Genomic DNA, 70,780 nt, shown 5'->3' with positions numbered 1-70,780 from the left:
TACGAGTTTACCTAGGGTTATTTCTTGATTATAAAAGTAGTTACCAAACGTATCTTAACTATCGAGATGGTAAGAAAAAGTTGGTTATCATCACTTATTTGGTAATTATAACCTGTTTATTAATGGATAGATGAAATAATTATTGCATCGATGATCAGTTGCATAAACCACTTTCGAAGTTATTTCCTTGGCTAGAGTTTGCGTATTGTTGATTTAATTTTAATTCTCTTTTATTTGTCAGTTCTTCTTTAAGTAGTTTGTTTAGTTTAATTTCAATTTTTCAAAACCCTCTTTTAGTTCTCACTTGGAAAGAAACCAATTTTTTCCAATCCCTATGGAGACGATCCTACTCACCACTATATGCAAATTTTCATTTTTTTAGCAAGTTTTTATTATTGTATAGACCTAACACCTATCAATTTTTGGCGTCGTTCTCGGGGATTGGCGTTGATTAATTTGTTTCTTTTTGTGTTCATCTTATTTTTATTTTTATTTTTCTCATATCTATATATTTTACTAATTTATGGTTGCTAACATTCAGTATTTTGGTAATATACCAGATTTTATTTCTATGAGGGATAATGATGTTCGTGTTTTTTCTAATGATCAATATTTAGATACACTAACCTCTCTTATATAAAAATTGGATGTTGGACAGATGCAACAAGTTAGAACCTGTAGAATTGGTGATGACTTAGGTCATTCAACCGACATATGTCCCATACTTTAAGATGATTTGAATGTTCAAATTAATACTTTTGAAAATTTTTCACCCATGTCTCAAATGTGGTATGACCCTTATTCAAACGTATATAATTAAAGATGGTGGGATAACGCCAACTTTAATTATGTAACAAGGGCAACAGGTTTTCAACATCAATATCAACAGCAACAACTATCATCCGTGTCAGGTATGTCTCTTGAAAAAATGACGAAATTACTAACTACTAACATATCATTTTCAACAGAAAACACAAATGAGAATTAAAAGGATGGATGATCAAATGCGTCAATTGACATCCACAGTGAGCTAATTGATTTCTCCAATTTGTGAAAAATTGCTCTCATAGACCATTATCAATCTTGAGAAAAATGAGAGTGCAATTACTCTAACAAATGGCGAGAAATTGCAAGAGTCCTAAGAAGAAGGATCTAAAGGTACAGTTGAAAAGGAAGCCGAAAAGGAAGAAATGAAACCTCAACCTTAAATCGCTCAAGTGAACGAATCCAATGAAGAATTACCAAATATGGTGACACCTCCTCCATCCCCCAGTCGACATTCTCTTGACTCTTATTCTGTAATTTCTGTTAGTGAAATCAATTTTGTTATACCAGAAGTTTTTGAATTTTATGGCAAGAATAAGTTAGAAGTTGCGATGGCCAAATATCTTGAACCAAGTACTCATGATAGAGAAGTGAATGAAGAATTAAGGTCACTATTTAACTGTTTGGCAAGATCTACTAGTTAATGGAAGAAAGTAACTCGTGTGCTTGAGAATCACTCAATTTACGAGGGTTATCAGAATTGCATAGAGGATAAAACACTGAAACAAGTTACACGATTTTATGCTCCTTGAACAGACATGGCAATGTCTAACCAAAGACATTAAAGAAATAAGCTTATTGGGAAACAACCCAATTCACTTTTTAATTCATTTTTATTATTAGTTTCATTATGTTTATCTTAGATTTTTCATATTTGGTGTGTTTGATTTTCATTTTACTATTTTTGTGGTCAGAAGACTTCCTTCCGACAAGACATGCCCATGTCTTAAGAGCACGTTATAACGCGCAAATACCCAACTCCACCATCAGAAGAGTACCGCACAACAAGATGTGCCCATGCCTAACTGACTGGAAAGTTCATGTTTTGATTTCAGAAATTCTGACAGATGACTAAACAACAAGACGTGCCCACATCTTGAGGGCACGTTGTAATTCGAACTCGCCATCAGAAGATTTCAGACTAACAAGATGTGCCCACAACTTGTTCCAACAAGGGAGAAAAAAAAATGACAAAAAGATTTTTTTTTCTTTCTTTCCTTTTCTTCCCCGCGGATGGTCCGTCGCTGTGACTTTTTCTGCTGTCATCAACTCTACAACTTACAGCAATTCGTCGGCCAACATAGAGAACTACTAAACGAGGCATCTCACCTGTGTGGCCAAGTTCATTAAATGGATGGTCGGTTGGCCAACGTCAAGCTCTATGTGTTTTTTGCCCCTCATCCATAGCTGTCATGCCCCCCTTATTAATCAGGGAAGTTTCGTTATTCCCATTACTTTTCTTTTATTATTTATTTCTTACATTGGGGACAATGTAAGATTTAGGTGTAGGGGGTAGTATATTGATAAGTGCAATTGTAGACTTTTTTGTTCAATTTTATCCAATTATCGTCACTTTTTTTATATTTTTGTGGTTATTCCTGATCAACGATGGCTAAATTCTCAAATTTGACTATTACTAAGGTTTTATATGCTAATGGATCAAGTTTGACATGGTTAAATCTAATGGTGTCTCTCTCATAAACATTTGAGATTTTGTGACCTTGGCAATTTTTGGTTAATTTTTTTAGACATTGTAAATATTTGTCTAGCATTTTTTCATGTAAATTAGTTCAATTATTAATATTAGTTCCCCATGTTTGGAAGATGAAGCAGGTTTGTGTAATTTTTAATTTTTATTCTATTTTGTTGTTTATTTGTGAATAATATTGGTTATACTCCGTTAGTTATCGTTGCCAAATAATCAGGGGTCTTCACCAAAAGTATCGATTTTTGCTTCAAAACTTAGCGGTAGCTATGAGTATGTGGCCATATGGCGATGAGAGTTAAGTAACCGGGTTCTTTCATTTAATAGATGTCGGAGTTCACGTCAAAAGGTTTGAATGGCTAAGGACTAAATATTTTTTAAAAAAAAAAAGTGAAAAAAGAGCAAAAAAAAATTAGAAGAAAGAAAAAATTTGTACTAATAATGAAAATGATGAAAAAAAAATGTACAAGAATGTGAATGATTATGTTAGCCTAATCCATGGAATTTAATATCTATATTTTGATTAATAGTCGAACTATTTGCTGACAAATGCTAGTTGAATATTTTATATTTTTATATTAGTTGATCGGCAGTTGGAAGCATCTTTGGTTTTAAAAACTAATCGAAGAGATATTTCTTAAAAACTAACCACTAATACTTGACATGTATTTTAATTGTTCCTTGACAATAGATTATTTGAGTAATAGTCATTGTTTGAATTTGATTGTTTGATTTGTTGTTTCTCATACTTGAGGACAAGTATGGTCTAGGTATGGAGGGAATTGATAAGATACAAAGTTGCTATTCAATTCATGATTATTTTCCCCTTGATTTTAGCCAAATAATATATTAATTGCTGGATTCTACTTATATTTGGTATATGGTGCTAATTGTAGGAAATTAAGCAAAAAGTGATAAAATGGGTGATTTTCTAGTATATTAAGAATTAATTTAGTGGTGACATGGTCGGAACCTACTTTCAAGTCCAATAGACTCGAGAATTTTTTGCACGCGGGGATTTCCAAGTTCAAGTCGAATTCCAGACAGCTTTTGGTGGAGCATTTGAAAGGCTTTTATTATCTTTATTAGTTTTAGTATTAGATTAGGAAATATGAAATATTATCTTTTATATTATCTTTTTCTAATTAGGCTGCTTTTAGTATTAGTAGTAGATATCAAATAGGAAACTAAGGAAAAATGGGGAAGTCGGCTCTTTTTCCGTTTGATTGGTACTTGGGCAAGACATAAGGAATCGAGACTCTTTGGCCTTGAAGAACAGCAGCCGCTTGACTTTTCTCTTCGTCTTTTATTTTCTTTAGTTTTCGTTCTTTGTCAAAGGCTGATGCGTCTCTCTTCAATGGAATTGTCAGGGTTACTTTTGATGGAGAGTAACTAATTTCTTTTTTTTAGCCGAGCAATAGTCAAGAATTTGGTTCAACTACATCTATGAGATCTAATTATTTTTATTAATTTCTTTTATTCCTTAGTATTCATATGTTTTCTGATTTAATTTCTCATGATTGTTTTGTTGTTTGAATATTAAGGGATCTCGATATTGAAATCAATTTGACAAACTAATGCCAATTAGGACAGTTAAATCCATAATTATTTAATTGTCTTAAATTAATAGCAATTAGTGAGATTGGTTTCATATTAGGAAAACATATGATTTAGTTTAAATAAATCCCGGTACTGTGTTTATTAATTAGAACAGAACTTTTCTAGTTTCTAACGAAAAATAAGAAACTAAATTGTACAGGCTTACTTAGAGTTATTTCTTGGTTAAGAAAGTAATTAACAAACGTACCTTAACTATCAAGACGGTAGGAAAAAATTGATTGTCGTCGCTTATTTGACAACTATAACCTGTTTATTAACGGATAGATGAAATAATTATTGTATCGATGATCAGTTATATGAACCACTTTCGAAGTTATTTTCTTAGTTAGATCTTGCATATTGTTGATTTAATTTTAATTCTCTTTTATTTGTTAGTTCTTATTTAAGTAGTTTGTTTAGTTTAATTTCAATTTTCCAAAACCCCTTTTAGTTCTCACTTGGAAAGAAACGAATTTTTTCCAATCCCTGTGAAGACTAGGACCGTGCAAAATCGAAAAATTCCGATTTACAGACCGAATTCGAATTGAATTCGGAATTTTGAATTTGGTAATTCGTAATGAAAATCAGAATATCCGAATTTGAATTAGGCGAAATCAGGTCGAATTTGGTAATGAGATTTTTCAAATCGAAAATTTCAATTTCGAATTCACAATTCGAAATTGAAATCGAAATCGAAATTCGAAATTCCTATTTCGATTTCAAATCCATTTTTCATATATATATATATAATATAACATTTATATTACAATAATAATTTTTATATTCTTGAATTTTATGATTCGAAATTCCTATTTCGATTTCAAATTCGTTTTCATATATATATATAATATAACATTTATATAATAATAATAATTTTTATATTCATGAATTCCGTGAAATCGGAATTTACCGAATTCCGAATTGAATTCGGAGTTGATAAATTCAAAATCGAATTCGATCGGAAATTCTGATAAAAATTTTGATTTCAAAGTTTAAATTACTGAATTCGATTCCGATTCACACCCTTAGTGAAGACAACCCTACTCACCACAATACGTAAATTTTTATTTTTTTATATAGATTTTTATTATTACACTGACCCGACACCTGTCAATAGAGCATTAGCAAAATAGAGAGATAAAAAAGAGAAGTAAAAATGATAAGAAAAGGAAGAGAAGAGAGAGATGGAGTCTTTAGAAGAGAAAGAGACAAAAAGCATTAGCAAAAATTAGACAGAGAAAAAAGAGAAGGAAAGATGAGAAAAAAAGGAAAAGAAGACAGAGGCGGCGTCTTTTGAGTCTGACCTATGGTTAGACTTAGAAAAAGGCTCGCGCAACGCGCTAAAAAGATAAGAAAGAGCACGTGAGAACGACGAAAACATGTGCAAGACTACCAAACTCTTGGCTCTTTTAGGAAAATTTGCCAAATTGGTCCCTGACATTTTCACGAAAAACTTTTTTAGTCCCAACATTTAAAATTAGCCAGAATCATCCCTAACATATAAATAATGAACCATTTTGATTCTAAGGCTCCTATTTGTTCATTTCTCCGACTGAAAATAGTACGCCTCTCTGTTACATTGACATATTTTTAAGGACAAAATTGGAAGACACCAGTACCTTAAATCCCCACAAGAACACTGGCTCCACTCCTTCCTCTATTCCCAACACCACCTTAAATCGTTGTAGGACACCAGCAACCACCCTCCTCATCTGCAGGAAAGCCATCTCCTTTCCAAGACAAATCCTTAGGCCAGCCTGAAATATAAGGTAGGTGTACGAGTACTTACCTACAAAGTTCCACTTTCCGCTCAGTCCATCCCTCTCCAACCATCTCTTTGGCTTGAATTCCACCCAATCCAAACCCCACACCTCCTCTATCCTACCAATTGCATAGGGATGATAAGTCACCCTGGTGCCCTTCCTAACAACTATCCCATCGGGCAATACATCCTCCTCTGTTGCTTCTTTGGTATCTATAGGAACCGGTGGGTAGAATCTCATGGTTTTGCAAAGTGAAGCATGCGTGTAAACCATGTCCTTAACTTCATCATATACCGGAGATTCAGACTTTCTTTGATTTCTTCTATGATTTTCTTCTCAACATTTGGATTGCCAAAGACTAACCAGAAGAACCATGTTAATGCGACAAAGGTTGTGTCTCGGCCTGCCAAGATAAAGCTGAAAACAATGGGCCTGTTTGGAACCTGAGTTTTTTGGGAGTTTGTCTAAAACTTTATTGTAGTGCATTGTAGAAGTTTTTGAAAAAATTTTGTAGAAGTTTTTGTAGGGTGAAAATTTTTTTTTTCCTTTTCTTTTTTTTCTCTCTCTTTCTTTTTCTCTTTCTTTTTCTTTTTCTTTTTCTTTCCTTTTTTTTTTCTTTCCTCTCTTCTTCTTCTTCTTCTTATTCTTCCTTCCCCATCCCCTTTCCCCGTTACCTCCGCCACCCCCAGCAGCAACTCCACCAATGCCACCTCCCGCCACCCCTCTCCTCCCTTTCCCCTTCTCCTCCCCTCTGCCCCGCCACCCCCCTTTGCGCCTTCGCCCTCTGCCCCGCCACCCCCTCTGCCCCGTCACCCCCTCCCCCACCCCTGCAAAAGCTCCCCCGCCACCCCTCCCTCTCCCTCTCCCTCTCCCTCTCCGCCACCCTCTTTGCCCACCACCCTTGCAAAAGCTTCCCCGCCACCCCTCCCTCTCCCTTTCCCTCTGTCGCCACCTGAGTTTTGCACATGAGTTTTGCAGCAACAGAAATGATTTTTTTTCCAATGTTCCATCTCCCTCTCCTCTCCTTATCTTGCCGGCAGAATAAGCAGCAATAGCCGAGTGTAATTTTTTTTTTTTTTGCAATTTTCCTTCTCCCCAAGCTGCGGGAAGGGGAAGGTGGCGGGGAAAGGCAGAGGGAAAGAGGGAAGGGAAAGAGGGGAGGGGAGAGGGAGAAAGAAAGAAAAAAGAAAAAAGAGATTTTGGAAACCAACATATCGGTCAAAGGGGGAAGGGAGGGAGAGAAAAAAAAAAAAAAAAAGAGGAAGGCCGGCAAAAGTTGGCCGGAATAGTTATCGGCGCTGGAAGCGGTGGTAGAGGTAGTGCCGGTTGGGTGAGGGAGGCAAAAGAAGAAAAGTTGAAGGGAAAGTTTTTTGTGTATTATTTTGAAGTGTGTAAGTAAAAAACTTTGATAAGTTTTTTTGGGTTCCTGTAGCAAAAGTTGTTAAAAAACTAGTAACTCAAAAACTTGGCCAAAAACTTCACTTCCAAACAAGCTCAATGTTGGTGACGAAATCTTCATTGGAGTGGCCTAGGCTTAAGAATCGTGACAAGAGATCAAGTGAATCAATTGATGATTTTTCTTCCACTTCTGCCTTCTTTTCTTTGATTATCTGCTTAGCAAATTCCCGAACTTGATCAACAGCTTCCTTAACTTTCCTCTCTGATCCAACATTCAGAGCTCGTTTAACCTTCCAAATCAAGGGAACAGAGGAATTGAATCTTTTAGTACTGATTCGCATGGCATCTTCAAAAGCAACAGCAAATTCAGCCTTTGGCAGCTGAGTTTGCAGCTGAGTTTTGGATTTTCTGATTTGTCTTTTAGGGGGAAAATTAGGGTTTTTTGTTATTGTAATTTTAGGAGGAAAGTTGAAAAGAGGTACTTTTATTTTCAACCGGGAATGAAGTTTGTTTTTCGATTTTGCCCTTAAAAATATGCCCATGTGAGAGAGATGTGCTATTTTTAATCAGAGAAATGTGCAAATATGAACATTAGGATCAAAATGGATCATAATTTATATGTTAGGAACGATTCTGGTTGATTTTAAATATTGAGAACTAAAAAAGTTTTTTGGGAAAATGTTAGGGACCAAGTTGGCAAATTTCCCTCTGGAGAATTGAATTTGAGCCAAAGCTCGGATGGAAATCTCGTCAACTATAATCAAGCAAAACGAATCGCACATGTACACGTGTTCGCGCCTCTTTTCTTTTGCTTGCTACTCTAGCCCATCAAAGCTAAAAGTTATTATGCAGAATAAATAAGAATTAATTTTCATTATATTAATAGTGTACACACTATTACTATTAATTGTATGACAACTAATATTAACTAAAATTTAAGGTTTAAATTTATTGTTGGATATATGATAACTAATCTTAATTAAAATTTAAAATCTAAAAAGAATATTAATTAGAATTTAAAATCCAAATTCACTGTTAAATGTATGACAATTAATCTTAATTAGAATTTAAAATCTAAATTTTTATATGTATGTTATGCATCTAATCGTGATAATATATATATTAATAGTGTATATAAGATTAGCTCAATAAATAAATAAATAAATAGTCAACGTTGAAAGTCAAGCTGCCATAAAACTTGGAAGTCAAGTCTCCAGAAAGGTTGGGACAAAACTATTCCCACATTGTACATGGACAAACTCTCATTCTCGTTTTGTTTGGTTTGGCCTTTACCTCTTTAAAAGTCTCTGACCCCTAAATGCTGTTAAGTGGCCTAAAAAGGCATGGGAATAACCATAGAAGAAAACATTCATTTGGCAATATAATTACTTCTATAAGATATCTATTATGTCCCTCATTTTAAAATGTGTAAAATTTGTTAGTTTATGTTACTCAAATTTGATCAATCCCCACCTGAGCAAGCTTAAACATTGCCATGCTCGAGATTTTTTATTTTAGCTTGCTTGAGTTGATATCAAGCAAAGTTATCACCAACAAATACATCCCCAAGGGTTTGGGAAAATGATGAAAGGAAAGGGATAGAAAATTAGAGGTGGGGATAGGAAGCAAGAGGAAAGGGAAAGAAAATACTAAGAAGTTAGAGAATTGTGGGAAAAGATGAAAAATAAAGGTCAACTACAAGGATGGGCGGAGAAAAGAGGAAAAAAAAAAGGGAATTGTGAAAATATGACAGAAGTGACAAAGAATGACAGGAAGAATAGCACTTTAGTAAGAGATGTGAAGGTCATACGATGCAGCAGATGGCCAGCTGGCAAGTAAGAGAGGATGAAAAGAGTAATAAGTATTATTAATTTTGAAAATTTAAAAACCACAACTTACAAAGATTTTTTTAATCTATATTATAGTTTATGAAAAACATTATTTTATAAACACTCGATAATTTTAGGGGTACAAAATAGGAGAAATTTTTTTTCTAAAATCGAGGAAAATGAATTAGTTATAATTTATATTTTTTATACTATAAATATTGATACATGGGTATAAATTTTGATATATGGATTTTTTTTTTTTTTTTTGTAAGCGGGAGGACTCGAACCCGAGATCTCTTGCTTACACTCCCTCTCCCCGTACCACCCAACCCAACCTCTTGCTTGGATATAAATTGTAATCAATATTATAAATTTAATATAATTTTTTAACTTTTTTCATATACTTTATCCTGTACCACAATATATACTAGTATATATTATTATTTTGAATTGAAATATAAACCGTGCGGTCTGCATAGAATGTCCTTGGTAGGAATTGTAGCTGTGGTTTGTTGTTGTTGACTGACCACTCTGCTTGGACCAATGTTTTGAAAATTGGACCGGACCGGTCGGTTCGACCGGTTGAACCGTGAACCGGCCATGGCGCCGGTCTGGTTCAATGACATTGTTGACTTTGCTAGAAACCCGGTCAAAGACCGGTTGAACCGTGAATACCGCCGAACCGGATTGAACCGGCGGTTTTTCGGTTTTCAGCTTTCCCCTTTTTTTCTTTTAGTTTTGCAAAATGCAACAATCAATATTCGAACCCAAGACCTTTGTAATAAAAGACCAATGTATTAACCGTTGCACCATCACATCATATTAGTTTTTTTTGATAACTTATTTATATAAAGCAAATACTCATATTTCTTTTTTCCATTTTTCTTACAAAATCTAATCCCCTCATGGCTCTTTCTTTTTAATTTTCAACTCTCTCTCTCTCTCTCTCTATCCTCTTTTCTTTTGTCACTCCCTTTTTAATCAAACCTCTTTTTTTTTAATTTATTAATGTTTTCTTCCATCTTTTAATTTTGTTTTTGTCCATTAAATTGAAAAAAGTTAAAAAAGAATTTTTTTAACCCAAATTATTTAATGCCACAATCACTCACTTTTATCTTATTTTTTGTTTCTTATCAAGTTTACATTTCTATTTTCGATTTTCTTGATTTCCTTCGAACTCCAAATTTTCTTTTTTAAATTGCAATCTCTAAATCTCAAAACGTAAATTAAAATTTAAATTCATAATATCTAATTTCTCAGAGACATGAATTTTGTATAATTTCAAAATATTGTGATATTTTGGGGTTGGATTTAGATATAATTGAAATTGAGATTAAATTTATTTGTTTTAACTTATAATTTAAAAAATTTATTTTTAAAAATCCAAGTTATTAAAAAATAGTAAATTTTTCATCATATAAAATATTAAATTAGTCTATTACATGTCTTATTTTGTACATATATATTTATATAAATTATTTTTTAAAAAATTCATTGAACCGAGGTTGAACCGGTCCGACCGGTTGAACCTCGACCCTTTTACTTCACCGGTTCAATTAACGGTCCGATTTTTAAAACATTGCTCTGCTTCATCTGTGATGCCGACCGGATTCAACTCTGGACAGTCTACTGCGGTCTCTTTTTGCTGGTTCGTTCAAAGTTGTTAGCTCCACTCTCATAGCCCCTCACCTCACCGTTTCTGTCAAAAAGATGAAGCTATAGGCCCAAAACCTTAATTTAGCTGTTACCATCATATCTGCAAACGGGTACGTAGGCAGAAATAGTGGAGTTTGGTCGTCATGGTGTTGCATATGAGGTTGCCCAATTTGTTCATTTCTTCCACCGATGCAGCCCAAAGATTGAGTCTGTTGGCCAATTGTCTTCGTTTTTGAAAAACCAAACAGAAGGGGACAAACATTTATTACTCACTTTTTGTTTGAGAGACTGGCTGGAGCCCAAGATTTTTCGCCACAATCTGCAACGTTGGACTCTTGGATTTTGGGGCTGCTTCAAGTGTCTTATTGTATCCTCTTCTCCGGATTCTCAAACGCCAGTGGCCAATAAAAGAAAGAGGAGTTCATAATCTTGTCGTAAGCTTCGAATTAATTCAATGGCCTATGAAGTTTTTGTACCCTAACAACCCATGCATAAAGAATATCCATCTGTAATGGATATCAGAGGTATTATATATATATATATATATATATATATATATATATATATATATATATATATATTCTAGTTGAGATTCGCCGTGCTACGCACAACCAGTGCCCACCCGAAAGCATTTAATTACAATAATATATTTGGGAAAATACAATGAATTGTTTGTGACCTTTTATTTTTACATATAGCGTATAAATAGTTTTATAATTTTGGAGTTGATAAGGTAGTTAGTGTTTAAAAGTAAAAAGAACAATGTGTATATCTTTTCATAAATATTTTATTTTTTGTTAGTTTTTAGTAGTCAAAAGGAAAAATGTGCATGGTTGTTTAAAAAATATAACCATTTTATTAATTTTTGAAGAAGTACTTATTGATTGTTAAGCTAGGTATTTTTATAGTATAAAACTATTCAATTATACAATGAATTTTTTCTGTTAAGTTGGAATAGTATATACCTTTTTGTTGTATAAGGTTTTACTATTGGATTATATTGTGAAGAAACGAAATAATTAGAAGTTATATTTTGAATATATTTATGTAATTACATTAAGAAAAAATATAAAATCATCGAAATGATTGTTTATTATATTTTTTGTACTATATATAGATGGGTAGTTGCAGAATTATTAAATTGGTCGTAAAATACAAATTTGCTTTGTGCTAAAGTTTTATAAGCTAGTGAAGAAAAACTTTCCATTTCTTGCTAGTGTTTTTGCATATATATGATAGCAGTAAATAAATTATCTTTAATATAGGATCTTTTCTGTGATTATAAAGATATAATTTCCCAGTTTTTTTGGAATAATATCAAAAACCTCCTTAGGTTTCTCTTAATATCACCTATCACTTCTAAGGTTTTCAAAATATCACTTAGCTCCATTACTTTTGTTATTTGTATAACAAAATTTTCAAAAATCCTAAACTACTCTTTTGCTCATTTTACTAAATAAAAAAGCTCATAAACCAATTTGTTTATCCCAAGAAAAACCATCACCTAAAAAATTATCTCTAGTAGTATCACCACATCACAAAACTATGATCCATAAAAATATAAATCTAGAAAATAAAAAAGTATTTGTAAAGTACACTAGTAACAATTTAATTTTACATATTCAAAACTGATTTCTTGTCAAGTCTAAAGTGATTAGGCTTTGTGGATTTAGTATCGTCTTTAAGGCCCAAAGAGTGTTGTTGTTGTAATAGAGTCCATTGGATCATTAATTAAGTTTACAAATACTAATTCTCTATCATTAGATTATCTACCTTTAAAACAATGATTATGCTAACAATGATTTTAAAACATTCAAGAATCAACCTTTATTAGCTGATTCCTCTACCAATGTACATAGTTCATGTGTGCAACACTTGCACCTGCCATGGAGAAAAATGTGGTGAGTTCTCTCAAGACCACTCATTTGTTCTTTTTACTCCATCTAAGTTTGTCTTCTTCTCTACTATGTTGTCTGTTCTTCTCTACTCTATTGTCTTCTTCTCTACTCAATTGTCTATTCTATTTTCAGTTTTTTTTTTTTTTTGCAGTTCAGTTCATTATCTATTTTTTGGTCCCATTTTCGGTGTACCACCGATGAAGAAGAATTGGTCCTGCAGTAGTCTAAATTTTAATCGGTAAATCATTTCTCAATTCAATCTTTGACTCTTACCAGGTTCCAAATATGTGACCTAAGTCCTAAAAACATAACAAACATAAATTTTCAATTTGACGTAGTAATGTTGAGCTTATTAAAGGCATAAACACCTAATCCCTAACCCCAAACATCAGTAACTGAAGGCAATACTTCAAAAACCAATAGAATATCAGGGAAAAAAGAATACACAAAAAAATCTACAAGTCATAATAAAATTTAGGACCCATAAGTGATCAATTTTTCTTTCAAAAGCAAATATATCACTTGCTCATCTGATTTTTATAATCATAAGCAATAGCCTTAATGCTACATGCATAAAGTTCATACATGAAGAATAGACAGCAATAAGCATCTTTATTGCATGCAAATAAAAAAAAAACCATAAGTTAAGAAAATTTATTGGAATCAAAGGCAAAGTTAAGTTATATGTGATTAATTACAAAATTGCACACCAAAGAATCTTCAATCTTCAGGTTCATTATCATCACACTTACTTTTTATCAAGATATAAAAATAATTAAATCAAAATCAACTATAATCCAATTATGAAATGGCCAAAACTATTCCGATTTGTTAGAAATTAGAATAAAAATTTTACATTAACTTTTTGCATTCCTGATAGGTGCCATTTAACATTTGGAGATAGATATTCGTTAAAGATTCAACAATAAGTTATGGTTGTTCAGAGAAACTTAGAAAAATAAAGTAAAGTGCTTCTTCTAAAATATCTCCAAGAAAAAAATGTGAAAAAAGATTACAATCCATGTTAAGAAAAAAAAAAGAATATAATTCAGAAAAGTAGTCCTACCTTTGGTTGGCCTCATATATTCCTCACCTCAAAGGATCGAATACAGAAGCAAATCTTGTATCTATTTCAAATTGAAAATTTTGTATAATTATTAAAAATGAAAAATCAAATTTAAAAATATACTCAGTTGAATGTTCAACTCATGATGTTATGAAATAGAAAACAATCCAACTCTTTTCAAAAAACCTTGTCGATTATAACTTGCACAAAAACCTGCAATTAAGGGGGGATAAAAGATATCCAGTAAATTCATGGCCAAAATTTGTAGCACTCATAAGGAAAATACAAATACATATATCCACAATTTATTTAAAAAAAAAAGAAATTTGCATCAATTTCTATGATGGCTGAAGAAATTGCAAGCTAACCAGAGCTACTTTTTTTGTCCGTTAATAAGAACTACTCTTTTTTTTCCATTAAGAGCTAGACTTACCATTTGAAGACATTCTATTATGCCTAGAGCAAAATACATCCAAGCAAAGTAATTTCTAATTGGAAAAAAAATTATAGAAAGAATTTCACCAAAGAGATAGAGACTTATACCTGACAAAAATCGAGCAAAGAAGGTGAGTTGCAATGGTTGCAATTCTTGCACCGATCTATTTCTTACCTACATGCAAGTAGGTGGTTCAAATTGAAACAACAACTAATAACTGAAGAATTAAAAAAAATAGAGAGAGAAAGAAAACAGTAGGCATAGTCATCTCAAAAACAAAAAAACATCAACTCATCTACGAAAATAAATAAATAAAAGAATCAACTTATAGAGCAATTTGGTAGAAATCAAACATAAGAACGTAACAAAAGAAAACAATTTTGCTGATTTACATAAAAATCACAAAAAAGAAAAATCAAAAAAGGGAAAAATATCCCAGCAAATCTGATTCCTCAAGCATGCAAATAAAAGAGTTAAACCTAATATATATGTCAATTACTTCTTTAGCTTCAAAATAAGAAAAAGCAGGAAGACAGAGAGCTTATCGAAACAAAAGCACTAAGAAGAACCAAATGACCAGAAGGTTCAAATCATTGGGCATTCTCTCTTATATATAAGAAAATTTTGATTCAAAAAAGTAAACATCACACCATGATGAATTTTTGAAAAAAAGTTGGATGGCCCGAGACAATCGAGACACAAAGTCATCAATGACCATGACGATTAGGGCTAATTCCTCTGATTATTGTTCGGAAAAAAAAATCGCAACAATAACGTTCCGACAAAATTCTTGTAAAAAACTATGTTTGTCGCGCTGACGCAATCCGACAAGAAAGAGAATTTTTTTTTTAGATGTTTGACTGGAAAATCTGCAAAACACTATCGGGCTGAAGTTGCTGGGTTGATTTGGAAGATAGCCCGGCAGCTTTGCAGCTTTTTTTTTTTTTTTTTGTAAACTTTAAGGCTGCTGGCCTTAATAATCCCGACAGCCATGATAAATTTCCAAAAAGTTTGGTCGGATATAGCTTCTTTTTTTTTTTTAACTTCAAGTTAGCCCGATAGCCATTTTTTGAGTGGAATTTTCCTCATCAGTAGTAGTAGTAGCAGCAACTTTGAAATGGTAAAAAGGAAGAAAAAAAAGAGCGACAAGGGGAAAAGATAAGGGTGCTGACGGACATATGAGGAATAAGAGAAAATACACTACTACTGGTCTACTGCTATACCAATATACTCATTTCCCTTCTTTTGTTCAACATAATCTCCTTATATCCCTCTCTCCATTTTTGCCTTTACCGTTTTACCACCTCCGACCTCCTCTCGGTCCTCCTCCTCGTCTCCTCACTCTCACACTCACGCATGCACTCACCGTTCTCTCCACTTCTATCCTACTACATTTTCACCTGTCCGTACAACTTTTTCATTTAAAATTTTTTTAATATAAAAGTTAAAAAGGTTTTTAAATTTTTTTAAGAATCCATAAGTAGTATTAATAGGACAAGTATTGCCCAAAAAAAGAGAAAAAAAAAAGAAACTACTGACTGCCACAGCACTACTCTGTCCCACTACTTACATGTTACAACTTGTATCTGCATTTGCATTTGAGTTTCCCACAAAAAGAGATAACATTTGGATTCGGTTGTTTGCTATGCATTGGGCCATGTAGCCCTTTTTTTTTATAAGGAAATTTTATTAATCAAAGACTGAAAACATAGCCTAGGTTAAAGCAAAAGCCTTAACCCCTAAAAGAAAAACGGAAGTTACAAAAATTCTGCAGATCCAAAGCCAAAAGTCCCCTAGTACGAATCGGCAACTGTGAGCCCTTAGTGAAAATAATTCGAGTAATTGACATGGCCCCATATGCTGCTAGCGAATCCGCCACTGTATTCCCCTCCCGGTAGCAATGACAGAAGCGGTGAGAACTTGGCTCACACATCCGAATAGTACGAACAATAGGCTGAATTCCCGCGGGGACTCCCCATTCCCTCCTTAAACAATTAATCAGAACCAGACAGTCAGATTCAACGATTAACCGAGAGACCCCTACTTGGCGCCCCAATTGAAGCCCCAAGAGGAGAGCGCGAGCCTCCGCCTGCAAAGAGTCCACACCACCAAATGAATCCGCAAAAGCAACAATAAACCTCCCACACGAATCCCTAATCACCCCACCGTCCCGGCTACCACGCTCCGTGACACAACCATCAGTGTTTAACTTGAAGCAGCCCGTCGGAGGGAAAGCCCACCTGACCGCCGTTGCAGTTAAAGCCCTCCGAACCACAGACAGGGCCTCAAGAAGTTCATCCCATTGGTAAGGCACCATAATACCCGAAAAATGGGCTCTGACTAGCATTCTTACCTCATGTACGATAAGAGCCCGAACCTGCGAGCCGACAATCTTGCGACCCTCGAACCTGGACATATTCCTGGCCCGCCATAGAAACCATAATATCAGGATTGGGAGAATACACATTAACCAGCGTATAGTCTTACCTTTCACGGGGAGTAACCACCAAGTGGCGCACCGGGAACGAACCGTGGCAGCCGATGTTGATAGTCCAAGAGAATACTCAAAAAATGCCCATGTCGCAGAGGCTAACTTCCCAGTTTAGAAAACATGTTCCATCGTCTCTAACTGGCCAAGCACACAGCAGTGACATTTAGAAGGACCATGAATTTGAAACTTTTCGAGCACGTCATCCATCGGCAGCTGGCCATTCATTAAACGCCACATAAAGAAAGACAATTTACGCGGGATGAAGGAATGCCAAAAGAAAGAGAAAGCCCAGGAGCGAGCCCTAGCCGGGCGAACAAGTTGATATGCCGACCTAGTCGAGAAAACTCCCGAAGGATCTCGTAACCAAACTAGGGTATATGGATCCAACCCAAAACAGAAAAAGGATCCCTGGGCTGCGTCCCTAATCACTGCGGGCACCGATGCCAAAGCCGAATGATCCCATCTCCCTTCTCGTAAAAAAATCGAAACCTTCGCATCCGACGCCTCCTCAGGAAACCTCCACGCCAAAGGGCCTAGCCCACTCCAGTTATCCCACCAGAAAGCCACCTCCCCTCTCGAGGGATCCCACTGCAACCAATGCTTCATGGTTGTACGGGCGCTAAGCATACGTTTACACGTAGCAGACAATTGAACAGAAAGCGGACCTTGATTTGGATGCAGAGGCCCGAAGTATCTAGCCTCATGAACTGCGCCCAGAGAGATTGCCCATGTCTAAACATCCACCAAAGTTTACAGGAGAAAGCCTCCACAATCGCCTGAAGTGACCGAAAACCAACCCCTCTTTCCTCCACCGGAAAACATAAATTCTCCCACTTCAACCAGTGCCGCTTAGCTCCAAACTCCGACTCACCCCAAAAGAACCTCGCTAAAATCCGCTCCAGATCAGAAATCATCCCCTTTGGGGGCTCTATCACCGCAAGAATATGAATAGGCATGGACGACAATACATGCTTAATCAATAGAGCCCGAGCACTCATAGATAACCACCGACCATGCCAGGAGGCAATCCGTTGGGAAACTTTAGTCAGCAAGTCAGAAAATAAAGCTTTCACTCATCTCCCCCCAAACAACAAGCATCCCAAGTACGTGACCGGTAAAGATCTAGGACAGAAACCAGTGACGTGTGCAATTATCCTCCTGTGAGCTACCGAAGTCTTCTTGCCAACCAAAAAACAGCTCTTCGCCACGTTCACCAGCTGCCCTGACACCTCCTGATAACCCTGTAGCACCTCCCAGACACACCCCAAGGACCGCTTACCACCATTACAGAAAACGATTATGTCATTAGCATAGACCAGATGTGTCAGCGGCGGAGAGTTCCGCGACACCAAGAATGGGACAAACCTCGAGACTCGAGGTAGCTCATTCAAGCGCCTAGACAAAACCTCCGCTGCAATAATAAATAGAGCCGGGGATAAAGGGTCCCCTTGATGCAACCCACGAGAGGATTGGAAGAATCCGCAAGCTTCCCATTAACCAAAATCGAAAAATGACACGACGAGATCAGCCTCCAAACCATGTCAAGCCATTGCTCCCCAAATCCAAACCGTCTCATAACTTGGATTAGGAAATTTCAAGATACCCGATCATACGCCTTGGCCATATCCAATTTGAGTGCAACATTAGATCCCCGCACTTTCTTTCCTAAAGCCGAGCACATCTCTAAGGCCAGCAAAATATTATCCGAGATTTACCGACCCTTTACAAAGCCACTCTGTTGCGGCGAAATTATCTTTGGCAGCACCGCACGCAAACAGCTTGAAAATGATTTTATTGACAAAATTGCACAAGCTAATTGGGCGAAACTCTGAGAAAGAGGAAGCCCCGGGAACTTTGGGAATCAAAGCCAACTATGTAGACGTATAACCCCAGGGCAGCTCCGCTCCTGCAAAAAAATCACCAACCGCCCTGACAATATCCCCCTTCACTATCTCCCAACAAGTCGTGAAAAAAGTCCTCTTGAAGCCATCTGGACCCGAACTACTCTCACCATCCATCTGGAAAACGACTGACCTGATTTCCTCCTCTGTGGGGAACCCTTGAAGACTCACATTATCCTATTCCGTAATAATCGACGGGATCACACTTAGTAGAGAAGGGTCCACCTGCCCTCAAAGAAAGCAACCGCCAAATCCTCAATCCTGCCAGCCTCCTCCGTCCAAACCCCATCACCATCTTTCACCCAATGTATACACGAGCGAGCCCTCCGCTGTTTCACCTGTGCATGGAAAAATTTAGAATTAGCATCCCCCTCCCGAAGCCACCGCAGGCATGACTTTTGACGCCAAAAGGCCGCCTCCGTAAGCAACGATTGCTTGAGTTCATCCTGAGCCTGTACCAGCTGATATAGCCCTTCCTCCGATGGACCCTCCTCTAAAGAGCATTCCAAAGCCGAGACCTTAGCCTCATGCTCCCTCACACGATCAAATATATTCCTAAAAACCTCTTTATTCCATCTGCGCAATGCCTGTTTTACCGCTTTTAGCTTCCTGAGTAGGACTTTAATCGGCCGCCCCTCACCCTCCCCCTCCCATGCCTGCCTAACCACACTCTGGAACTCAGGATGCGATCTCCAAACATCAAGGAATCGAAAACTGGTAGGAACCCAACCCACCGCTATAGAGCAAGAGACTAACAAAGGAGAGTGATCTGAAGCAACCCTACTCAAATGGGCAACCGACGTGGTGACCGCTAGATTCAACCACTCCTGGTTAACGAAAACCCTATCTAAGCGCTTCCAAACCCTGGCTCTGCCCCAACAATTGTTACACCACGTAAACTGGGACCCAGTGAACCCTAAGTCTGTCAAATCAGCATCCTCAACAAAGCCTAGAAAGGAGTCCGACTCCCTCGCACAAAAAGGACGCCCCCCTTTCTTTTCATTGGCACCAGTAATAACATTGAAATCACCTAGAACTATCACTGGTCCCCCTATTGGGCACACCCCCACCAACTGATGCCAGAGCACCTCACACTCGTGGGCAACACAAGAGGCATGAACAAAAACCGCAACAAAGGAACTCCGAAAGGCGGAGTGAGTCACCCGCAATGCCAAAAACTGAGACGAGGCAGCCAACAAGTCGCAACTGAAGTCATGGTCAAACATCACCCACAACCTGCTCTCCTCATTAGAGACAGCCTGGGGGAAACCTAACTTTCGACGAATAATATCAAGACGCACGCGACCCACCTTTGGCTCGCACAAAGCTAACAAAAAGATCTTATACATCCGCTTCAACTTCCTCAACTGAGCTATGGTAAAGGCATTATCCACGCCCCTAACATTCCAGAAGAGGGCTTTAATCATGACCGCGGTCTTAGAAAATAAGGAGGGGGCGAACCACCCTTCTTCCTGTCACGACGACTCACTACCATATGCCAGTTTCCAGAATCCCTCAACCCCTGCTGCGAAACCCCCAAGACCGAACCCGTTTCCACACTCGCCTTACGAGGTGACAAGTTGAGATTCGTGACCATAGCACCCTGTTGATCCCCCACCTCCACCCAAACCTGGTCCACCAAAATTGAGGCTGCTAGACCCTCACTCTCATAGCCCAAAGCTGCCGTGTCCGCCTCCTCAAATACCTCCTCAGGCTCCTGAATCACTTGGTCTGCCAGCGTGTGAATGATAGAATCCGCAGCCGCCTCAATTGCCCCCTCCACCAGTGCCGCAACAGACAGACCATGCTGCTGAAGAAAAACATCACCATCCCGCACTTCCCCTGGTAGCGTCCCAACCTCAGCAGGCCGCGACGCATCCGCGCGCTCCACCTCCAGACATTCAGTAGCAGCACTCTGCAGCATCACAACATCCCCCACCTTATCATGGACAGCACCCTCCAGACCTTGCCCCCCAACCTCAGGCTGCACCGCATCTCCCTCTACCCCGACAACAGCCACACCAGGTTTCTCCGAACCTCGACTGTGCCCCTTTCGAGGAGATGACAGCAGACCCACCTTCCCTAACACCTCCGACACCCCAACAGTTTTTGGCTTAATCTGCACTTTAGAGGAACGCAACTCTAGATGCTTCACATGACACAGACCCTCTTCATGCCCTTGCCGATAGCAATGACCGCAATAGCTGGGCAGCTTCTCAGGGATGAGAGTCTGCCAGAAACTATCCCCATCCCCCATATCAACCCATACCCTTGACGGGAATGACTTCAACAAATCCACTTCAACACATACCCGCGCCACATTTGGGTGAGTAAAGGAGGAAGTAGCCACATCCACAAACAATGGAGTCCCCAAACAAGAATCAATATGAAAAAGACACGGTTTAGTAAACAAATGAATGGGCAGCTTGGATAATCGAAACCACACAGGAACTAAAGACGATTCTCTGTCCACATGGAACTTAGAACTCCACTTGAATACCCTCATTGGACAACCACACACATACCACAAATTCTTTGACCAGACGCGGAGGAAGTCTGCCTCCCCATTAAACTTCAACAGAACATGCCTGGCATCTAAGAGACCAACAGAGACGGAATCTTTTAAGTCAAGGGAAGAGAAGAACTTACGTACTTCGGGGAGCAAAGGTCGCCCTCTGAAAAATTTTCCAACAAGCACGAATCTGAAAGGCGAAACAATAGCTGCAATGTCTGCCACATTGAAAACCACCGCAGGCTCCCCGCGGTGCGTGGACACTGTCGCCTAGACATTCACCACTTCCGTCGGCAACTAGTTCGCAAACAAGACAGAGAAAGACTTCTTCCTGAATGTAGGGGATATTGAAAGTCCCTCACCCGTGGGTGGAGGGGCAGCAGCGGCTGCCATGCCCCAAAGACACGCAGAACCCTAAACTTCTAAAAAAGGAAACCTCGGTAGAGAGAAAAAAGGTCTAGAGCAAATTCCCTCCCTGCTTCTTCGACCGTCTTGTTTTCAACTCTTCTGCATGCAGCCCTTTTTTTTCACTTTTGATGGCCGCCGACAGCCTTGAAATTTTTTTTAAAAAAATAAAATAAAATTCTACATGCTGTCAGCCGACTGCTTTTTTGCAGATTTTCCTGCCCGACAGCCAAACATTTAAAAAAAAACTCTCTAGACATAATTTTGTACCAGAACTCTGTCAGAATGTCATTGTTACGATTTTTTTTTCGAACAATAGTCAGAGGAATTAGCTGCCAATTAAGTAGACACAGATGGGTTTAGGTAGAGAAAACACGTGGAAACAGTAAACTACACTATCCCAATCCCTACCTAAACTTGAATTGTGTCTCCCTTAGACAATAATTCAGGACATCTCCCACCCTTTAAGTTGTAGCCCACTTGCATTGTCCTCCATTCCCATCCATAATAAGGGAACAACATTCAAGGCAGCAAAATAAACGCAAGCTTCTCCTTCCAACCACATGGTAGCATGGGAAGCAACTACAGCAACAAGCAATCCGTTCTTATATTATAACTAGATATATATATATATATATCTTACATATATATATAAAGAACTAAGCTTTCTTCTCCCAGGTTGATCCACGTGGCGGTATCAGGGAGGGAGAATTTTTTTCTTCCGTTTATGTCTCAGAAACCGTGATTATTTCTCCAAATAGTATATCACTGTTGAGGTCAGTTTTGTCTTTTCACATAAAATTACTACCTTGCCCAGATAAAAATAACTAGCCCCAAAACAGTAACGAACTGTTGAGGACTATTTGTGACTTTTTGCGAATGGCCTTTTGCTTTATTTCTGTCTTTCCCGTCCCTCTTTTCCCTGACCAAAGAAAGCAGTCATTGGCATTAGTTCTACTTTGGTTCTCCTTTGTCTCTGTTGTGGAAGACAAGCCAAAAGGTCAAACAAAAAAATAGAAGTGCACCGATGTAGCAGGAAAGCAAAACACTTCCTTTCCACTTCATTTTACAACTTTAGCCCATCATTTTACAACATAGCTGTCTGAACCTCTCCTTGATGCAATCATGCCACAGATGATCCAAAAAAGACATGGCATTTGGCATCACTTGCTGGAGCAAAGGAAAGGCTTCACTTGTTCTCGGCAAACTTGTTAGATGAGGGATCCTTTGATGCAATAGTTGAGGGATGTGAAGGTGTTTTCCATACAGCATCTCCAATTCAACTTTCAGTTAGCAATCCAGAGGTGCATTTTCTTTACCAAACTGGAAATTTTTTATTGTCAATAAAACTTGCTTTCTATTCAACGGAATTTGAAATTCTTGACATGGTTTGTAGAATATCTAATTTTACTACTACTACTTTTTTTTTTACTATATTCTTCTATTGCCGGCCAATATTTCATTTCTACTTGCTTTTTTGGATGATATATATTCCTTTGGACTTTGATTTAGATGATGTTAAAGCATCAATACTGACTACAAATAGGGAGTTTCTTATTTCCAATTCTAGGGCTTTATGATGTGTTTCGATTTCTCTTTTATTATGAAAAATGGAAGAGAGTAATATAGTTTCCAGCGTACCATCACCTTCTTCCTCTGTACCATCACTTTCTGCTTCTTTTGACTTTTAGCCTACCATCTTTCCGCTTCATTCCTGTTTCTTTCTCGTCTATTTCTTTCTCCTTCCTCTGTACTAGCATGGACCTTGTGATCATTCCTGCTGGAGTTCCTAGGAAACCAGGAATGACTAGAGATGATCTTTTCAATATCAATCCTATAATTGTTAAGACTCTGTGTGAAGGAATTTCAAAGTGTTGTCCGAAAGCCATCGTCCACTTAATGGGTATCCCTGTTGCCATGGAAGCAATCATTCTACTGAAGGCCAGTTTTACATTTTCTTCTCTGTTGTACAAATGTTCCTTTTCTTTCATGTGAAAGAATAACATTCTAAGCAGAAGATGAATAAATGTAATCCCCAGAAACTGGTATCTTCATTGTAAAGGTGTATGAATTTTATACTTTTTAAATGGAAAGAATATATTATGTTATTTCATTTAAGAAGTAAGGTTCTACCTTTGCTTCTTTATTCTTACTCTTATTGATTAAACATTTACAAATGCAACATATTATAGGATCTTTTGAACATTTACAGATGCAACATAGACTACATAGTATAGAATATTTTGATTTTTGTTGGAGAGATGCTACTGCTAGAAAGCAATAATTTACGAACTTAATATTTTCCGCATCTTTCCAGTAAACGTATGAATAATCCCCAAGGCATGCTATGTTTACAACCTGATGACCAATGATGCAAACAATCCACAAAAGTTTTTCAATTATACCACAAAATCATTGAACTTAATAAAATTTTCTACGAGAATCTCTAATATCAGATTTCTTTTCCGCTAAAACTTTAATCCTCTAGCCTAAAAGTGCTGATTAAAAAATTTTTAAATTTCAAAAGAAAAAAAGAACAGCAAATAAGAATAGTATTTAGGTTGGTATTTCAATTAATAAAAAATAAAAAAAATGTTCATATCTAATATTGTTAGGACCAACATTTCTTCAATTTTAATAGGTGGGCATGAGCTGTGCTAAGCACCATATTACATTATATACATCTACATATGAACTGGCACTACTTACAATTTAGGTGCTCTGAATTATATTTTCTACACAATAGGTTGGGAATTAGTTGTGCTATTGGATTTAGATGAATGATTATTTAGTCTGATGAGAATTTTGAACCTTTTCAAATGGGTAATTTTTTTCTAATTTAGAATAAGGATTAGATACAATTGTGCCCAAGTTTAAAAATAAGAGTGGTAAGAAATTTTTCAGTATTTGTTACAACAGATTGGGCATTGGCACAGCCAGAACGATTCTAGTATATATATATATATATATATATATATATATATATATGAAGGGGTTTTTTTTTTGGTTGGATTTGGAATAAAAGGGTTGGTTAATCTTATCATTCATGAAACTTAAATTATGATTCTAGATAAAAACGAAGTACTACTAGCCTTTCTAGATGGAAAACTATAGAACATTTGACCCTAATTAAATTTTAATAATAGTGCAAAACCCAAATGCTAAGAATAGCCTTGGGCATTATTCATTACTTTATGTATTCCTTTTGTTTTCTTCATATCTAAACTAGAATTTTGCTCGGACATTAGCACAGTCTTTTTTTTTATTTATTATAAATTTATACAAATATTAATAATTTAAATATAAAAATTAATAACATTTCTACATGTTCATCCACATTAATTTTAAAAAATTAATGTATTTTAAATGTTCAATTGTTTATTAATTTTTAAAAAATTTTTATTTATATGAATTTATACAAATATCAATAATTTAAATATAAAAATTAACAATAGTTTTACATGTTCATTCATGTTAATTTTAAAAAATTAATGTATATTAAATGTTCAATTATTTACTAATTTTTAAAAAATTTGTTTACATATTTTTACTATAATATGATAATACAAATCAAATAATGTACCCCATATCAAAAATTTGGTAGATACTATTTTTTTTATAAATATTCTTTTAGATAATATAAACTTTTATAATGACCATAAACCTAGAATCATATATTCATATTTAATTAAGTAGAAAAAGATCTAGCGATCCATTTTTCTTCGTTAATAAATATTCAGTTTCCAATAATATTAATAAATCTATTAGTGTATTCTTTTTTTATGCTAAGTTAATTCAAAATTAAGAGAAAAGATGATAAACAATTTGAATACCAATAAATGATATGGTTGTGAAAATGAAGTAATTTGTGGAATATGTAAGATTTTAATAATTGTGATTTAAAAAAGTTTTACTATACTTCTACATAATAATTTGGTAGAATGTGTATATCATTAAGATAAGATTATGGTGGTGAAAGGAAGTAAATTATGGGAATGTAAGACTTTAACAATTGTAATTTAAAAAGATTTTACTATACTTGTATGTAATAAGTAGTAGAAAGCAGATATCATTAATATAAGATTAGTTATTTTTTTAAACTATTTTAAAATTAAAGATAATTTTTAAACATAGACTATAATCATTGTAATAATTTGATAAAAAGCAACTATGATGAATATAAGTTATTTTAAAATTAGAGATAATTTTTAAACATATAACATAGTCCAAATAGGATTAGTATGGATAAAATCCAAATGACCCGTAATCCATTAATTCTCTTCAACCAAGCATACCACGTAGGAGTGAGAACACTATAATTAAAATAGTTACTTTCATATATATATGTAACTACTATATACATGTATATATATGTTTGTGTGTGTAGTAGTTAGGAGTGCTATAATATATTGTCAGTTTTTTGTTTGCATTTTCTAATGCCAATACTTGCAACCATTGTGTTCAATTCTCATTTTATATGGTTTTCATATTATGGGAGGTAAAATTAAATATATTGTAAAAATGTTAAACCAAATTAAAGGTTGTGATTTTATTTTGCTTCAAATTTTATCTTTTCAATTTTATTTTGAAACTACAAATATAAGTACATTTTAAAAGTGTAAAACCAAAATACAAGTTATGAAAATTTTTTACTTCAAATGTTAACTCCTCAATTTGGATTTTTTTTTTTTTAGTGTGAGTAGGATGGCTCGTACCCGAGCCTCGGAAATTTCTCTCGTACACTTTCCCCCTCTAAACTACCCAACCCATTTCTCTTTCCTCATTTTGGAGGTTGAATATGGATTCAACGACGAAATTTCTACTTTGAAAATTTGGAATCGTTCAATTCAAATTTTCTCTCATGTGTGGTCAATTCAAAATTAATATAAAAAATAACTAAATTTGGTGCTTTTTATACTTTCATATTGAATTTTCAATATTATATTTTACTTGCAATATTTACTTTATAGTAGTGTAACATTGACTATATGTTAAGTTATTTTTTCAGTAAAAAATAGAGAAAATGGGAATCTCGAACCAATTGAGGTGGGAAACGCCAATCGTAATTACTACTATTTTAAAAAAAAAATCCCAACATAAACACACAATAGTATATACATATGTGTATATGTAATTCTTATAAGAGAAAACTATAGATTTCTGATAGTATAATATATTTCAAATGAACAACTCTAATATTACTTTATTCTGGTTTGGACGGGTAGAAGAAGAAGAGAGGAATATGGAAAAAGAAAATTGAGAAGATTGGCCTTGTGAGATAGAGGTTCAGAGGCTATCCAAGGGGTTTGGGAAAATGATGAAAAGAAAGGGATAAAAAATTAGAGGTGGGGATAGGAAGCTAGAGGAAAGGGAAAGAAAATACTAATGAATTAAAGAATAGTGGAAAAAGATGAAGAATAAAGGTGAACTACAATGTTGGGCGGAGAAAAGAATAAAAAAGAAGGGAATTGTGGGGATATGATAGGAGTGACAAAGAATGACAGGAAGAATAGCACATTAGTAAGAGATGTGAAGGTCACACGATGCAGCAAATAACCAGTTGGCAAGTAAGAGAGGATGAAAAGAGTAATAAATTTTAATGATTTAAAAAGTTTTAAAAACACAACTTACAAAGGTCTTTTTAACATATATTATAGTTTATGAAAAACACTATTTTATAAACACTTGACAATTTTAGGGGTACAAGATAGGAGAAAAAAATTTCTAAAATCGGGGAAAATGAATTAGTTATAATTTATAATTTTTATACGATAAATATTGATGCATGGGTATAAATTTTGATATATGGACATAAATTGTAATCAATATCATAAACTTAATATAATTTTTTTAACCTTTTTCATATACTTAATTCTGTATCACAAAATGTACTAATATATATTATTATTTTGAATTAAAATATAAACCCGTGCATTCTGCATAGAATGCGCTTGGTAGGAATTTGTAGAAGTGGTTTGTTGTTGTTGACTGACCATTCTTCTTCATCTGTGATGCCGACCGGATTCAACTCTGGACAGTCTACTGCGGTCTCTTTTTGCAGGTTCGTTCAAAGTTGTTGGCTCCACTCTCATAGCCCCTCACCTCACCGTTTCTGTCATAAAGATGAAGCCATAGGCCGAAAACTTTTTCAAGGTTTAGCCTTTCATAAAGGGATTTTCAAGGGTTGGTTAATCTGACAGTGGTGTAGCAGTTACTATTAAATTCACTTGAAATTGGTAGATCATTTGACATAAATTGAGTCGCATCAATGCTAAAAAAGTAATATGGCACTGTATGGGGCGGCTTCGGCTTTGGTGACTGAACAAAAATGACGAAAATTCCCCAATCGCACCATTCAAGGTTTTGCCTTTCATAAAGGGATTTTCTTAGCCACTGACGGAAGGATAAAAAGGGAGAATGCTTTGCTGGAATATTGGAATGGAAGAGACCAGAGAGAAAACAAGACTTTTAGCCTCATTTCACTGGGGCGCACACGGCTCCCATGACTGAAACAAAAATTAACGTTTTTCAAATTCTGGTCCAAACTTGTTTGGCGAGAGTGATTGAAATGCTTGAGGTAGGCATATATCCCTTTCCATATATATATATATATACACACACGCACACACATTACACACACACACTACTTTCTTGGTAGGGTAGGGGAAATCGTTAGTATGTATTCGGTCGGTGGCATGCCAATGAAGAGATTCGAGATGATTTCGATAAAATTTGTAAAACGACATTTCCTCGTCAAATGTTGGTTCTTTCATCAGCAGGATGGCGTCACCATTACGATGGCGCGATTTGGTGATAATGAACACCTATAGGCTAAAAAGCCGCTGTGGGAGAGAGACGGTCTGCCTTGGCATTGACTAAGAAATTTGTCTTCGGGGCAGGAAAAGACGGTGACGGATGGCAATTTGCATGATGACACGACTCACGAGGAGTCCTGAGATATTTTCAGTACTGCGATGTTTTACGAGTAATAATAATAAGGATCTTGGACGCAATTTTAACTCATTCAGACACTAACAAGATTGCAATCCCAAAAACCGAAAGTCATCGGGATGACATTATTGAATCCGATCCTCCCCAACTTGTTCTCTCTTTGCCCTCGTGAAAGACTGGATGGTCATTGATTGGTTGTGAATTATCCGGTCTTGAAATCGTGGGATTTGATGTATCCGACAAATAGATAACTTTGGTACAAATTACAGAATTCATAAAATAAATGTTTAAAAGTAAAATACCCGTAAAGAATCGGTACTTTAAATGAATAATGCGTGTTTGTCCATAAATTATACTCCTTAAAGTTTATTAATTGTTAATTAATTTATAATACTTTGTCATTCATTGGACATGTAGCACAAAGGACAAATCTGGTACAAAATTCTAATTTCACTCTCTAAAACAATATTTTAATCGTTTGGACTAAATTTGCAAAGGATTAGTAATCTCAGGGAGGTCAGTGTAATTTTTCAAACCACAGAGGAGGTCAGTGCAAATGTCAGAAACCTCAGGGGAGGTTTCTGCAATTATCCCTATAAATTACCAGGCCAATAAATTGCGATGACGGTGGACAAATGGCGACAGGGCATGGTGATCACTGTCTGCCGTGGCATTGACTAGGAAATTTGTCTTCAGGGAAGGAAAAGACGGTGACGGATGGCAATTTGCATGATGACACGACTCACGAGGAGTCCTGTCAGTATATTTTGAGATGTTTTATACAAGTAGTAATAATAAGGATCTTGGACGCAATTTCAACTCACTCAGACACTAACAAGATTGCAATCCCAAATACCGAAAATCATCGGATGACATTATTGAATCCGATCCTCCCCAACTTGTTCTCTCTTTGCCCTCGTGAAAGACTGGATGGTCATTGATTGGTTGTGAATTATCCCGTCTTGAAATCGTGGGATTTGATGTATCCGACAAATAGATAACCTTTCGTAGGTTGATATTTGATTGATAACAATAATAAGTGAGAAGCATGCCTGCTGTCAAAAGGGATGAGGTTGTTGTGAAACTAATACAAAAAACTCCCAAAAGTAGGGATTGGAATAGTAGAGTAAGAAAAAAGAAAGATAGAATTATTATATTTACTGATCAAAGTACTTCCAAGTCTCAAGGTTACCAAGGTTACAAATGAAGTAGGATACACCCCTATATATAGGTGATCCAATATCAAAGGTACATGAATCCTATTAAATACAAATACATGAATTAGTACATCAAATACATCCATAAATGAGTTCATCCAATGTACCAATGAATCTAGGGAGAATACATGTGACTATCATCTTGAGAATACAAACGAACATCTTCATCTTGTAATCCTTTTTGAGAATATCAACGGATATCCACATCTTATCATTATTTCATAACACTCCCCCTTGGATGTCCATGACACAAAGAATATGCCTCGTTAAAACCTTACTAGGGAAAAATCCTGTGGGACAAAAACCCTAGTGAAGGAAAAAGAGTACACTATTCTTGTGTAATAAATTCTCCCCCCGATACAAACATTATATGAGATCTTTAAGCCGATGCATACCAATATTCTTTACCAGTTTCCCAAACGTAGCAGTCGGCAAAGCCTTGGTAAACAAATTTGTCAAATTATTATCCGATCGGATTTGTAGCACATCAATCTCACCATTCTTCTGCAAATCATGAGTAAAGAAAAATTTCGGTGAAATGTGTTTCGTCCTATCTCCCTTAATATATCCTCCTTTTAATTGAGTTATACAAGCTGCATTATCTTCATATAAAATGGTTGGAGGAATTTTCTTCTCAGAGGATAACCCACAACTCTTCCGGATGTAATGGGTCATTGATCTTAGCCAAATGCATTCTCGACTGACTTCATGAATTGCTATTATTTCAGCATGATTTGATGAAGTGACAGTTAAGGATTGTTTTGTAGAACGCCAAGAAATGGCTGTTCCGCCACAAGTAAAGAGATAGCCAGTCTGAGATCGTGCTTTCTGTGGGTCAGACAAATACCCAGCATCAGCATATCCAAGCAACTAATGTTTAGATTTATTTGAATAAAACAAACCAAAATCAATTGTTCCTTGGAGATAACGAAAAATGTGTTTAATACCATTTCAATGTCGTTTTGTAGGCGAGGAACTAAATCTTGCTAATAAATTCACAGCAAATGATATATCTGACCTTGTACAATTAGCAAGATACATAAGCGCACCAATTACACTGAGATATGGTACTTCTGAACCAAATATCTCTTCATATTCCTCTGGTGGCCTAAAGGGATCCTTATAAGGATCCAATGATCTGACGATCATTGGGGTACTTAATGTATGTGCTTTATCCATACGGAACCATTTTAATACCTTCTGAGTATAAGCAGTTTGGTGAACAAAAATGCCACCTTCTAAATGCTCAATTTGTAAATCAAGACAGAATTTTGTCTTTCCAAAATCTTTGATCTCAAATTCTTTCTTCAAATATTCGACATCCTTTTGGATCTCTTCAGGAGTTCCAATCAAATTGAGATCATTAACATATATCGCAATAATCACAAAATTTGACCCATTTTTCTTGATAAAAACACATGGACATATTGGGTCATTGGTATAACCTTCTTTAGTTAAGCACTCATTGAGGCAGTTATACCACATACGTCCAAATTACTTGAGCCCATACAAAGACTTTTGTATTCTAATAGAATACACATATCTAGGATTTGATTTACATGCTTCAGGCATGTTGAATCCTTTAGGGATTCTCATGTAAATATTATTGTCAAGATTCCCATACAAATAAGTAGTGACAACGTCCATCAAACGTATATCAAGTTTTTCATGCACTGCAATATTCACAAGATATCTAAATATGATCGTATTCACTACAGGTGAATACATTTCATCATAATCAAATCCAGGCTTTTGTGAAAAATCTTGGGCTACAAGTCTTGCTTTATATCTCACTGTTTCATTCTTTTCATTCCTTTTTCTCACAAAAATCCATTTATATCCAACTGGTTTTACACTTTCAGGTGTTTGGACTACAGGTCCAAAAACATTCCTTTTAGCCAGTGAATTTAATTCAGATTGTATCGCATCTTTCCATTTTGGCCAATCATTTCTATGCCGACATTCATCAATCGATCTGGGCTCATGATCCTCGTCATCTATCATAATATCAAGTGCTACTTTATATGCAAAAGTACTATCAACAATTATTTCTCTTCGGTTCCAACTTTTTCTTGTAGTGACAAAGTTTATTGAATTTTCTATAATTTCATTCTCTTTAGGAGTTGGCTCTTTGAGAGCTGGATTTTCAGGAGCGACCTCTTCAGGAGGTTGAATTGTGTCACTAATTATTGATTCATTTGATCCTCTTTTCTTTCGAGAATTTTTATCTTTGGAACCAAGAAGTCTTCCACCCTTCAGGCGTGCTTTGGGTTCATTAGCACTTGTGATTTTTCCTTCAGGGACATTTAGTTTAATCGGAACATTTTCAGCAGGAATATGTGATTTGGTGACTCTTCTGGAGTCACTAAATGCATCCGGCAATTGATTTGCAATATTTTACAAATGTATGATCCTTTGAACTTCTAATTCACATTCTTTTGTACGAGAATCCAGGAAATCTAATGAGATTTTCCAAATGATTTCCTTTTTCGGGATTTCCTTTTCCGAAAATTTCTTTTTCGGTTGATCTGTTCCTCCCCCCTAATGTCGGGAAATGTGATTCATCAAAATGACAATATGCAAATCTTGCAGTGAATAAATCACCTGTCAATGGCTCAATATATGTAATAATAGAAGGTGATTCATACCCGACTTATATTCCCAACCGTCTTTGGGGGCCCAATTTACGACGTTGGGGCGGTGCAATAGGAACATAAACCACAACCCAAATATTCGTAAATGAGAAATATTTGGTTTAAAACCAAATACTAATTGTAAGGGGGAATAATTATGATAACCAGTCGGCCTGATTCTCACAAGTGTTGCTGCATGCAATATAGCATGTCCCCAAGCAGATAAGGGAAGTTTAGACCTCATCAACAATGGTCTAGCAATTAATTGTAGCCTTTTAATAAATGATTCGGCTAAACCATTTTGTGTGTGAACATAGGCTACAGGATGTTCAACAGTTATCCCAATGGACATGCAATACTCGTCAAAAAATATTCACCAGCATTATTTAAACGAATTCTTTTAATAGGATAATCAGGAAACTGTGCTCGTAATTTAATTATCTGAGCAAGCAATCTCGCAAACGCTATGTTGCGAGTAGATAACAAACATACATGTGACTATCTAGTTGATGCATGAATTAGCACCATAAAATATCGAAATGGTCCATATGGTGGATCTACAGGTCCACATATATCACCATGAATTCGTTCTAGAAATGTTGGAGATTCAGTCCCAACTTTAGCTGGTGATGGTCTAACAATTAATTTTCCTTGAGAACAGGCAACACAGGAGAATTCATTTGATTTCAATACCTTTTGATTTTTCAGTGAATGTCCATGCGAATTCTCAATAATTCGTCTCATCATAATGGACCCAGGATGTCCGAGACGATCATGCCAAATAATAAAATCATTGGGATGAGCAGACTTCTGGTCTGCTAGGTGATGAATTTCAATATCACTTATCTGTGCATAATATAAGCCAGAAGAAAGGGAAGGCAATTTTTCTAATACACATTTTCCTCCAGAAATGGTATTTGTAATTAATAAAAATTCACCATTTGTCTCATTCATTGTCTCGATGTGATATCCATTATCGCGGATATCTTTAAAACTCAACAAGTTTCTCCGAGACTTGGGAGAGAGTAGTGCATTATTTATGATAATTTTAGTTCCTTCAGGGAGAAATAGAGTGGCTCTTCCGGAACCCTCATTAATTTTGCACTACCACAGATGGTATTAATATTTATCTCTCCCATTGTTAAATAAGAAAAATATTTTTTATTTTTCAATATGGTGTGCGTAGAAGCACTATCAACGAGACAAATGTTATCATCATCATTATTTGATCCCAAATATTTGACATTCATTTCTTCTTCAGGAAGAAAAATTCAAACAAAAATAAACATTAATAAAGATGCGAAGATAAACATTAAATGAAAAGAAAATTACATGAAATAGATAAAGCATTATAAAAATATCTAAACAATCATGGGATATTTGTTGACATCTTCAGGATGTTCAAAGAAATCAGCTATATCGAGTTGTGTCATATCAGCATCATCAACATCATCATAATCATTCTTTTGATCAATGAAATTTGTCTCAACACCTTTATCTTTCTTTTTCAATAATGCTTGATAGAGGTCAACAAGATACTCAGCCGTTCGACAGGTACGGGACCAATGACCTTCCATATCACACCGGTAGCATTTTTCTTCATAAACTTTCTTTTCTCCATTTTTCGGATCGTAGTTATTTTCCCTTTTTTGGAAAATATTTTGTTGCTTGCCACGGCTATAATTTTCACAAGGCACAAATCTACTACGATCACGTCCACGGCTACGACCACGTCCACGACCTCGACCAGAATTTTGGAATTGAGTTCCATTCGCTTCAGGGAATGGACTTGCACCAGTTGGTCGGGACTCATGATTTGTCAACAATAATTCATTATTTTGTTCAGCCAACAAAAGACATGCAATAAGTTCAGAATACTTCTTAAATCCTTTTTCTCTATATTGCTGCTGCAGGAGCATATTAGAGACATGAAAAGTAGAGAATGTTTTTTCTAACATATTTTCATCAGTGACTTTTTCGCCACACAATGATAATTGAGGAGTAATTCTGAACATAGCTGAATTATATTCGTTGACAGATTTGAAATCTTGTAGTCGTAAGTGGAGCCAATCATATCGGGCTTTTGGAAGAACGACCAACTTCAGGTGATCGAATCTTTCTTTCAAATCTCGCCAAAGGACAAGAGGATCTTTGACAGTAAGATACTCCACTTTTAATCCTTCATCTAAATGACGACGAAGGAAAATCATGGCCTTAGCCGGTCTTGGTTTGAAGCATCATTCTCATCAACAATAGTATTACCAAGACCCATTGCCTCAAGATGAATTTCAACATCCAATACCCACGATAAATAATTTTTTCCAGAAATATCAAGAGATGCGAACTCTTGTTTTGTGAGATTAGCCATAAGAATATGTAATAGATACGTAGGAAAGAATTTTACCTTGATAAGTAGTCAAAAGTTGTTCGGGCAGAACCTTGACACGTCTCGTGCTTTACTTTTGCTTCGCGCCTTTCCTTCACTCAAAGTAGAGACTCGTGCTTTTCCTTAACTCAAGGTAAAGACTCGTGCTGATAACGTGTTGTGAAACTAATACAAAAAACTCCCAAAAATAGGGATTGGAATAGTAGAGTAAGAAAAGAGAGAGATAGAATTATTATATTTACTTATCAAAGTACTTCCAAGTCTCAAGATTACCAAGGTTACAAATAAAGTAGGATACATCCCTATATATAGGTGATCCAAGATCAAAGGTACATGAACCCTATTAAATACAAATACACGAATTAGTATATCAAATACATCCATAAATGAGTTCATCCAATGTACCAATGAATCTAGAGAGAATACATGTGACTATCATCTTGAGAATACAAACGGACATCTTCATCTTGTAATCCTTTTTGAGAATATCAACAGACATCCACATCTTATCATTATTTCATAACAGAGGTCCTTTTCTTTTTATATACTACTTTAGTCTTTATATCACCAAAAAAAATATTTTATAATATCTTTATCAAATAACCCCTTTATCAAATAACCCCGTTGGGAAGGGCTTAGAAACCTGAGAAGTAAAGGTCCACCTTTTTTGAATTCTGTAATTTGTACTGATCAAGAGTCTTCCACCAAATGGGGTCAGAGGAAGCAGCTCCGGACTTCCCTTGCCAGACGGCGACGGCAGGCAATAATTAATAAATGATTTTCTTCACTCGGCGTCAGCCGGGGGGGGCCGGTCTTACATTGAAATAAAACTCAACTACTGTAACTTATAATACAAATATAAGAGACCATGGGGAACAATTTAATATTATTTGTACCAAATTTTTCCTTCACTCATATCCTCATCACATGAGAATAACAGACAACATTCAATCAAATCTAAACCAAGAATAATTGAATCAAAAAGTGCCATTTTATTTTAATTAAGGCAATAATTATTAATGCTCTAGGGCATACAGCTAACAATTGCAGCATGGGGTCAAGGGCGAGGAGACCAACTCCATACGGCAGGCGCCGAATGAAAAATCCAACGAAATGGACAATTTGGGAACCGAATTTTGCCTTATTAATGAATTTAAGGCATACTGCAAGAAGTGCAATTATTATGAATTTAAGTTTGTGTAATAACATGTGCCCATAAAAAAAAAATCCTTTTATCACCTAAAATGAACTACCCAGTACCCAGAATCTCATGTCTAATTCTGAGTTGAAAATCTAAATACTCCTGTCTAAATAATTCAATCGTAGTAAAGCCTAATTGTAAACTGCATCCAAGGCTTCCAAGCACAATAGCACATGCTAAAGTATCCATGATAAGTGCAAGCAAAAAGAAAAGGACGTGTCTAAAAGTCCCAATTGTAAATTAGCGATTGGTTGTATACTTTTGAGTCAACCAAAACTACTTCTCCCGAACCATCCCTGCCAAGAGGAGAGCCTTACGTATAATTGTATATATATGCCCAGGAACGAAGCATTTTCCAGGAAGAAGCCTAAAGCCTAAATAGCTGGAGTGGCGGTGCAGCACTGTACTCGTCCTAACGGTTAAGGCCTGCTTCAGCATCCCTTCTTAATTTTTATTTTTTTTTTTAATTGTTTCCCCTTTCCAGTGGCCTGCAAGTTCCATGGAAACTAAGGTTACTTCCAGCGGAATCAATAAGTTTGCCAGCCTCCTGGAAAGCTACTTCCGTCCAGGATCCGAAAGGCCAAGACTCTCTGAAGTTTCCGATTGCGAAAATGTCCCCGTAATTGTCCTCGGCTTCGGGGATAGGAACCTCGTTTTCCGACGAATTGGAGATGCGTGTCGGGACTATGGTTTTGTCCAGGTTGACAAATTAATATTTTCATTTTTCCAGCGGTCATTTTCAGCTTTCAGGCCTTTTTTTCAGCTCCCCCTGGCATTTCATTTATGGGTGAAAACAGTACCCAGTCTTGCTCTAGAGATTTATCATTCGTGTCATTTGGAAAATATCCCTGAATTTTTTTTTTTCATCTTCTTTTGTGGGATCACTTCACCAGGTAATAAATCAAGCGGTTTCCAAGGTTGCGGTGGACAAAATGCTTGAGGCGGCGACGGAATTCTTTAGTCTCCCGGTTGAAGAGAGGCTCAAGTGGTACTCCGACGATCCATCCAAAACCACGAGGCTTTCAACAAGCTTTAATGAGAAAAAGAAGACCGTTCACAATTGGAGAGACTATCTCCGGCTTCACTGCTATCCGTTAGAAAAATATGTTCCCGAATGGCCTTCCAACCCGCCATCTTTCCTGTAAGTTTACTCTTCTAAATCTGTCTTCCGTCTCCTGATTGCATTAGAAGTGATTGGAAAGAACAATTAAAGGTCCACCTCTGGACCATTTGATGCTAGCCAGATTAGGGTGGAGGGGACTTTGTTAGCATGATTTTCTTGTCTAGATTAGGGTGGAGGGGACTTTGAGGCCATGATTTTCTTTTCTTTGTCCTGGTTGTCGGAAACGAACAATTCTTCCTTTAGAAACATATATTTATTGAGTATTGAGCAAAGTGCGTGAGGGGATTCATCTATTTAAATTTGCAGTGACTAGTTTCTATTAATCATCATCCTCCTCCTCCTCCTCTTCCTCTTTCTCTTCTCTCTTGGATGATGGCAGGATCAAACCTTAGTCACTAGTACCAGTATTAAATTAAAAAAAAAACTAATTTAAATTATTAGAAACTCAAAGTGGTAGCAAAATCGATTTTTTTTTTAGGTTTTTATTAAATTAGAATTACATATTTAGTTGTTTATAGGACTATAGAATAGTATTTAGTTATTTAATTAATTACATTATATGAGAATGTTGAATCTCAAAGCATATAATACAAATTTTTGGCCAAGGAAAATTAAAAAAATAAAAATAAAAATTTTCAAAGGGTCTTTGCCGAACTTTTAACATGCATGCTAAGTACATAATCTGTTACGTTCACAAATTTTAAAATTCGTTTTGTAGTTCAAAGATTTAGACGGTAAAAGTTCATACTTCGATTCTGACAAAAAAAAAAAAGAATTGAAAATGCAATATGTGTTCTAAAAGATTAAATCCTAACTTAATAGCATGTACACACTTAAACAAACAGTACGTAGTCCATAAATAAATCAAAGATTTTTCTTTTGTTTCAGAATCCGTCAAAAAGCTGTGTACCAATCTTATATAATCTTCTAAGCTCTATGGGAGACGGCAAAAATTGAGAGTGATGGTAAGAACTATGGGTGTGTATTCGTGCAAATTGCAAAATCACATCGTAGGGACGTGGCGTAAATTAAATTTTGTTTATGCATGTGATTTCAACCACTCCCTTTTCCCACGGTTCGGTACACTAACAAGTCAGAAACATTCTAATCATCATGGCTACTCACAAAGTTCTCAGTTTTTTCTTCTTTGTTTTATTCGGCATTAACAATAAGTTGTGAATGCAGATCACTACTCAGTTTTGGAGGAGGAGACTACGACGAAGGCTCAGGTGGCGTTACAGGAGGGGGTGGCTTTGGCCATGGTACTGGTGGTGGAACTGGTTATGGCTACGGTGGCGGTGCAGGCGCCGGGGGTGGTTATGGTGGAGGAACAGGTGGTGGACACGGAGGTGGTTCTGGTGGTGGCTATGGAGGTCTTGATGGTGGTGGTTATGGAGCTGGAGGTGGACATGGTGGAGGAGGAGGAGCTAATGGAGGTGGATATGGCAGCGGTGAAGGAGCAGGTGGTGGACACGGAGGTGGTTCTGGTGGTGGCTATGGTGGTGGTTATGGAGCTGGACACGGAGGTGGTTCTGGTGGAGGCTACGGAGGTGGACATGGTGGTGGTTATGGAGCTGGAGGAGGAGGAGCTAATGGAGGTGGACATGGCAGCGGTGAAGGAGCAGGTGGTGGACGCGGAGGTGGTTCTTGGGGAGGTGAAGGAGGTGGCAATGGTGGTGGTTATGGAGGAGCTGGAGGAGGAGGAGCTAAAGGAGGTGGACATGGCAGCGGTGAAGGAGCAGGTGGTGGACGCGGAGGTGGTTCTGTGGGAGGTGAAGGAGGTGGTAATGGTGGTGGTTATGGAACTGGAGGTGGACATGGTGGAGGTGCTGGGGGAGGAGGAGCTAGTGGAGGTGGATATGGGAGCGGTGAAGGAGCAGGTGGTGGACACGGAGGTGGTTCTGGTGGTGGCGCTGGCGGTGGTTCAGGCTATGGTGGTGGAAGTGGTGGTGGTCGTGGTGGTTATGCACCTTGAGAACCCATGCATGCAGTACCTTAAATCTAAGTTACCATAACCTATGCCTTAAATCTAAGTGCCGGATGTATGTATGTAGTGTGAAACTTGTTGATTTGAGCAGTGCTTGTTTCTTCATTGCTTTAACATAAAGGAGGGTAACAGAGCAAGAAGAGAGGACTATGACTACTTGCTTGAGCCTGGTGATCCCTGCATCGTGAGGTCTTGGAATTTTTATAACAACCTTCTGTTATTTCTTTACTTCTTTTGTCATTTCGCTTTTCTTTTTCGTTCCTTATTCACTAAATGTTACCAAATTTTAGACACCATACTGAAGAGAGGTATGGTGTCTAATGCAAAATAAATTGCAAAGGTCGCCAAAATCTCTGTGGATCATAAATGAAAGACCTCACAAACTTTAAGTAAAATTACCTGGCAGTATTCCTTCCTAGATATAGAGCATGATTGTGTTAAAATTTCGCTCAGAAAATCGCTTAGTCTTTTATAGATGACAGCATTTCCTTGAGAATTTGCAACTATGTGACTAGGTGTAAAGCAGATCAACTTTACAAATTTGCTGATAACTGTTGCATCAGAATTTACAATGCAGTCCAGCAGAAGCATGTTGTTGTAAAATATATAGTATTTCAAAATATTCTTTGTCCCACATCGAAAAATGAGAAGTATTGCTTTCTCTGTCCCACATTGAGAAGTGAGAAGGGTTGCAGTCTTTGTCCCACATCGGAAGTGAGAAGGGTTGCACCTCATTCTGAAGTCTATAAATAGGATCCACTCCTTCCTCAGAAAATCACCCCAACAGCTTCAGTTGATATCTTTTGATAGCTGCTCTCTCTCTCTCTCTATCTCTCTCTTTTATTTTTTTTTTTTGTTAGTTGATATCGTCTTGATAATTCTGTTCTCATCTTCTTGTCTTTTATATATATCTGCTGGTTTTAATTTGCTAGTTCTGGTCCTTCTAGTTTGCAACAAGAAGAAAGCTTGTCTTTCTTGTTCGCAACAAATAGAAGAAGGCTTGTTTAATCCTGAGGAAACATTTCAATTTCATGAAATAGTTTTTTAGGGCAGTGCTACGCACGACTCAAGCAGATAGTGTTAACATTGTTGTAGCCAATTATCCAACAATCTAAGAAACTATGGCATATGACAATGTTAGTACCCCCACAGTCTTCATCAGCAACTGTTGCAGTGGCACTACCTTTTGCGAAGCCATTTCCTGACGTCTCTAGAATTGAGGTTTTTGTTGACGAAAACTTCAAAAGGTGGCAAGAACGTGTCTACTCTCTACTCGACATACATGGAGTGGCCTATGCACTGACAGAATCTCAACCTGCTGCCACCATAGATGTCAAGATACATGAGTCGTGGCAATATGCCAATAAGGTATGTCGAAATACTATTTTACAAACACTTTTAAATGAATTATTTGATGTGTATTGTAGCTATGTGCAAGCCAATAAGTTCCAGTATAATAGACCAAAAAATCCCAATTACAAACCTAATATTCCCAACTTTAAGAAAAAGAAAGGCAATTGCCATTATTGTAGAAAATCAGAACATTATGCTGCCCTGTATAGATACAATAAAGGTGACAAAGCAAATGGTAATCCTCCTAAGGTTAATTTAACTGAAGGAGATGAAATAATTGCTGCAGTTATCTCACAAGTAAACATTGCAGCCAATGTGAAAGAGTGGGTGGTAAACTCTGGAGCTACTCGGCACATATGTGCAAATCGAGAAGCGTTTTCCTCCTATACTCTAATAGAGGATGATGGAGAAGTAGTCTACCTTGGAGACTCACGAACTACTAAAGTTCTTGGTAAGGGTAAAGTGTTCTTGAAACTCACTTCAGGAAAAACTTTGGCCCTTAATGATGTGCTGCATGTTCCAAATATTCGGGCAAATCTTGTTTCTGTAGCTTTGCTTGGAAAAGTTGGGGTGAAAGTGTCATTCGAATCTGATAAGATTATAATGACAAGAAATAATGTGTTTGTTGGGAAAGGCTATTGTAATCAGGGACTTTTTGTACTTAATATTTCCAATGTGATCAATGAAAATGCATCTTCTTCTGCTTATATTGTTGATTCCATTTCTTTATGGCATGCTAGATTAGGACATGTTAATATTGGTTATATAAAGAAAATGCAATCATGTGGCCTAATTTCTGGTATTAATGATAATATGGACAAATGCGAAATATGTGCAGAAGCTAAAATAACAAAGAAAAGTTGTATAACTGTCCATAGAGAAACTGAGTTATTAAATTTAATTTATACTGATTTAGGTGATTTAAAACAAACAATGACTAGAGGTGGGAAAAGGTATTATGTCACCTTTATAGATGACTATTCCAGATATACAAAAGTTTATTTACTTAGAAATAAAGATGATACTTATAATGCCTTTTTATCCTATAAGTCTGAAGTAGAAAATCAACTTAATAAAAGGATAAAAAGAATTAGATCAGATAGGGGTGGAGAATATTTAACTTTAGATAATCTTTGTGAACAGGAAGACATAATACATGAAATAACTCCACCTTATTCACCAGAATCTAATGGAGTAGCTGAAAGGAAAAATAAAACGTTAAAAGAAATGATGAACTCTATGTTAATTAGTTCTCATGCTCCAGATAATTTATGGGGAGAAGCTATATTATCTGCATGTCACTTACAAAATAGAATCCCACATAAAAAGACTGGCAAAACACCTTATGAGTTATGGAAAAATTATAAACCAAATTTGAAATATTTAAAAGTTTGGGGGTGTCTTGCTAAAGTCTTGTTGCCTGAACCTAAGAAAAGGAAAATAGGTTCTAAAACTTCTGATTGTATGTTTATTGGATATGCTGAACATAGTGCTGCATATAGATTTCTTGTGTTAAGAAATGATATACTTGATTGTAATACAATTATTGAGACAAAGAATGCTGAATTTTTTGAACATATTTTTCCTCTGTCTAGTAAAATTTCTCATGCACCTGTTGAAATAAATAAGGAAATTATTCCAATTGAGGAATTAAGAAGGAGCAAAATGCCAAGAAAAGAATTTTCATTTGGAAAAGATTTCCAAACCTTTCTTGTTGATAATGATCTTTTAACATACTCCGCTGCTATTTCTTCTCCTGAGTGTAAATTTTGGAAAGAAACAATTAAATCTGAAATTGATTCTATCTTGTCAAATAAAACTTGGATTTTGGCAGACTTACCTTCTGGTGCAAAACCTATTGGTTGCAAATGAATTTTTAAAAGAAAATATAACTCTGATGGCTCTATAGAAAAGTACAAATCTCGTTTAGTAGCAAAAGGATTTTCTCAAAAACAAAATATTGATTATTTTGATACATTTGCACCAGTAACTAGAATTGCGTCTATTCGAGTTTTATTTGCTTTAACTTCTATCCATAAACTTGTTATTCATCAAATGGATGTCAAAACAGCCTTTTTAAATGGTGATTTAGAAGAAGAAATTTATGTATTTCAACCTGAGGGATGTATTGTATCTGGACAAGAAAATAAGGTTTGCAAACTAATTAAATCTCTTTATGGTCTAAAACAAGCTCATAAACAGTGGCATGAGAAATTTGATCAAGTCTTGATAAAAGATGGATTCTCGTCTGTAGAAGTGGATAAATGTGTATATTTCAAAATTATAAATGATCAATATGTGATAATCAGTTTATATGTGGATGACATGCTTATATTTGGTACTAGTCTAGATATTGTAAATAGTACTAAATATTTTTTGTCTTCTAATTTTGATATGAAAGATTTGGGTGAAACCAAAATAATATTGGGTGTTAAAATCATAAGGAAAGGTGATGGTATAATGTTGTCACAAGAACATTATACAGAGAGACTTCTTAGGAAGTTTGAAAATTATGATGTGACACCTGTGAGTACTCCTTATGATGCTAACACTCAATTAAAGAAAAATAATGGTGACCCAATTGCTCAGTCTAAATATGCTCAGATTATTGGGAGTCTGATGCATCTGATAAATTTCACTAGACCTGATATAGCTTATGCTGTATGTCGACTGAGTAGATATACCCATAATCCCAACCGTGAGCATTGGTTTGCATTAGTCAGACTAATGAAATATTTGAGAGGTACCATGAATTTTGGTATCCTGTATAGTGGATTTTCCACTGTATTAGAGGGTTACAGTGATGCTAATTGGATCTCTGATTCAAATGATACGAAATCCACTAGTGGTTATGTGTTCACCCTTGGTGGTGGTGCAATAGCATGGAAATCTGCTAGACAGACAATCATTGCTAGATCAACAATGGAGTCAGAGTTTGTAGTTCTGGAACTGACAGGACTGAGGTCGAGTGGTTGAAAAATTTCTTAGCTAATATTCCTTCAACTAAGGATTTGTTGCCTCCTGTGTCCATACATTGTGACTGTCAAGCAGCGATTGCCATAGCTAAAAATAAATCGTATAATTGTAAAAGTCGACACATGAGATTGAGACATGATGTCGTAAAGCAGCTGCTTAGAGATGGAATTATTTCCATTGATTATGTAAAGTCAGAGATGAATTTGGCCGATCCTCTAACTAAACCCGTAGGAAGAAAATTGATTCTTCAAACTACAAAAGAAATGGGACTTCGACCAATAAGTTGTCAATAGAGACGGTAACCCAACCTATGTGATTGGTGATCCTATGAAATAGGTTCATATGGGTAATAACAAGTCAATATTGATGGTAAAGCACTTCAATTTAAGTCCCTCCAGAGATAAGTGCTTTGAGTAATTGTGAGAATGAGTTAAAACTCTTAATGAATTCATATCCCATTAGGGAGGTGTAGTTAAAACAATACACACTTGATGAATTCACCTATATGAGAATGGAGTGGGGCTGCTCCTATAAGATTCATTGATCAAATCTTTAGAGTTCTCATGAATAACCAGGCAGGCGCATGGCCAAAAGGCGCAAAATCGCGTTAATAGCAAATTATGGATTGTAATGTGATTGATAAAATCTCTGTCATACATCAAGAGTTATTGGTTCATATAAATTTATATTTCACCAATAATTCTGTAGATCATGTTTTATCAATCTATGTTTGGTTCATAGTCCAAAAGACACCAATCTAATTATATTTCAACCAAGTCCAGCAGAGTACTTTTATTATTCTTCTTTTATCCAAAGAATTTTTTGAAATAGGAAGGAGATTGTTGTAAAATATATAGGATTTTAAAATATTCTTTGTCCCACATCGAAAAATGAGAAGTATTGCTTTCTCTGTCCCACATTGAGAAGTGAGAAGGGTTGCAGTCTTTGTCCCACATCGGAAGTGAGAAGGGTTGCACCTCATTCTGAAGTCTATAAATAGGATCCACTCCTTCCTCAGAAAATCACCCCAGCAGCTTCAGTTGATATCTTTTGATAGCTGCTCTCTCTCTCTCTCTCTCTCTCTCTCTCTCTCTTTTATTTTTTTTTTTGTTAGTTGATATCGTCTTGATAATTCTGTTCTCATCTTCTTGTCTTTTATATATATCTGCTGGTTTTAATTTGCTAGTTCTGGTCCTTCTAGTTTGCAACAAGAAGAAAACTTGTCTTTCTTGTTCGCAACAAATAGAAGAAGGCTTGTTTAATCCTGGGGAAACATTTCAATTTCATGAAATAGTTTCTTAAGGCAGTGCTACGCACGATTCAAGCAAATAGTGTTAACATTGTTGTAGCCAATTATCCAACACATGTATCCTAGGAAAAACAAAGACTGATAATTCTTTAATTTGATTGAGATTGGCATCATACTTGATTATGATACTATAATTGATCATCACATCATACAAATAATCTCTACATCAGTTGGCAGCACAAAAACTGTGCTTAGTTATGCGTGGCTCTTATTCCCAGTATTCTGCAACACTGTAACGCAGACCTATTTTTCGCTGATGCCATTCAAACACATACTAAATGGCAACTCTGTTGCTTCCATCTACTTCCCATGACTCTCATTTTTGCATATTCAAGATCGTTTCCCAAGAAGTTTCTTGATTGGTTCTGAAAATATCACTTTAGAGGGTGCCATAATGCAGGAAGGATCATATGCTGGAGTACCTTCCTCGCTATCAATGCGAGATCGCCCTCTGATCATGTCGACTTCTCCATCTTCTTTCATCTTCACCATGTTAAATGGCAGTTTTTCTGCATAATAATCTATATGCTTGCTACCGTGGTGCCTGCTACAATAGATACATATTAGTCCAATTCATCAAAATTTGGACCATAATGAGCAGGAGAATAACCATAAACAACAGTCGGAATGTCCTTAATATTCTAAAGTTGCGAAGTTTTACCTATCAAATACTACCAACGTCGCACGAAGACTGCTAATTTGCTCAACAACAAGTAGATGTAATGGATGCCCCATCTCAGTTCTGATCTCTAACTCAACCTATACAATTGCATAAAGAAATTAATTTGTACAGATTTGCACTATATATGATGAAGTTATTATGGCCAACATGACTTGTCTAGTAAAATTACATAGATTCATAGAATGAAGACCCTAAGAGTAAAACGTCTTAAAAGTTCAACTTTGATCTTATGATTGTGTAGTTTTTTTTTTTGGTGAGTTTTACTATTTTTATTGATCTTCAAGAAAGCTGTACACAATTGAAGGGACATACCCGCTGCTTGTGTAGAATTACCATACACAGTTATGAGTTGTGATCAAGGTAGATATGGTACCAGAAAAGTTTTTGTTATGCATCTATTTTTTAGAAGATGATTTGAATAGTTTAAAGATTGAAGAGGATGTTGATGATCAAATACCCCATAGTGTTGGCAGATGTCCAAAAGCACGCGAACTTTATGATACTTCGAGTCATTCTTCCACTCTTTAATCATCCATAAATCGTCCAAATAAATGCTCCAAATGTCTGACCAAATCTTTGAAGACACTATAAGGAAGGAAAAAGATATGGAGAGGTAATTTAAGACTTATGGGACAAATGGAGGAAGAAAGCAACTTTTAAGTGATTAAATGCAGAGAAAAGAGAGATGCAAACATGGGATGTTAAGCCATGGCAGGACACCAAGAAGGGTAACAGTGCAAGAAGGAGAGGCTCCATCGGCAACATTCTTGAGAACCCACTCCAGTGGTTCCATTGAGAATTCCTTAAGCCCATCCATGACTATCACCACTTGCTTGGGAATGTCAAATGAGCCTGGTGATGCCTGCATCATAAAGTCTTGGGCTAATGTCCTCTTTCCTGTGCATATGCAGGAGGAAGGTGGCACAGCCTCGGAGTTTTTACCTTCCTTTCGACCTTTAAACTCAGCCATTTTAGGCATATTTCCTGAAGTGTTTGGGGGAAATGAGATAAGCTGGAAATGTTTTTCTTGAAGTGTTTGGGTAAATGGCAAAAGGAAAGGGCTCTGCTGTGGTGGCCTTGAAATCATTATATAGTGTTGAGGAATTGGATGAAAACAAGGAAAACTTAGGAGGGTTCTATGCCAGCAATGCTGCTACAGCATTTTACGACATTTCCAATCCAATTGTCTTGGGTTTTGGAGATTGATTCGTTCATGGTGCATGGGGACATAACATAAGTCCCAATGTTCAACCCAAAACAGTGCAAACAAAAATGTTCACATTGGAAGATGAACATCTGCATTGGCGGCTTGTCCAATTTGCTCAAAATAAGTTTAATTAATATTCTCTTGGCAAGAATATTTTTTTATGACTAGAAAAAGCATGTGTGATGCATTTTGCAATAAAGTTTAGTACCTTATTGTATTTACTCAATTAATGTAAATTCATTAAATTGACAAACTGATTTGTTTATTAGTAAAAAAAATGTTCTTGAAAAACTTAACAAGATGCATATGTTGAGAAGCCATCTTAATTATACTCCCTCCGTCCCACTTTGATAGTCCTGTATTCCTTTTTCATCTATCCTAAATTGTAGTCCACTTTCCAATTGAATAATGTAATTGTATTTTAAAACCTCTCATTCAGAACCTCTTGAATTTAGAACCTCTCATTCACACTCCTTTTCCGTTCTATCCACCCCATTTCTCCCCTCTTCACTCACTTTCACGTTTACATTTTCTTTCAGAGAAAGTCTTTTCCCAAGGTCTCCTCGTCTTTCACGCTTCCACTCTAGGACATATATTGCTGCAGCTAATATACTTGGTTCTCGTTGTTGTCGTTCTTCAGTGAACAAAGTTGCATTGTTCTCATAAATTTCAATCTATGCATTCTAATTCCATCTACAATAAAGCATAGAAAAAAAATTGTGGCAAAAAGCTTTATACTTCTTGATTAATCACTTTTGTAGTGCAAAATATTTACTTCAATGTGTTATGGCCTCTTTAGACTTTTACTTGGGTAACAATTGGATTGCAACAACTGCTCAATTCAACCAAATGCTCTGCAACTTTTGATTATCTACAACTAAATACTTGACAAATTTGAATGCATCAGAGCCATGTATTAAGTCAAAATAGGAATAGAAAAGAAAAAAAAAACTAATTTTTTTTTCTTAAAAAAAAAATCCACCAAGTTATCAAAGCATTATTAGCCTAATTTTGTGCCTTACCATGGGAGCAGAATAGAAATAAAGAAGATTTCTGCTCAACAAAGCGTTGAAGCATATAATTGTGACTTTATATATACACTGTCAATATACATTTGTAATTGTAATTACTTGTCTATTGTATTACTCTCACTATTTTAGACTCAAATTTGTGGTTTTAGTTTAAAAAAATTAGGATATAGATGTGGTGATAAAAGAACACAATTTCTCAAATCATAGGCAACATAAGTAAATTAAAAAATGGAAGAACACCAAAAACACCCATAGGTCACAACATTTTTGTTAACGTATATAAGACTAATAAATAATGGATAATAGGTGCACGCTGCATGCTTCCTACAATTTTAACCTTTTATTGGGATGAGGTCCATTAGGTAGAAGCCGGCATCCGAATTGCAATGAAGATGAGACCAGGAGAATAACATTTGTTCAAAACTAAGACTAGAAACGAATTGAATCGAATTTTAAACTAATCGAGCTAAATCTCAATTTAATTTTATCAAATTCGAACTCAACAAATTACCAATTTAAAGTTCAAACTAGAGTTCGACTCCAATTCGACTCGAGTCGAGCTCAAAAACTTTTTTAAAAAAAATAATTATTTTCATTTTTTAAAAAATAAATAAAATAATTTTTTCTTAATAAATAATAAAATATTAAAAATATATATACAATTTTACTATTAAAATAAAAATATATATACTCGATCTCACAAACTAACGAACTTAATATTTTAAACTTGACCTCGAATTCAATTCAATTTGATCAACTCAAGCTCAATCAAGCTCAAATCAAGCTTTAACTCAAACTACTCATGAGCAGTTCGATTCATTTACAACTCTATTCAAAACAATCAGTTGGAAGACAAATTTTGTTACTTCCTGCACTTTCCCTTCGACTCCACATGAATTTCCTGGACACATTCATCGAAATACAGTACGGATAAAAATTAAAAGAATGGGGTTAGTAAGAAGACAGTCCCATTGTTAGCCTAGCATATCCAAACAATGGCTAGATTTAAGAGTCACCTACTGCAAAGGTCCAACAACTTTACAGCAAAATGAGAAGATTCTCCGGTTTTCTGATATGTGGAGCAAGCTGAAGGAGATAAGATAATCTCGTAACAAGGAATTAACCTGCCTGCAATCTGATTACTCGACTGCATGCAACAAGTAAACTGCAACGTTCTCTAATAATCAGTATACTAGAATATATTTATTTTTAACGGATTAACGGACCTTAAGTCAGCTTCAGGATATTCACAAAGCTAGCCAAAAGCTGCTCATTTTCCAGAGATTGTCCAAGTCTCAACGCTAGATTTTTCAACAAGTTCCTATTTCTGTATTGTCAAAAGAAAGCTCGCACCAATTATTTACCACCTAAAGCCATTCACCTTAGACTGCTAGCGTGCAAAGGAAAACTGCTCCTTCGCCTACTACCTGAGTTCCCAACATCACTACTGGGAGACGTGTGCAATCCTCTGCTTCTCTTCTTGTTTAGTGATCCAGCACTAAGAGACCCCCTCATTGCTGCCATTAACTGCTGCCCTCTTGATCCAGGCATCTTTTTTGCAAGTGTATAGGCCTGCTTTCTCTCTAGATTCTCCAGATCCTTGTTTAATTGTCTTTTACAAGAAACCTGCTCCATCGACCTCAAATGACCACGTGATATGGAGAAAGTAGTATCTGAAATATGAAAAACCCAAGTTGAAAATGTTGGCTTGCTTGCATTCTATAGGTAACAAAATCAATGACATGAATTTGTAAACCTTACCAGGCGGGTCTTCCCTATATATCTCAGGGCTTGCAGATCTAGAAGGCGTGGCAGGCATAACTCCTGCAATATTCTTAAACTCACCATGTTCCTGATTAGAGTTATTTTCTTGGAGAGCAGGTCTAGGAGTTGTTTTGTCAGCTTTGCATGGAGGCACATCATCAGAACTATTGAGCACAGAGAGACAAGCAGATTTGTTTGCTTCGCATGAAGGCACATAAGAACTAGAAGCAGATTTGTCAGCTTCACATGAAGGCCCATCAGAAGAGATAGAAGCGGATTTGTCAGCTTCACATGAAGGCACATCAGTAGAATTATTGAGTACAGGAGAGGTTGACTGGTGATCTTCACTTTTAGCCACATTGCAAGAATTACTGGCAACACACAGCATAGAAGAGGTGGAGTTTTCTTTAATTTCACCATCATTAACCCTGCTATCTCTTGTTCCACTGAGATTCTCAGCACAAATTGTCTCTGCAACATCACTTGGTTCATCAACATCAGAACAATGATTAAGCAGCAAGCTAGAAGATCCTGTAGAAACATCGACCATATCTAAGACAGATTTTGGGGAAGTATTCAAAAAACTCAGGTCCATCCACTGCTTTTGTGTTTGAATAAAACTTGAAAAAGAAGGTATTCCCTGTTTTGAATAGAAAAGGATGTAGGCCTCCTGCATCAGCACATATTCTTCTTGAACCCAACGTACCTACATTTTGCAAACGAATGCCTATCAGATTCATATAGCACTTGAGCAATATATGAAGGAAAAGAGAGCATTTACCCACTAGAGCAACCTACACTTATATTAGTCAATGAATCCAAATTAGTAACTCAGGTGAACAATCAAACAAATGAGTTCATAAGAAAGAAAATCTTGTATCTGTGTGCCATTTATAAGGCTCCTGCATCAGCATGTAGAATAAAAGGTTCTAAAAAATAGTGATTCAAGAGTCATTAGATACAACGCTATTTACCTTAGAATCATCAAATCTATACCATTCATCAGGAGCAACACGAATATAGCAGTAATAGTGCCCCGAGGTAGATGAAAATCCAGTATGCACCACTACTGCAAATAAATCATACTTCAACTCCTGTCAAACAAAATTTTCATCATTACTGGCGGCACATTAAATTTTTCATAATCATCCAACAACATTCTTCATCCATACCAAGTGCAAGACACCACAAAACACTCTACCCATACAAGGAACACAGACCACTTACATGAACAGGAGTTAATTAGCAACTCAAATAAATTGAACACCACTAATCAAAAGCTAATTGCACATGTCAATCTAAAAATTATCTTACCAAGTATTTACATCAATACTAATAAACAAGCTGCATAACACACATCCTGACACAACCACTTAAAAACATCAAATAAACTTATAATTACTACTTGTGCAACTTAACACATGAGCATATGCTTCAAAGTCATCCATCCATAAAGGAGTTCAGTCAACTACTCAATTATTACACAGGGAAAACAGATTGTGCACCTCCTCATTTTGATCACAAATAGTGTAAGGCTGCAGATCCAATTCCAGGGGAAACTTTACATACTTGTCAATCTTCTCAACGAAAGAACCATCATTTTTAAATCTCTTAAGATGGAATGCAGCAACTGAAGGGACCTGGTCCAACATAAGTTGCTTCTCAACCGACACCTGCTCCTTACAATGTTCACATGTAAATTTCATTTCCGGGTCTTCAAGTTTCTCAAGCTTAGTAAATGACTCCAGAGCCGTATGAAGATCGCTTGCATTCTCAATCTCCAAACTAAGGTCAATTGATGGCTCAAAAGTGTCAGACCAATGACCACAGTTGCAACATCCCAGCTGCAATTTTGAAGTTCAATACAATTACGTAATAACATCAGTTTAACTAGCCACATGAATGCCAAAGAGCAAAAAGCTGGCACTAGTAAACAATTCATATACATGAGTGACATTGTTTCATAAGGAAGCAGAAAAACCAATTGAGAGAAAGAAGCAGTAAAAACAGCTGTTTTCTTACCATGCTTATAAGACGACCACCAAAGACTTGTTTCACCATGTTGTCACTCCCAGAATGCAGAGTGTTGTTACATTCAAAACCACCATAACAACTTTCCAGCTTATCCAAAAAGCATTGGAGGAATTCATGAGCATCTTCCTGCTGAAACCTCCGAAAACTAGATGAAAAATCTGGCAGTTGAAAAATTAAGGAACACAAAGATCTCCTAGACACAATAATTGCACTGACAAATGAGCCAAAACCCAGAACTCTTATACAACTCAAAGATGAAGAATAAGTGACAACATTTCCAGCAAAACCAATACAATTTTCTCCAGGTTTTTGGACAAAAGTACAAGTTTTGATTGAAAAGTCAACCGTCCAGACCACTGTAGATCACGAATAACAACTATACATCTATGTAATGAAAATGAAATGCTACAGCCAAACAAATGAAAAGCATGTAGAAAAGGATACAGTTCAAGTTGTTAACAAATTTCCAAGGCGAAATGATCTTGCCCGTAGAGATCAATGAAAACTGAATATGCTCATATAGGCTGCAAAATACACAGAAACCTTCACTGTTACCTGCAAAGACCATTAAAGCACAACTATCAGATACAACACAAATTAAAACGTATTCCAAGCTCACCCAACTAAGACAGTTTCTTAAAAATTAATAAAATTTGAAAGCAGCATGAAAGTAAAGGAACAATTAAGTATAGCAATCTTACTATCACAGGGCACTTTATGATTCGATGAAAGAAGCCCTTGGAGTAGTGGAACAGTGTGAGTGAAGCATTGCAAAATGGCATTGAGAAAGCATGTGTTACCCAAATTTGCCAGCCCAGCACCCTACAAATTTTTAACATAAAATCAGTAATCATAATCAATAGCTGATGCCCCAGAGTGTTCCTTCCCCTTGCCTCACTCTACTAACATTAAACTGATAATTTTGTGGGGAAAAGCCATTGTCTCGATAACTGCTAAAATTCGTTTTGGGTGACATAAAGAGGTAGCAAATTCAAGAAAAATCAACTTTCCCTCTAAATCTAGCATGCTAGATTAAAAAACTCGGTATATCACAACACTGAATGACTAACTCATATAATGCAAAAGGTTTTAAATAACATACACCCCACCGTGGAAACCAAGCCAGAGACACAAAGAAATCGTAGAGAGCTACAAGCACCACCTAAAACGACAGGCTACGGAAAAATCACAGCAGAATACGGAAAAACACTAATGTCTAACACTTGCTATAAAGCTTCAGAAGCAAATAAGCATTCAAAGGTGCTAGAACTATAAATTTGCCCGCATAAAGTTCAAGTGCAATACCACTACAGGAGACTTATTTTCGCTCAACCAACTTGAAACAATAGGCTTATTGCCACAATCTGTAGGAGAAGGCCAACCAATCCAGCTAGAACCCTCAGAAGCCTTGCGATCTTCCAACTCCATCGCACCCAAAATCCACGGATTCGAGCTAGGCCTTGGATCAAGGAGCCTCGACCACGGTCCACCACCGTAGGGCGAGTAATTGTAGATAGGCCAGCGGCAAATCAACTCATTCTCCTCATTTTCACCATCTTTAGAGTCAATATCTTCAAGCAAGCTATCAAAATCGGAGCAGGGATCGTTATCCGGCACAGTTTCTTCGCTCGACAGAGATAAATTATCGTTAGAGTCCAAAGAATTTAGGTTTTTCTCAAGTGAAATTGGGGGTGACGGCCCAGATAGGGTTTTTGGGGAATCGAGCGAATTGAGCAGAGGAGGATGAATATCAAGGGGCTCATCTAGGTGGGTTTCCATCATAATGGGGAAAGGTGGAAGAAAAATGGAGGAATTTTGGGAGGGAAACGGAATTGAAAATTTCCAAATTTTAGGGTTTTGGAAAAAGGGGGGGGAGGGAAAATTTGGAAGAACTTGAGAATGGAGGGAAAGGGGGTAAAAGGGATGTTTTTGAAAGTGATTTTTCAGCAAAGGTACTGAAAATTGGAAAGATTGAAAAAGAATGTGATGGGAAGATTTTGGTTTTGAGTTAATAATAATAATAATGGGGGGATTTAAAAACAATTAATGGGATTAAGATTTATGTGATGATGATTGGAGGGTTTCGAAAAAGGAGGGAAAGTGGAGCCGCCAATGGCATTTTTCACCAGTTGTTCGTTGAAACAGAGGAAAACAGATTGAAATTTTATAGGAGAGAGTGACAGAAGAGACAGAGGAGTGGAGAGAATATGGGGGATGCCGCAGTTGAGTTGAGTTGAGTTGAGGTAATGGGAATTTGTAACTGTTGCGAGAGAAGCCAAGAAAGGTAACTGTTAAAAGTACTACTCGCTAGGGCAAGGCCGACAGCTCAAGATTTACTTGGACGCTGATGATCATTAAGGTACAAGATTCCCAAAACTTGTCCCTTGCGTCTTTGATGCATACTAATAATTTAGCCACCTATACTTGTAATGAAGCATTTTAGCCTCCACCAACCCCCCCGCCCCCCCCAACTATATTTTGTAACAACACGCTGCTGTATGAATTACGTGTTTTTAGAGGTATTTTTAAATAATTTTTAATAGTCATAATTAATCACTAGTGTTTTTCAAGGTATTTTTTTGGTATATTTTGCGATATTTTTAGATTTTATAAATTCTTTTAAATATTTTTAAAAATAAAAATAAGACAATCATCACTTTTCTTCCTCTCCCCCTTCCTCCTCTTTTCTCCTTTTTCCTCGTGCTCCCCCCCTCGTTCTTCCTCTTCTCTATCACCCCCTTCGACCCTTTCTTCTCCTCTTCCCTAATAAATTTGACCTCGTCGCTACTAGAAGGTCACAACTTTCTGGTTGCGGCCAAATTTGGGGAAAGGAGAGCAGGGGAGGAAGAAGAAGAGAGAGAAGATGGGGATGGAAAGTGGAAGAATAAGATGTGATAGGGATTTTTTTTTATTTTTTGATAATTTTATAAGTTGTATTTGATATTGCGTGTATTTTTAAGTTATTTTTTGAGTGTTAATATAGACTCCAAATACAAAAATAGTTTTTAAAAAAATTTCCAAATCAATACCAACATTTCAAACTCTAATTACAATCTGTTTTTCACTCGAAAATGTGGACAGGCATGTGATTTAATTAACATTTTAAGGATAAAATAGGAAGTGCAATAGAGGAGGACTTAAAATTCATTGTAGTGAATGTCTAAAAAACGGATGTAATTTTGGACTCGTTTAACTACTGATAAGGCTCAAATAAAATGAAAACAACCAAAAAAAAAAAAAAGAGTGCCTGCCCACTTGCAATGCAATTATATCAAACAATCATTAAAGAAAAAAAGAGTGAAGATAAATGGTGTTCTAAACCAGGCAGATTGCAAAAGAAGAAAATGGTTAATCCCAATCCGGCAAACATACCAGCCAAGAATCCACAAGTCAAACAAAGAATCACCTTGTTTGGCAAGCAAATTTTTTATCAAGTTTATTTGTTACAAATTTTTTAACAACTTAATTACAGTAACTTCAAAAAACTTCTCAAAGTTTTTAAACTATACATTTCAAAATATTCAAAAATTTACACACTTCAAAAAATTTTTCTACAACTTCTACAGTGAACTATAGCAAAATTTTAAACAAATACCAAAAAAACTCACTTACCAAACAGGACCATGTACATGTCTCAATAAAAACCATTTGGAACACACACACGCTCTCTCTCTCCCTTGTATTTGAAAACCACTCGTAAATTAAAAACCAAAGTAAGGTATAATATTTCATTCTAATGAATCCAAATTTCTGCTTCAAATTGATTCTCAGGCCAGCGAAAAATTTTTTTTTTTTTTTTTTTGTCATCACTGTGAATATTCGGATCTACGCCCGACTAATCCCACAACACTCCAGCAGAGCGAGCCCGACCGATGCTGAAGAAGATAATAACTAGGTTGTTGCCCGGGATCGAACCCAGATGGAACTCACCTAAGGAGGCTACTTCCACCAGCAGACCAATCCAGCACGGCCAGGCCAGCGAAATTACCAGTGATCATTTTACGGGTGCTTTGTAGCTACTCTTATTGTTAGTTGATCAAATTGCCACTCGAGCTTATTCTTGGCACTTTGCGTTTTGATCACGTTAATCTCAAACTTAAAGATTGTTGGTATAAGTCGCAGAATCAGGAGTCCATAGTGAGCCGATAAAGCACGAAGGGAGTTGCATGGTTTACTACACCCCGTTGCAAGTCTATAACGAGATCCTCTTAAATATGTACACAGAAAATGCAGCTTTATCGGAGGATTCTCTCCTGGAGATTCGACATTTCCTCCTGGAGATTTGACATTAAAGTGGATGCAAGGGAGCTGAGCTTCTTCCAAGTTTCGCCTGCCATAATCTTAAATGAAGAGAAATCCTGCTGCGCCTGTAGATAGATATGGACAAAATATTAGCTTAGATGAAATGTTATACTCTGATCCAAAGGTGGTTACGAGAAACTAAGAAAGCAAGAATGATTTCATCAAATATACTGGTCGCTTTTAAACACCATAGTTGCCACACCTGTAATTTCAACCAGTCAATTGGATCTCCAGCTGTGACATCAACAGATGAATTGTTGCACTGTTGACCAAAGAGATCAGCACTAGAGATTGCATTTGAACCCTGTGAAACAATTAAAAAAAAAAACAAATAAAATTAATCGTGTTCCGATGCTCACTAAAGGTGCTCATGTCTACCTAAAGGTCATTTAAGATACATGCAATCTACAAGGTCAAAATTTGCATAAGCTGATCACGATTGAACTTGTATCTACCATTACTATTGAATAGACCAACACAGGCCTGATAAAACTTTCAGTTCTGGAAATTAAGCTGACACAAAAAAGAAGAAAATACAAAACGTACGAGCCAAAACAACAAGACTGAGTCTTTAGTACCAGTCTTTAGACGTATGATATATTGAACTGTTGGTATATTTCATCCAGCTTTAAAGTTTAGATTGGAACCAAAAATTAAACCTCAACATTTAGATAAACCTTTTAAAAAACCACTTTAAAACCAAACACAAAGGCTTGATGCTTTAGATCATGCTATACAAAACAAACACTAAAGTCCAAATACATAGTCGAATACCACATAAGGTACACTAATGTTGTTCAGAAAATATCATATGAACGTCTAAATGCATGTCCTGGTACTTATCCAACAGACCAGAGGGTCAAACCACACTTCAATTGGATAAAGACAAAACTACATATTTCAATATCAGGGAAAGATAGTGTACAACCAGTAATATGTAGATAAACTATGTACTGAAGCTTAAACAGATAGCATAAACGTCATAACACTACAGGTGTCCTAAACTCACATCTCGTCATTAACACGACAAGAGATATAATGGCATAATCAGCATCTGAACCATAAATAAAGCGCTTTTACCCACGAAAATCCAATTCACAGGAGATCAATAGAACTATAGGTTTATAATTCGCCTACACAAACAAACCTCACAAAACCATAATGGGTAGAAGAATTAAACAATGCAGAAGGAAAGAGGAAAAGAATAACCACAGCAAGGCACTGCAGATTTATCAAAGATACATGTCCAAAAAGAGAAGTAATACAACAAATCCAGTGGAACAATCAAGACAAATTGAAAAAAAAAAAAAGGAATATGCCCAGGGCCAAAAGAAAAAACCATCCACAAAGTGAAGGAGTTTACGCTGTACATACTCTAGGCAATTGTTTGTCCCCTTAAATTCCCATCTAAAAACAGAAAAGTCAGAGGACTACCAAGGAAAAAACATACCGAGAACTTCTGCAGAGAAACTGAAGTTCCCATGTCATTCACTTTGTTCTGATCTCCAAAAAACTGAGCAGAAGAGATAGATTTAGCATTGGGAAATCTCTTCCTCGCTTCATCAGTTTCTTCAACCTGATAAAGATAATAACTAATTAATGTTACTAAAATTAGTCCAAGAACTACAAGGCTCTAACTATTCAAACACCTGGATGCTAACACTACTTCCTTCTTTCAAATTCATATTCTCAAATTTCACTGGGTTCACAACTTGATAGATGGTTTTATTATCACAAACAAGAATTAATGTTTCTCGAGAACACAAGCACTTCGGGGTGTGTGTGTGTGTGTGTGTGTGTGTGTGTGTGTGTAGACACATACATATATATACACACACACGTTCAATGCTTGCTTGAACTTTGGGCATAGTTGAGCTAGTCTCCTTTGACAAACAACTATCCATCTCATATTCAGCAAACAAATTGGAAGATTTTAGTGGTGATACACGGCTATGAACACGTGCGCCTCCAGAACTATTATCTGCTGGTTGCGGATTGTCTATGTACTGAAAGCGAGTTGCAAAGGATTTGGGCGTGCTATTGGCGGAGTCCGATGATGGAACTAGAACGGGTGGTTCTTCAGGCTTCTGGTCATAAAGACTTTCATTTGGCTGCAACAGCCAAAAGAGTTCAACAATTTATCATTGCAAAAATTACAATGACATTTCAGCTAGAGAATAAAATTCATTCAAGAATGTTAATGATCTGCAAAACCGTTTTAGCAAGTTTTTAAACTCGCAGGCCCCTAGTGTTTCCAGTTCTCTTAGCACCTATAGAGGCTGCTTCACAGTTGCGATGGTAACAGTATCGGAAGCATTGGGTAAAGAAGAAACCTCTGCAGTTTCATTTCTCAACGAAGAATTCTCGTTTTGAGTTTCAGCAATTGGTTTCAAGAAAACAATAATTAGTAGCTTATTCTGGCTGAGAATTGACTGGTAATGATGGCAAACCTGCTTCATCCGCAATGCTCTGGGCAAAACCTGTAGGAGAAGACCAATCAATCTACGAAGAACCCTCAGAAGCCTTGCAATCTTCCAACTCCATCGCACCCAAACTCGACGGATTCAAGCTAGGCCAACTGGGGCGAGTAATCGTGGATAGGGCAGGGGATTTCAACTCGTTCTCCTCAATTTCACCATCTTTAGAGTCATCATCTTCAAGAAAGCAATCAAAATCGGAGGAGAAATTGCTATCCGGCAACGTTTCTTGGAAAAAAGATAAATTATCGTGAAAATCCAATTAACTTGGCGTTTTCTCAAGTGAAATTTGGGGTGAATCGATCGAATTGAGCAGAGGACTGTCAATTTGTCTTCGTAACCGAGTCTGCTCGAAATTTAAAGGATCAATTACGCTTAAGTCCCCTAAGATTTGGCCAAACTGCAAGTTGGACCCTGAGATTTAGTCAAATTACAAGATGACCCTCCTTATTCGAAGAAAATGCAAAATGGATTGGACATCCATTTCTCTCTCTCTCTCTCTCTCTCTGCCTGATTGTGAATTTGTAATACAAAAGTACATCCCTACCTCCTACATGTGGCACTATGGCAGGATGATCCGAAAAATGTTTATCTTGGACCAACTATTTTAGCCCTTTTTTTTTTTTGACCAATTTGTAGTCTCAATTGAATAAACAATAGCCCCATGTCCCAGCGGGCAGCTCGTATGGTAATCGCCTTTAGGTTTTTACTCGAAATTATCAGATCGATTCCCGCTGGTAACATGCTGTAAATCTTGAATAGGTTCTGCACTGTCATAAGAAATTAGTCTGGCGTAAGTCAAGACACTCCTGTTTCAACAAAAAAAAAATGAACAAACAAGAACTCCACAATCTTACTTGACCATATACTAGTCGAGTTAACGAGTTCTATGATCTCATTTAGTTAATAGTAATTGATAAAAAACCAAGTATTAGATTTACCAAATATACTCTCAATTGGACAAACAAGAGATTTGGGTTATGTACGTGTAGAGCTAATGAGTTCTATCATTTTACTTGGATAATTTGAATTGGTTAAAAACCAAGTATTAGATGGTCCAAACTAGAATAACATTTCTCGGATGATCTAATTTTCTATCAAAATTTGCAGGGCAAGAAGGCAATCAAATACTCGAATACGTACCCACAATAAACTTATATCAGCTTTCAGTCTTTTACAATCTGGCATGATGCCAGATAAAACTAATGCTTAATCCTTCTGAACCTAGAAGAAAGCAAAGCGAAAACTACTGGATACAAAACCTTTATTTGTAGGTTTAGTGCCTGACATTACGTTTTCAACTTCAAGTTCTTCAACGAGCCCATGCTGATGTACTTTTACATATCAAATGGCGGACACTTTCATAGGGAGTGAGTCCGACATTTAGAACTCAGAATCTCAACAAGAAGGAATAATTCGACTAATACTATGATATACTTTTTTTTTTTTTAAGAAGCAGGAAGGAGACAGAGAATTAAAACCCAAAACTTCAAAACTTGACAAATTTAAATCTTTTCCAGACACAAGAAATAAACATGCACTACTATGGACGAACAACTTAATGCTTTTTAACAGTTAACCACAGAAAAACTCATTGGAGATTTGACTTGTTTCTCATTAAAACAAGCTTGAGCAAATTTGATTTTGAGGTGATGATCCCTGGAATCTTTACAATGTAAAAATTACCACATCTAATTCAATTCCGAACCCAAACAAACTCTGATGAAGAGCAATTAAAAATCCAGGACAAGGCTACTGCAATTTTAGCTATTTTGGGAGTCAAGTACACATCTTTATGGCCATCATGGTTTCTCACACAGCTGTTGGTAGAGCCCAGTAAGAAGAGGAAAGCTGGACAGGTTCAGTTGTTGATCGACGCTACAACCACTGTTTTCCTCCCAGATAGTTCTAAACTTTGATCATGCTTCTAAAAGCTCAAATGTTGCGCCAATGATTTGGGGTGGGGAAGTTTAAAAAAAAAATGTTCTTACCATAACAAAACATATAGAACACATACTTCAACGTGTCTTTCTTTCTGTAATACTTGGTAAGATGCAGCCCTTTCTCAAATTTGATAATATACTTAAACCTGGCTGAGATAAGATTACGTAAAAGGGCCGATAGAACTTAAATTGGTAAATGGTTTAAATCCCATTTGGGTTACATCATTGAGAAAAAAAAAAAAGGAATTAAAGGCCAGCCCAAAGGAAAAACTTGTGTTGCATCATCATTCAGAACAAAATACACAAGGCCAGTCCAAAGGATAAAATCTATGAAATAGCCAGAGAAGGCCACATACACCACCATGATGGTTACAAAATAATGGTGTCATCTCATAATCCTAGGAATTTTAAAATCTTATTTGTCTTCCGTAAAAATTTTAAAGATTTAACTTTTTACATCTACATATTTCTTTTGCAGCTCTGTAACAAAGTCCTCTAGATTGTACATACAAAATGCAGCTCCCTCAGAGGATTCTGTCCTGAAGATCCGACATCAAGGAGGAGGCAAGAGAGCTGAGCTTCTTCCCAGTTTCTCCTGCAATAATCTTGAGGGAAGAGAGATCTTGCTGTGCCTGTGGAAATGGAACTAAATTTTATGTGCTCTGATACAAAGGTGGTGCTATGAGACTCAAAAAAGAAAGAATTATTTCATCAATATAGCAGTTGCAATCTACATCACAATTGCCATACCTGAAAAGACAGCCGGTCAATCAGATCACTAGCTGTGACATCAACAGAAGAATTATTGCCACGGTGACCAAAGAGATCAGCACTGGAGATTGCATTTGAACCCTATGAAACAATAAAAGGATATGAAAGAAAGAGTTAGTTGAGTGCCAATGCTCGTTAGAGGCAGTCATGTCCAAATTCTCGTAAACCAATCATTATTGAACCAGTGTCTAGCATTATTATCGCACACACCAACACAAGTCCCTTAACATCGTCAGTTCTGGAGATTAAGCTGTCTCAAACAAACAAAATAAGGTGGTCAAGGGGGCTAGGGGGTCAGAGGGGACACGATAAATAACTAGACAAGTACGAAAATACAAGTCATCTAAGCTAAAACAGCTAGTACCAGTCGTCTGAGCCAATATATCCTTCATCCAGCTTTCAAGTTCAGATTGGAACGAACAAGAAACCTCACCACTAAATAAATTAATATGAAACACACAGAAACCAACCAGAAAAGCTTGATGTTTTAGATGAGACTGTAGAAAAAAAGGAAAAGGAAAACCGAACGTCCAAATATACAGCAGAAATACTATAAAAGCTACACTAAATTTGTTCAAAAAGTATCATATGTACATCTGAATTCACGCACTTATTCATATCCAACGGGCAAAAGGTTCAAACCAAACTTCCTTTGGACAAAGACAAAAAAAAACATACTTTATCACACAGAGAGAGGGGGGGTCTACAACCAGTAAAATATAGATCAATTATCCAATGAAACTGAAAAAGTTGGCACAAATGGTTTAACAGTGTAGGTATCCCAAACCAATATCTGGTAAATAACAAAATGTGCATCTGTACCCATAAATAGGGCACTAATGCCAATGAAAAGAACCCACGTTCACCTAAAATGTCTAGATTCACAGGATATCACTCAACTATTAAACAAAAATTAGGTTTAGTAGTTGCGAGTTACAACTAACTGCAAAAAAAATCAACAATTGGCATATGAAAAATGTGGCAGAAAAGAGGAAAAGGATAACCACTAGAAGGCACCGCAGGTTATCAAAGAAAAGTAATACAATTAATTGTGACAAACAACAAAACAAACGAAAAAAATTGAATATTTCCAGGGGGTAAAGAAAAGAACATCCACAAAATGGAGGAGTTGATGCGGTACACAAGTTTACAGAAGGTAACCTATTCTCCCCAAGCGTTCCCACCTAAAAACAGAGAAGCTTAGACTATCAACAAAAACAACATACCGAGAACTTCTGCAGAGAAACTGAAGATTCCATGTCATTTACTTTGTTCTGATCACCATAAAACTGAGCAGAAGAGATAGATTTGGCATTGGAAAACTTCTTCCTTGCTTCATCAGTTTCTTCAACCTGACAAAGACAAATGAGTTAATGTTTTCTAACAAATGAGTCCCAGAAATACGGGGATCTAAAACTACTTTTTTCTCTCGACACTTTCCATTTTTCCATGGTACTCTTAGGTTTCACTGTGTTCACAATGTGATAATATGTTCTATTTTGAAAAACGAGAAAGAATGTCCCTAGAGAACACAGGCACTTCAGTCAACAAAAGAACTACACATCAGCCTATCATTTTAACCTTTTGAACCACCTTCTCAGTTATCCCAAAGACATGTTAAAAAAAAAAAAAAAAAATTCCTTCAACCCATCAGAGACATGTATCTTGGTCATAATCCATAGCAGATTTGAAACTACAAAATCACTTACTCCACAGCTCACTATGACAGGATAAATTTTATCAAAGCTTACTTGAACTTTGGGCAAGGTTGAGCTGGTCTTCTTTGAGAAACCACTATCCATGCCATAGTCAGCAAAGAAATTAGAAGATTTTGGAGGTGATACATGGCTAAGAACACGGGCACCACCAGAACTAATTTCTGCTGGTTGCACATTATCAGTATACTCAAAGCGAGATGCAAATGATTTGGGTGTGCTACTCGTGGAGTCAGATGATGGAACTTGAACAGGTACTTCTTCAGGTTTCTGGTCATAAAGACTTTCGTTTGGCTGCAACAAGCAAAAGACGAGTTCAACTATTAACTAATGGAAGAACTACAATGGCACTTCAGAGAGAGGACAAAATGTATTCTCATGAACTTTAAATGCTCTTCAAACCTTTGTAGTAAGTTTTCGAGCTCCTAGACCCCCAGTCTTTCCAGTTTTCTTAGCAACTAGAGGCTTCTTAACAGTTGTAGCAGTAAAAGACTGGGAAGCTTTGGGTGAAGAAGAAACCTCTGGAGTTTCATTTTTTAGAAAAGAACTCTGATTTGGAGCTTCAGCAGTCTTAATATCAGGAAAACCATTAGTAGCATGTACCGACTGAGAAGCAACCGGTGATGATGGCAAACCAGCATCATCTGCAGCGCTTTTAGCAACTTCTTTAGCAAGCAATTGTCTATACAAGTCAGCAGCTCTAGAAGTATACTTTGCCTCAATCTTGCCCCCATCAGTCCATCCATGCTGTTTAAAGAAAACTTGAGCACGGTTATTTCCACCAAAGCACATCATTTTCAACTGCTCTGGAGACCAAGAATCTAGATTGGTCGACCTACAAGATAGGTCAGCTTGGTAAGTCATTAGTATACCATGTGGAAAAGAAACAATTACAAGTGCTTCAAATGACAAAAATGAGACGCAGCACATGAAAAGCCCAACTACTGCGGAACTGGTGCAGCAAAAGAAAAACTCAAACAATTTTCTATCTGAGTAATGTCAAAAAACAAACCAAACGGAACACAGTACATCCTCTAGAGGAAGAGCAAATCTCTAATAAATGAAAATTAGTGTATAACGGGAAACAAAGCTGATGGAGGGCGATTAGGTGGTACTGATGGACAAAACGGGGGTAGGTAGCAAGAGGGCCCATCATCCTTCAGAGCATTGAAAAGTTAAACAGGTTCAATGCAAGGCTTAGTAAATTTTCATGACACCTCTTTCACAAACAGTTTGCTCTCAACTAACACTATGCAGGTATTAACTCAGGAATCCAAGCTCCTACAACATGATTAACTCAGGAATCTAAGCTCCTAATGCTGCAGACTATTGACGCTACATCCATACATCTCGGCATTAATTGCTTTGAAGTTCTTCAAACATAATCAGCACGTGAAAGGCCCAGTCAGCAGCATTTTTAGTGTGACAGCAGGAACTACCCAATAGCTTTTGCTCAACAGCTCAACCCTCCAAAACAGAGTTACCCTCTTATTCTAATTTGTCTAAAGAAGTAGGTTCTAGCAACTCATGACCCGCCACCCATTTAAATTGCCAGAACATAATTCTGCACCATCAAGTTTAGTTTCTGTGCACACTTCTTCTAGTTGCTCATCTAACTTCTTTCTCATTAACTAAAATGTAAAACTTGAAAAGCAACTTTCAAATGTCTATTTCATAACTCATGACCCTTCTAGGGCATGCCCATATGACTGTTGAACAGAAAGACATTATTCTCGATAAGCACCTTAAAGCTGTAAAAGTTGCCAAGTTCAGCACACTCAAGCATTCTCTAACACTTTGCAGACCAACACCTAACGTCAACTTCAACCCAATATTATTTAGTTCAACAATGAGAAAAGCAGACATTTGATGGACCAGTTTTTCTGTTTCCCTATAGTGCCCTAATACAAAGTAAATGACCACCTGCCCTCAGCTTCCAACCTTGTAATTCCACCAACTCATTTTAATTTCTTATTCTCTTTCAATTTTCCTACACTTGCACACTCAAGTGTGCAGCTTCCCCTAGTTACTAACTATAAAATGGACGGAACTAACTGTAATTTATATTGCTATCAAGAGAATAGCACAAGGAAGGAGGAATTCAGCAAACTTTCACATACGAATCGAAAATGATAACTTTTGTTCCTCTTATAGGTCACAAAGCATCATCACGCAGCTCCCCAAAAACACTTTAACACTCTCTTCTCATTAAAAAGAAAAAAGAGTACAAAGGGGTACAAAAAACATACATTTCCAACATTAAAATGTTTATGCAGACTATTTATTAATCCACTACTGTTAGAAGAGACAAAATGAGCTGATCAAAAATTAACCCAACCAAAAGCTGAAAATTCAAATTACCAACGAAGCTAATGTGAACACCGAGAACAAAAGAACATACCGAACGAAGCTAATGCATCAATTTAAAGATTAAAAAACCAAGCAAAGAGAACAAGAATATACCTAACGAAGCTAATGTGAACACCGAGGCTCCGGTGAACCGCCGAACAATCAATACAGAGAAAGATCCCATACGTCACGGACGCCCACGTCGGGTTCTTCGCGTTGCAATCAAAACACATCTGACAAAAAAAAATTCCACCAAAAATCCAAAATAAACAATTAATCACACTGAATAAAAAGATCTGCGCACAAAAATCTCAGATCTGAATCAGATCTCAGAAATTCCACCTTAAACTATGATATCAGAAACTCCACCTCAAACTATTCAAGCAAAAATAGAAATAACAACGGAAAAAAAACGCCAATTTTCAAAAAAAATTTACCTTATTCTCGGACTTGGCTTTGAGCTTCCGAAAAATCGTGTTCTTGTCGGTGTAATTCTCCGAAGCCATGGCGATATACTAATGTCTATGAATATATAGATATATCGATAGAAATAATTAAAACTTTGAAAATGAACTATTATATATATATATCTGCAGAAAAAGTTCCGAGAGGAGAGAGAGAGTGGAGAAAGAAGACGAAGAAGAGAGAGAAAATGGCTCCTCAGGGAACTACAGATTGCGAGAGAGAGACAGGAGCGCAAGTGCTTGGGAAATATATGTGAAACCGCTAGTGGATGTTTCCTTTTTCTTTATCTTTTTCTTTTTTTCCCTGATTTTCGTTTTGGTACTATTTGGTAATTGTCTTTTTTTTTTTGGCTTGGGGAAGGTTGATACTCCGTTTTTTTTTTTTTTTCCCTTGTTTAGGCAGGTCGAGATCTGACAATATGCGAATTAATTTATTAGTATTAGTACCAAAAAAAGAGCGTAAGAATACAGGTAACCCTGACCTGGGCCGGTGGCCGGTGGGACAATGGGGCCACTGGTGGGGTCTCCTGCCTTGTTTGGTTACAATAAAGGGCTAATTTCAGAAACCTCCCTTGAGGCTTTTCCTAATCACACCTACCACCCCTAAAGTTTCTGAAATCACACTTAGCAACCTTAGAATGACAACTTTTGTAACATATCAACCCCTTTAGGTAAAAATTGTATTAAAAAATGTATTTATAAGAGAGACTATAATATTCTTCCAAATTTGACCTTTTGCAAGTTGATTTTTGAAAACTAGAAAATGAAAATAAAAACAAGTTGATTCTTTTTCAGCCCTTTTCATATTTCTTACGTATGAAAAGGCAAGTGAAAAGAAAAAAAATATTTATGATCAATTATGTAAAAATAAAGTAACAAAAATGCCATAAATTTTGGGCACATTTTGGGCCTTTTTTTTTTTTGCGTATGCAACCGAAAATAGGTTCTGAGGTACTTAGACAATCTAAACATAAAAATCTATCTTTTTTGTTCACTACGATTTTATCTTGTTATCTAATTTAATTATTAAGAGATGAGAAAAAATATGTTAAAATCATTCATTTGGTGAAAAACAAGGCTGGGATGTAGTTGAAATAATGATAAAATGCATATTAAATATACCTATAATGGTGTTCAATTATCAAAAACAAAATTTTTGAAAAATTGGTTAACAAACAATATTCAAAAAATTTTATTTGCTTTCTATCCAAAACGTTAGCACAGACCTTATAACAGTCATATGAATCAACAAAAATTATATAATTCAATAGTTATTATACTTACATCCCCTCAATTTTTTATGTAAATATTGTAGTTCTATTTGTTTTTATTTTCATCTTCTAAAATTCAAAAATCAACTTGCAAAAGGGCAAACTTGAAAGAATATTATAGTATCTCTCTTAAATACATTTTTTAATAATATTTTTACATAAAAGGGTTGACATGTTACAAAGGGTGTCATTCTAAGAGTACTAAGTGTGATTTCAGAAATTTGAGAGGCGTTAGATGTGATTAGAAAAAACCTCAAGGGAGATTTCTGAAATTATCCCTACAATAAAATGACCCTGCAAACCAATGTTTTTAAACTCGGACCGGTCAGTGAACCGGAGAGGTGGCGGTTCGCGATCCGACCGGTCCAACCGGCCGGTTCAAAGGTTCACTGTTTTTTTTTTATTTTTTTTTAAGTGTTAAGTACTAAGCAGGTTTCATTCTACACTTGAACTTTACTAACATAACTTAATTTAAGTTATGATAATAATAAATTTTATAAAAGTTATACACAAAACATGGAATGATAAATATAATTAAAATATCATAATTCACCACAAGTTTTCATAAATTCATTATAAACATAAATAGATACAATCCAAATGTTCACCAATTATCATAAATAAAAACACAAATAATAAATAAATTAAATATTGAAATTCTTTTACAACCCTTAAAAAAATTCATAAAAGAGTTCAAGTTAAGACAAACTATTTGAATAGCAAACTTTTATCAGTGGCATGATAAGCAACCACACCATCTTCACAATTTCATCAACTTAAGCTGAAAAAGTTAAATTTTTATTATAAAAATATAAATCTAATTGCTCAAATTAAAAAAAAAACTAAAAAATTTTGAAAAACAAATATACAGTTAAACACATAAAAAATTAATTGCTACTAAACATTACTAATTAACATGTTATATTAAATTCAATGATCCTATACCATTAATTATTTTAAATTCAATTATCAATAGCTTCGATTATGTGCCAACTACCATATTTTTGACCATCCCAATGTTATTTTTGTAATTCCTACCCAATTCCTACACGGATGTGCACTACTTTTGCAAAAATTTCATCCTTAATTAATCGAATAAAAATAAAACAAAAATGAGGGAAACATATGAAAATTGAGGGGAAAAAGAAAAAAATACAAAAAATCAACTAAAGATAATAATATAGAAAAAAAAACCTTAAAAAGAAAAAAATTAAACTTGCTAAAATGTTGGAAAACAAGAAAAGTTGAAATTTTCAACTTGTTTACAATCTGCTAAAGATAATAACCTGATAATAATGGTGAAGACTTGAGAAAATCTTGTTGTGGATATTTGGGTTAAAAATGGTTAAGAAGAAAAAATTGAAAAAAAAAATAAGAGAAGAACTTGATGTTTTAATATATTTTTTAGTCAAGTAGAATTCTCAACAAACTTAACTACAGTCTAGCGGTAAGATTGTCATATTTAAATTTAGAGATCCAGGTTCGAATCTTAACTACATCATTCTTGATATTTTGTTGAAAAATTTAAAAAACCGCCGGTTCACGGTTCTTAACGATTCGCACGGTTCTTCCGGTTCGTCCGGATTTCAACGGTTCTCCATGAACTTCCGGCTTTAACATTAGACCGGACCGGTGACATGGCCGGTTCACGGTCCAACCGGTCGAACCGCCCGGTCCGGTCCGATTCTGAAAACATTGCTGCGAACAGATACATGGCTGTTTCTTGGTTAGTTCTAGTATTTCTTAGTAACCACAACCAATAGCATGCCTGTCTGGCCTTGTTTATTTTGGGATTGGGTTTGTTTGGCAAACAAGGGCTCTGTTTGAATCCAAGTTTTCTATCAAGTTTGTCTGCTACAAGTTTTTTAAAAACTTTAGTTACAGTAATCTTAAAAAATTTCTTAAAGTTTTTAAACTATACACTTCAAAATATTCAAAAATTTACACATTTCAAAAAATTTTTTAAAAACTTCTACAGTGCTCTACAGTAAAGTTTTAAACAAACTTTCAAAAAACTCACATTTCAAATTTATCTATAAGTTTTTAATAACTTTAACTACAGTACTTTCAAAAAATTTCTCAAAATTTTTACATTATACACTTCAAAATATTCAAAAATTTACACACTTTAAAATTTTTTCCTATAACTTTTACAGTAAGTTATAGTAAAGTTTTAAACAAATACCCAAAAAACTCATTTGCCAAACGGTTCAGTAGAAAATTTTTATGTTTTATGTTATCATAATTTTCAATCATTTTTTAATTTCATATACATTAAATTGCTATAATATGTTTTGCTACAAAAATTTCAAGACATTCAAGGTTACATTTATCAGACAATAATTTTATGGAGAAGCATTTGCTTCATCTGTGATTAAGGAGATGTATTAGCTGAGTTCACAAATTTTGTCCTAGGCACGTGCCTTTCACCCTTTTCAACTATACCTTAATATTTATAAAGACCATTGGTTGAGGCAGCAAATAAGCTTGAGCTCCTGTGTTTATAGTACATACTAAAAAAATGTTAAAAACTTGGTGAATCTGCAAATTCAGCTAACAGATTAACCTGATGTGTATTCATCTTTACTTTTATCTTGTTTAATATGAACAGGTGTTTGGGGCTTTCTCAAAGAATCTTCAGGGGCTGCTTGGTTAAAGGGTTTGGAAATCATAGAAAGAAATTAACCCCTTATTTATTGTTTGGGTTAAATCTATTGGAATGCAAATTTTGGAATCATTTCTAAAAAATCGGAGTTATTTCATTCCTGAGCAAATTGGGAGGTTATGGACAAAACCCTTAACTTATTCCCTCAGACAACATTTATGACGGGTCTACCCTCTCTTACTCTCCATCACATGCCGCACCTTCTGTTCTTCTTCTTCGTCAGATTTCCTATCTCTTCTTCTTCATCATATAATTTTCATCTGTAATCCAAAATGCCTTGAAAAAAAAAAAGATCTAAAGTAGATCTAAATGCATTAATAGTGGGCAAATATCTTCAATGGGCAAATTGTTCAACAAGATCTCCACCAGAAAGATCTCTTAAAAAAATTGAAGAAAACCCACAACCTAAATCTAAGGGATTTGTGATTTTCGCTTCAGGGGTCTTGTTCAGTGCAGGAATGATGACTTGCTGTGAATTAATTGTGAGATTTTAGTACGAATTGTTCTTTGTATATTAAGAACCTGCTCAGTATAACATTTGAACATAGTTGCGGTTGGCATATTAATAAAACTTTATAGTTGATAATTTCATGCAAGGGTTTGATCTTTTGTGAAATCTTTTTCGTTCTGGTGTTGGGTGGGATGGAAGAAGTAGAGAGTCAAAAGTTGATGGTAATAGAGACAGCGACATTGTAACCCTTCATTCTAAAGCCATAAAGAGCTGGTGTTTTATTGGAGAATGAGTTTGTTTTTATTTTATCCGATAAATAAATTTGTTTATGGGAAAATGGGTACTCTGTTCTTATAATGGAGGAAAACTATAAAGAACTAGTGTTTTATTGGAAAACGGATTTATTTTTATTTTATCCAATAAATAAATTTATTTATGGAAAAATGGGAGATCAAATCCAATCTATATTCATTTTTGCGATTAAAAAAACTGGATCTTTTTTTTTTTTTTTACATAAACAATGATTGCTTGTGGGTTACATGATAATTTCAAACTAAAAAGTGGTCAAAAATTTGTGTTGGAACCAAATTTTACCGACTTGATTTTATAAGAGATGTAAAATAAATTATGATTTTAAAGGTGAATGACGAAAAAATTCATTTAATGAAATGTGAAGCACGTATTAAATGATTTTCTCCAAAACATTGCGCCCTTGAAACTAAAGGAAGAATTCATGTTTGCTCCAAACTCTCTGTATCCTTACCCAATATCTGACGTTGACATCAAGCATTCGGTGAGCCCTGTAACTAAAACAATTATGACTTCAACTTCGACTAGCCCAGCCTATTTTAACCCCAAAATTAAACCTTTCTCTAGCAGCTTGTGACACATTGTTAATTTGCATTAATTACATAGGAAAAAAAAAAGCAAAAGATTAGGTTCCTATAACAAAATGTTGCACTCCTTAAAATACACGGTAATTAGTCAATTCAATTGCATGTCTTACGCGATAATTATCCACCTAATCAATTAAG

The 70,780-nt window shown here is 36.0% G+C and overlaps 7 protein-coding genes and 1 pseudogene across 10 annotated transcripts; 1 reads left to right on the top strand and 7 right to left on the bottom strand.

Annotated features, from left to right (window-relative positions):
* Positions 1-5,703: 5,703 nt before the first annotated feature.
* LOC113707095 (cytochrome P450 94A1-like) lies at positions 5,704-8,787 on the bottom strand (annotated as a pseudogene).
* Positions 8,788-17,739: 8,952 nt separating this feature from the next.
* On the bottom strand, positions 17,740-19,994 carry LOC140013769 (uncharacterized). The gene is made up of 2 exons (XM_072063862.1): positions 18,797-19,994; positions 17,740-18,077 (listed from the first exon to the last, which is right to left on the bottom strand). The coding sequence occupies exons 1-2, from the start codon at positions 19,992-19,994 to the stop codon at positions 17,740-17,742; spliced, it is 1,536 nt and encodes a 511-aa protein (XP_071919963.1).
* Positions 19,995-33,646: 13,652 nt separating this feature from the next.
* On the bottom strand, positions 33,647-34,495 carry LOC113707092 (uncharacterized). Its single transcript, XM_027229254.2, has one exon. The coding sequence runs from the start codon at positions 34,493-34,495 to the stop codon at positions 33,647-33,649; it is 849 nt and encodes a 282-aa protein (XP_027085055.2).
* Positions 34,496-36,171: 1,676 nt separating this feature from the next.
* On the top strand, positions 36,172-39,210 carry LOC113705311 (uncharacterized). The gene is made up of 3 exons (XM_027227114.2): positions 36,172-36,572; positions 36,766-37,013; positions 38,181-39,210. The coding sequence occupies exons 1-3, from the start codon at positions 36,372-36,374 to the stop codon at positions 38,968-38,970; spliced, it is 1,239 nt and encodes a 412-aa protein (XP_027082915.1). The 5' UTR covers positions 36,172-36,371; the 3' UTR covers positions 38,971-39,210.
* A 5,473-nt stretch (positions 39,211-44,683) lies between these two features.
* LOC140013176 (uncharacterized) lies at positions 44,684-46,342 on the bottom strand. Of its 2 annotated transcripts, none has more exons than XM_072062275.1 (4): positions 45,996-46,342; positions 45,760-45,887; positions 45,282-45,379; positions 44,684-45,167 (listed from the first exon to the last, which is right to left on the bottom strand). In XM_072062275.1, the coding sequence occupies exons 1-4, from the start codon at positions 46,279-46,281 to the stop codon at positions 44,951-44,953; spliced, it is 729 nt and encodes a 242-aa protein (XP_071918376.1). In that variant the 5' UTR covers positions 46,282-46,342; the 3' UTR covers positions 44,684-44,950. The 2 variants fall into 2 exon arrangements, with proteins under 2 accessions (XP_071918376.1, XP_071918377.1); XM_072062276.1 differs by having other exon boundaries at positions 44,684-45,164.
* A 2,185-nt stretch (positions 46,343-48,527) lies between these two features.
* LOC113707322 (uncharacterized) lies at positions 48,528-53,516 on the bottom strand. The gene is made up of 8 exons (XM_027229599.2): positions 52,644-53,516; positions 52,040-52,160; positions 51,783-51,893; positions 51,327-51,496; positions 50,810-51,148; positions 50,279-50,398; positions 49,302-50,010; positions 48,528-49,213 (listed from the first exon to the last, which is right to left on the bottom strand). Exons 1-8 carry the CDS (start codon positions 53,118-53,120, stop codon positions 48,918-48,920), a joined length of 2,343 nt encoding a protein of 780 aa, XP_027085400.1. The 5' UTR covers positions 53,121-53,516; the 3' UTR covers positions 48,528-48,917.
* A 1,906-nt stretch (positions 53,517-55,422) lies between these two features.
* Positions 55,423-58,447, bottom strand: LOC113705545 (probable ADP-ribosylation factor GTPase-activating protein AGD8). 2 transcript variants are annotated; one of them, XM_072064056.1, is made up of 5 exons: positions 58,091-58,447; positions 57,463-57,751; positions 57,091-57,216; positions 55,843-55,944; positions 55,423-55,705 (listed from the first exon to the last, which is right to left on the bottom strand). In XM_072064056.1, the coding sequence occupies exons 2-5, from the start codon at positions 57,547-57,549 to the stop codon at positions 55,574-55,576; spliced, it is 447 nt and encodes a 148-aa protein (XP_071920157.1). In that variant the 5' UTR covers positions 57,550-57,751; positions 58,091-58,447; the 3' UTR covers positions 55,423-55,573. The 2 variants fall into 2 exon arrangements, with proteins under 2 accessions (XP_071920157.1, XP_071920158.1); XM_072064057.1 differs by lacking the exon at positions 57,463-57,751 and having other exon boundaries at positions 58,091-58,431.
* Positions 58,448-60,321: 1,874 nt separating this feature from the next.
* On the bottom strand, positions 60,322-65,583 carry LOC113706811 (probable ADP-ribosylation factor GTPase-activating protein AGD9). Of its 2 annotated transcripts, XM_027228831.2 has the most exons (7): positions 65,333-65,583; positions 65,010-65,128; positions 62,949-63,381; positions 62,583-62,840; positions 62,058-62,183; positions 60,811-60,912; positions 60,322-60,692 (listed from the first exon to the last, which is right to left on the bottom strand). In XM_027228831.2, the coding sequence occupies exons 1-7, from the start codon at positions 65,399-65,401 to the stop codon at positions 60,585-60,587; spliced, it is 1,215 nt and encodes a 404-aa protein (XP_027084632.1). In that variant the 5' UTR covers positions 65,402-65,583; the 3' UTR covers positions 60,322-60,584. The 2 variants fall into 2 exon arrangements, with proteins under 2 accessions (XP_027084632.1, XP_071919148.1); XM_072063047.1 differs by lacking the exon at positions 60,322-60,692 and having other exon boundaries at positions 60,811-60,903; positions 62,059-62,183.
* Between the last annotated feature and the right edge of the window lie 5,197 nt (positions 65,584-70,780).

The sequence above is a fragment of the Coffea arabica genome, chromosome 8c, assembly GCF_036785885.1.
Source record: "Coffea arabica cultivar ET-39 chromosome 8c, Coffea Arabica ET-39 HiFi, whole genome shotgun sequence".
Classification (NCBI taxonomy): Eukaryota; Viridiplantae; Streptophyta; class Magnoliopsida; order Gentianales; family Rubiaceae; genus Coffea; species Coffea arabica.
Note: the sequence above shows the minus strand (reverse complement) of the source record. Positions and strands in the feature narration are given on the sequence as shown.

Bases quoted from the DNA above. Each gene is read 5' to 3' on its own strand.
- LOC140013769 (XM_072063862.1), bottom strand. From the start codon at position 19,994: ATGATTAAAGCCCTCTTCTGGAATGTTAGGGGCGTGGATAATGCCTTT. The intron at 18,078-18,796 runs GCAGGTGGACCC...TTATTATTGCAG, and splicing joins GGCGGTTGCTTTCTTTGAGG to CGGAGGTTTTGTCTAGGCGC.
- LOC113707092 (XM_027229254.2), bottom strand. From the start codon at position 34,495: ATGATTTTCCTTCGTCGTCATTTAGATGAAGGATTAAAAGTGGAGTAT.
- LOC113705311 (XM_027227114.2), top strand. From the start codon at position 36,372: ATGGAAACTAAGGTTACTTCCAGCGGAATCAATAAGTTTGCCAGCCTC. The intron at 36,573-36,765 runs GTTGACAAATTA...TCACTTCACCAG, and splicing joins GGGACTATGGTTTTGTCCAG to GTAATAAATCAAGCGGTTTC. The intron at 37,014-38,180 runs GTAAGTTTACTC...TTGTGAATGCAG, and splicing joins TCCAACCCGCCATCTTTCCT to ATCACTACTCAGTTTTGGAG.
- LOC113706811 (XM_027228831.2), bottom strand. From the start codon at position 65,401: ATGGCTTCGGAGAATTACACCGACAAGAACACGATTTTTCGGAAGCTC. The intron at 62,841-62,948 runs GTTTGAAGAGCA...TGCTTGTTGCAG, and splicing joins CTCGAAAACTTACTACAAAG to CCAAACGAAAGTCTTTATGA. The intron at 62,184-62,582 runs GTAAGCTTTGAT...TGTCTTTGTCAG, and splicing joins CAACCTTGCCCAAAGTTCAA to GTTGAAGAAACTGATGAAGC.
- LOC113705545 (XM_072064056.1), bottom strand. From the start codon at position 57,549: ATGAGATGGATAGTTGTTTGTCAAAGGAGACTAGCTCAACTATGCCCA. The intron at 57,217-57,462 runs GTATGTGTCTAC...TATCTTTATCAG, and splicing joins ACGTGTGTGTGTATATATAT to GTTGAAGAAACTGATGAAGC. The intron at 55,706-55,842 runs GTGTGGCAACTA...ATCTATCTACAG, and splicing joins TTGACTGGTTGAAATTACAG to GCGCAGCAGGATTTCTCTTC.
- LOC113707322 (XM_027229599.2), bottom strand. From the start codon at position 53,120: ATGATGGAAACCCACCTAGATGAGCCCCTTGATATTCATCCTCCTCTG. The intron at 52,161-52,643 runs GTATTGCACTTG...AAAAATTTGTAG, and splicing joins AAAATAAGTCTCCTGTAGTG to GGTGCTGGGCTGGCAAATTT. The intron at 50,399-50,809 runs GTGCACAATCTG...TTTGTTTGACAG, and splicing joins TTTGTGATCAAAATGAGGAG to GAGTTGAAGTATGATTTATT.
- LOC140013176 (XM_072062275.1), bottom strand. From the start codon at position 46,281: ATGCCTAAAATGGCTGAGTTTAAAGGTCGAAAGGAAGGTAAAAACTCC. The intron at 45,380-45,759 runs GTATTTGATCAT...GCAATTGTATAG, and splicing joins ACATCTGCCAACACTATGGG to GTTGAGTTAGAGATCAGAAC. The intron at 45,168-45,281 runs GTAAAACTTCGC...TATCTATTGTAG, and splicing joins ACGTTGGTAGTATTTGATAG to CAGGCACCACGGTAGCAAGC.